General features: G+C 42.6%; 11 non-coding genes across 11 annotated transcripts; 1 reads left to right on the forward strand and 10 right to left on the reverse strand.

Annotated features, from left to right (window-relative positions):
• Positions 1–41,353: 41,353 nt before the first annotated feature.
• Trnat-ugu (transfer RNA threonine (anticodon UGU)) lies at positions 41,354–41,427 on the reverse strand. The gene has a single exon. It is a non-coding gene; the product is annotated as a tRNA-Thr (tRNA).
• A 362-nt stretch (positions 41,428–41,789) lies between these two features.
• On the reverse strand, positions 41,790–41,863 carry Trnat-ugu (transfer RNA threonine (anticodon UGU)). Its single transcript has one exon. It is a non-coding gene; the product is annotated as a tRNA-Thr (tRNA).
• Positions 41,864–42,225: 362 nt separating this feature from the next.
• Trnat-ugu (transfer RNA threonine (anticodon UGU)) lies at positions 42,226–42,299 on the reverse strand. The gene has a single exon. It is a non-coding gene; the product is annotated as a tRNA-Thr (tRNA).
• Positions 42,300–42,661: 362 nt separating this feature from the next.
• Positions 42,662–42,735, reverse strand: Trnat-ugu (transfer RNA threonine (anticodon UGU)). Its single transcript has one exon. It is a non-coding gene; the product is annotated as a tRNA-Thr (tRNA).
• Positions 42,736–43,097: 362 nt separating this feature from the next.
• Positions 43,098–43,171, reverse strand: Trnat-ugu (transfer RNA threonine (anticodon UGU)). The gene has a single exon. It is a non-coding gene; the product is annotated as a tRNA-Thr (tRNA).
• Positions 43,172–43,533: 362 nt separating this feature from the next.
• Positions 43,534–43,607, reverse strand: Trnat-ugu (transfer RNA threonine (anticodon UGU)). The gene has a single exon. It is a non-coding gene; the product is annotated as a tRNA-Thr (tRNA).
• A 362-nt stretch (positions 43,608–43,969) lies between these two features.
• Trnat-ugu (transfer RNA threonine (anticodon UGU)) lies at positions 43,970–44,043 on the reverse strand. The gene has a single exon. It is a non-coding gene; the product is annotated as a tRNA-Thr (tRNA).
• A 362-nt stretch (positions 44,044–44,405) lies between these two features.
• Positions 44,406–44,479, reverse strand: Trnat-ugu (transfer RNA threonine (anticodon UGU)). Its single transcript has one exon. It is a non-coding gene; the product is annotated as a tRNA-Thr (tRNA).
• Positions 44,480–44,841: 362 nt separating this feature from the next.
• Positions 44,842–44,915, reverse strand: Trnat-ugu (transfer RNA threonine (anticodon UGU)). The gene has a single exon. It is a non-coding gene; the product is annotated as a tRNA-Thr (tRNA).
• Positions 44,916–45,277: 362 nt separating this feature from the next.
• Trnat-ugu (transfer RNA threonine (anticodon UGU)) lies at positions 45,278–45,351 on the reverse strand. Its single transcript has one exon. It is a non-coding gene; the product is annotated as a tRNA-Thr (tRNA).
• A 588-nt stretch (positions 45,352–45,939) lies between these two features.
• Trnat-ugu (transfer RNA threonine (anticodon UGU)) lies at positions 45,940–46,013 on the forward strand. Its single transcript has one exon. It is a non-coding gene; the product is annotated as a tRNA-Thr (tRNA).
• Positions 46,014–72,089: the final 26,076 nt, after the last annotated feature.

Consider the following 72,089-nt stretch of genomic DNA (forward strand, 5'->3'; position numbering starts at 1 on the left):
TAATATGGTGTGTGAGAATCATGTATAAAACCAACCTGCACTACTTACTGAACGCCCCTCGTATCTCAGCTTGCTCGGTCATGGATGAGCACTCTGCTACAAGACAAAATATCAAGTCGTGTTGTCTAATAAAGTTTAAAAGAAATTAATCGAAATCACCTAACCAGTTTCCTCCCATGACTGACCATGCTGCCAGTTATTCTCACCAGAATCAAGGTCCAGAGCGACAAGACTTGTGTCTGCTGTGGCTTGCTGGCAACAACAACTCATCAGTCTTGGATTGACGAGATGATTCTCGAATGCAAGTCTGCGCCTCTCTTCCGATCAAGTGTCTTCCTAAGCGACCCCTGACCAAGACTCCAGCCAGTTGGAGAAAGCGTTCATGTTTGGGTGAGGTGTAGTTGCTTGTGTTATTGTTCGTATGATTTCCCTTCTGAAGAAGGCTTTAGCCAGAAGCTAAATGTGTATTAGTCATTTCGTTGTGGCTGTCTGCAACTCACCGTGTCATCCTGACGGTGAGAAACAGTCTACCCTTTTCAAAACATAGTTGATATTCCAACCTGGACTTTCCATTGTTTGATCGTGAAACTAGATAGTTAGTTTAAAAATGAAATGTGATGGGTGTAAACAGCTCGATCCTTACAATCAATATCATTACCCGTGATACTAAGGAACATATTTCTGTAAACTGGCTCAGTCATCATATGTTGTTATTGTTGTTGTGGTCTTCAGTCCTGAGACTGGTTTGATGCAGCTCTCCATGCTACTCTATCCTGTGCAAGCTTCTTCATCTCCCAGTACCTACTGCAACCTACATCCTTCTGAATCTGCTTAGTGTATTCATCTCTTGGTCTCCCCCTACGATTTTTACCCTCCACGCTGCCCTCCAATACTAAATTGGTGATCCCTTGATGCCTCAGAACATGTCCTACCAACCGATCCCTTCTTCTGGTCAAGTTGTGCCACAAACTCTTCTTCTCCCCAATCCTATTCAGTACCTCCTCATTAGTTATGTGATCTACCCACCTAATCTTCAGCATTCTTCTGTAGCACCACATTTCGAAAGCTTCTATTCTCTTCTTGTCCAAACTATTTACCGTCCATGTTTCACTTCCATACATGGCTACACTCCATACAAATACTTTCAGAAATGTCATCATACAGATTACCATAAATCAGTGCAGCAAAAATCGTTCATGAAACATATCAGCCCAACGCTAGGCTAATATCTTTCAGTGTCTCCAGCAGAATTCAGGCCGTCAGAAAGTCAAAGGCAGAACAGACCCCATCTGATGTTCACTACTAGGCATCCAGATACTTCTGATCGGGTAGTGCAACATTATGTTGTGATTAGTGAGGAGATGCTAGAAGAAACAGTTTGCTGATTAGGCCTGCAGACTTTATGCAGTGACTATCGTGCTTATGTGTAGAAAGGGATAATGCAACCCTAAACCATTAAATTAGGTGTCTTTGACTTTTGGAGTTCCTAGTGACTTTGATATCAAAATACGTTGCCAGCCATGGAAAGTGCAACACCAGGAAGGATAGAAAATAACGAAAAGTTATATTTTCTGTAAACAGCGCTGCACACCACAAATGTATTTATAGATCAGCATCACGAATTGATCGAAAGCTTCTGTATCGTGTGTTTATCTACAGACAATTAATTTCAGTCAAACAACCATTCTCAAGCCACAAACATTTTAACAAAACAGTTTAAGAAATAATAATAGTTAAAATAATTAATATGAGCCATTGTAAATATCATTTTCTCATCAGTATCATTACATCAGGTTAAAGGGAAGCTCCTTATTAAGTACAGAATTCTTGTCATTTGGAGCCTCTAAATGAAACAATTAAAGTTTCAGTATACGTAAAGAGATTAAAAATGTACAGATGTGAGTACAGGTTATAGATAAACACAAATCTGACATGAATACTTGGTAGGTGTCCTACATTTAATGACAAAAGTAACCTGCCTCGTGTGTCACTTCCAGATAACATACCTCGTTGAAACTTGGACTACATACAGAAAGAATTGCTGCAGAATATAGTACAGTACATTACAGTACAGTACAGTATAGAAGAGAAGTGAAAAAAGTACACAATGAGACCAAAAGAAGTGATTCATTCAAAGACAATAATTAAACTGAAGTCACATTGGTTCATGATGGCCCCTGGAAATTACAAAAGATGGAGCATGACTCTCAACAGGGTATTTGATTACCACGGAAGGGAATGCATGCATGCCCTGCAACTTATCTCATGCTGGCCACAAGGCTGATAAGAATTTCTTGCAGTAGGGCGTCCCATTTGTCTACCAGCGTTGTTGAAAGATGCTGGATGGTAATTGGTGTATGTGGGCTTGGTGCAATGCGTCTCCACAACGCATCCCACACGTGCCCGATGGGATTTAAGTCGGGGGAACAGGCAGAGCAGTCCGTTCCCCGAATATGCTCTCGTTCCTAAGAGCTTCTCCATCAGCACTGTTCGATGTGGTCGCTCACTGAGATCCAAAAATGAAGTCCGAACCAAATACATCCCTGAAAATACGCACATGTGGAGGAGTATTACAGCAACATAGCCCACTGAGTCTACCGTATTCGAAGATCTAGAGGTCGGTATGTGAATGCAATGTTATGTCTCCCCACACCATAACGCCAAGATCATGAGAACCATCAACCTGTCGCCGTGTGAGGGAAAGTTAAGAATCGGTACATAGGCTGAAAATGGTTCAAATGGCTCTATGCACTATGGGACCTAACATCTGAGGTCATCAGTCTCCTAGACTTAGAACTACTTAAATCTAACTAACCTAAGGACATCACACACATCCATGCCCGAGGCAGGATTCGAACCTGCGACCGCAGCAGCCGCGTGGTTCCAGACTGAAGCGCCTAGAACCGCACGGTCACAGCGGCCGGCACATAGGCTGAGTCTTCTCCCATCCGAGAATACCAAGCGACCCCGGTCCTTGTTGCTCAAATCTCAATGGTCTCGGAACCATGCTAGGTCTTTCAACACGGTTCACTCACCCGTCAAAGTTATTGTGACACTGTACCCCTGCATCAGTTTTATCGATGACAATGTGCAGCGAAGAGCATAGGTGAAGGAGCTCTTGGAACGAGAAGATATTTGGGGAATGGACTGGCCTGACTGCAGCACGTCAGCATGCACCAACGACTAACCAGACAAGTTGTCAACCTCAGTTGTCCACCCAACAGTTGGTGGAGGAATGGAACGCTCTACCACAGGAACTCCTTATTGGGGCCATCATGTGGGGACTTGCATTGCCATCAGTGGTGATCACACACATCCTCGCCGTTAGTGAACCATGTCTCGTCGTTTGTAATTTCCGTAGATCTACCACAAATCGGGGTGACATGAGCATAATTGTTGTCTTTGAACAAATGGGTCATTTCTGTTGGTCTCATCGCGTACATTATGTGTTCAAAAGTATCTGTAAACCCACAAAAACAAACGTTTTTCATATTTTGTGCCACCTACTACCAGGTACTCCATATCAGCGACCTAAGTAGTCATTAGACATCGTGAGAGAGCAGAATGGGGCGCTCCGCGGAACTCACAGACTTCGAACGTGGTCAGGTGATGCGGTGTGACTTGTGTCACACATCCGTACGCGAGATTTCCACACTCCTAAACACCCCTGTGTCCACTGTTTCCGATGAGATAGTGAAGTGGAAACCTGAGGGGACACGTACAGCACAAAAGCGCACAGGCGGACATCGTTTGTTGACTGACAGAGACTGCTGACAGTTGAAGAGGGTTGTAATGTGTAGTAGGCAGACATCTATACAGACGATCGCACAGGAATTCCAAACTGCATCAGGATCCACTGCAAGTACTATGACAAGCGGGAGGTGAGAAAATTTGGATTTCATGGTCGAGCGGCTGCTCAAAAGCCACAAATCACGGCGGTAAATGCCAAACGACGCCTCACTTGGTGTAAGGAGCGTAAACATTGGACAATTGAACAGTGAAAAAACGTTGTGTGGAGTGGCAAATCACGGTACACAATGTGGAAATCCGATTGCAGGGTGTGGGTATGACGAAAGACCGGTGAACGTCATCTGTCAGCGTGTGTAATGCCAACAGTAAGCTTCGGAGACGTTGGTATTAAGGTGTGGTCGTGTTTCTCATGGAGGAGACTTGCTGCCTTTGTTGTTTTGCGTGCCACTAACAGAGCACAGGCCTAAATTGATGTTTTAAGGACGTTTTTGCTTCTCACTGTTGAAGAGTAATTCGGGGATGGTGACTGCATCTTTCAACACAATCGAGATTTGTTCATAATGGAAGGCCTGTGGCGGAGTGGTTACACGACAATAACATCCCTGTAATAGATTGGCCTGCCCAGAGTCCTGACCTGAATCCTACAGAACACCATTGGGATGTTTTGGAACGCCGACATTGTACCAGGCCTCACCGACAGACACGATACTTCTCCTCAGTACAGCACTCCGTGAAGAATGGGCTGCCATTCCCCAAGAAAAAATTCAAATGGCTCTGAGCACAAAATTGGTACATTTCGGTGACTGAGAATCCGCTTTTCGCGATCGAGAACTCTCTTCATCCTCAAGGGGTGAGCCGGACGCTGTGACAGAGAGGTTCTAGGCGCTTCAGTCTAGAACCACGCGACCGCTACGGCCGCAGGTTAGAATCCTGCCTCGGGCATGGATGTGTGTGATGTCCTTAGTTAGGTTTAAGTAGTTCTAAGTTCTAGGGGACATGAAAAAATGGTTCAAATGGCTCTGAGCACTATGGGACTTAACATCTGAGGACATAAGTCCCCTAGAACTTAGAACTACTTAAAGATAAGTAACCTAAGGACATCACACACATCCATGCCCGAGGCAGGATTCGACCCTGCGACCGTAGCGGTCGCGCGGTTCCAGACTGTAGTGCCTAGAACAGCTCGGGCATCCCCAAGAAAGCTTCAGCACCTGACTGAACGTATGCCTGCGAGAGTGGAAGCTGTCATCAAGGTTAAGGCTGGGCCAACACCATATTGAATTCCAGCATTACCGATGGAGGGCGCCACGAACTTGTAAGTCATTTTCAGCCAGGTGTCCGAATATTTTTGATGACATAGGGTATTTCTTGAGTTACTTTCTGCACTGTACTATACTATAGCAGTTCCTTCTACGTGTGATCCAAGTTTCAACGAGCTACGTTGCTTGTCAGTGACACATCCTGGGAAAGTTGCTTTCGTCCAGAAGTTTTGTACAGCGCGTAGATGTCGAGTTAATTGTTGTCTGATGTCCAGTGAAAAATTCAGCCGAATACGCCCCTAGAAAATTTACAGCCATCTCTCTTAGGAGGTCTCTGAGGAGGCCCGCACCATAGTATTAAAACGAAAATTTCTTCTTATTCGAAAGTTTTGTGCTATGGGCGCCTTGGCTGCAACCTAGAAAGCCTGCCCGAAAATGCGGCCGTAGTCAAGAGGCTTCGTCACAGACTGTTTTGGAATCTAGGACGGGTCATTACTGAATACGGATGACAGTCGGTATTTTTGCATTTTTTCCTCTTCTGGAGAAATGTTTTCTGAATGTCGACGAACTATCTGGCGTCGAGAAACGTGTGGCATGCAAATGGAAGAGCGCTGGCCACCGATTTTCCGCTCGAAGGCGTGACCTGGCGTGAGACGAGGCCGTCTGGCAGGGGTCTGGACCGGGACGTATCTGCAGCAGCAGAGCAGAGGGCCGTGAGTGCTGCAGCAGACATCTGCAGCGGCAGTGACCGCGTTTCCACGAGACAGCAGCGGCCGGCAGCGACCGGCGCCCGGGAGGTCGATGTGCGGCGCGGCGCGCACCGCGCTGAGCCGTGCCGGCCCGGCCCGCCGCCGGCAATCAATACGGCGACGCCGACGCCGACGCCGACGCCGCGGCTCGACGGCCCGGCACAGCGCGCGTGCCTCGCTCAGTGGCCGCGACGGGCCGCCGCGCGCACAGCTGACTGGGGAGCGCCGACGATTAAAGGACAGGTCTCCACCACGTCTTGCCGAATACCCCGGCCACTCGACCAAAGTCGCTCAGCTCTGGAAAGCTATCTGGAGCTCACGTCTACAGCTACAGAGCATGCGCCACCACAGAAATTTCCATTACTGCCCATTAAAATTGCTACACCAAGAAGAAATGCAGATGATAAACGGGTATTCGTTGGACAAATATATTATACTACAACCGACAGGTGATTACATTTTCACGCAATTTGGGTTCATAGATCCGGAGAAATCAGTACCCAGAACAACCACCTCTGGCCGTAATAACGGCCTTGATATGCCTGGACATTGAGTCAAACAGAGCTTGGATGGCGTGTACAGGAACAGCTGCCCATGCAGCTTCAACACGATACCACAGTTCATCAAGAGTAGCGACTGGCGTATTGTGACGAGCCAGTTGCTCGGCCACCATTGACCAGACGTTTTAAATTGGTGAGAGATCTGGAGAATGTGCTGGCCATGGCAGCAGTCGAACATTTTCTGTATCCAGGACCTGCAACATGCAGTCGTCCATTATCCAGCTCAAATGTAGGGTTCCGCAGGGATCGAATGAAGGGTTGAACCACGGGTCGTAACACATCTGAAATGTAACGTCCACTGTTCAAAGTGCCGCCAATGCGAACAAGAGGTTACGAGACGTGTAACGAATTGCACCCGATACCACCACACCGGGTGATACGCCAGTTTGGCGATGACGAATACACGCTTCCAATGTGCGTTCACCGCGATGTCGCCAAACACGGATGCGACCATCATGATGCTGTAAACAGAACCTGGATTCATCCGAAAAAATTACGTTTTGCCATTCGTGCTCCCTGGTTCGTCGTTGACTACACCGTCGCAGGCACTCCTGTCTGTGATGCAGCGTCAAGGGTAACCGCAGCCGTGGTCTCCGAGATGATAGTCCATGCTGCTGCAAACGTCGTCGAACTGTTCGTGCAGATGGTTATTGTCTTTCAAACGTCTCCATCTGTTGTCTCAGGGATCGAGACGTGGCTGCGCGATCCGTTACAGCCCTGTGGATAATATGCCTGTCATCTCGACTGCTAGTGATACGAGGCCGTTAGGATCCTGCACGCCGTTCCGTATTACCCTCCTGAACCCACCGATTCCATATTCTGCTAACAGTCGTTGGATCTCGACCAACGCGAGCAGCAATGTCGCGTACGATAAACCGGAATCGCGATAAGCTACAATCCGACCTTTATCAAAGTCGGAAACGTGATGGTACGCATTTCTCCTCCTTACACGAGGCATCACAACAACGTTTCACCAGGCAAAGCTGGTCAACCGCTGTTTGTGTATGAGAAATCAGTTGGAAACTTGCGTCATGTCAGCACGTTGTAGGTGTCGCCACCGGCGCCAACGTTCTGTGAATGCTCCGAAAAGCTAATCATTTGCATATCACAGCTTCCTGTCGGGTAAATTCCGCGTCTGTACCACGTCATCTTCGTGGTGTAGCAATTTTAATAGCCAGTAGTGTATCAAAGAGGTGGCAGGTTTCTAAATTGGACAAGCCTGATACATCTGATTTAGTGTGTCCGCAAAACCTGTCGTGCCCCTCGAACTGTTTTGATGACAGCGCCACTGAAGCAGAGTTACTGAACACGGTTTTCCGAAATGCGTTCACAAAAGAGGATCAGGTAAACACTTAGGTATCCGAATCAAGAACAACTGCCAATCTGCGTAACTTAGGAGTAGACGTTCTCGGTGTAGGGAACGGCTGAAGTCACTTAATAAAGGAAAGGCCTCCGGTCCAGTTTGTATACCAGTCAGGTTCCTTTCAGAGAATGCTGATACGAAAGTCTCTTTCTTAGCAATCATACACTGAAGCGCCAGAGAAACTGTTATAGGCATACGTATTCAAACACAGAGATATGTAAACAGATAGTATACGGTGTTGCAGTCGGTAACGCCTGTATAAGACAACAAGTGTCTGGCGCAGTTGTTAGATCGGTTACTCCTGCTACAGTGGCAGGTTATCAAGATATGAGTGAGTCTGAACGTGGTGCTATAGTCGGCCCACGAGCAATGAGACACAGCATCTCCGAGGTAGTGATGAAGTGCGGATTTTCCCGTACGATCATTTCACGAGTCTACCATGAATATCAGGAATCCGGTAAAACATGACATCTCCGACAACGCTGCGGCCGAAAAAGATCCTGGAAGAACGGGACCAACGACGACTGAAGAGAATCGTTAAAAATAACAAAGGTGCAACGCTTCCGAAAATTGCTGCAGATTTCAATGCTGGACTATAAAAAAGTGTCAGTTTGCGAACCATTCAACGAAACATCATCGGTATGGGTTTTTGGAGGCGATGGCCCACTCGTGTACCCTTGATGACTGCAAGACACAAAGCTTTACGCCTCACCTGGACCTGTCAACACCGACATTGGGTTGTTGATGACTGGAAACATGATGCCTGGTGGGACGAGTGTCGTTTCAAATTGTATCGAGCGGATGGACGTGTTCAGGTATGGAGACAACCTCATGAATCCATGGACCCTGCATGTCAGGAAGGGACTGTTCAAGCTGGTGGAGGCTCTGTAATGGTGTTGGGCTTGTGCAGTTGGAGTCATATGGGACTCCTGATAGGTGCAGGTAATCTAATGGGTGACACATACGTAAGAATCCTGTCTGGTCTCCTATATTCATTCATGCCCATTGTACATTCCGACGGACCTGGGCAATCCCAACAGGACAGTGCGATACCCCACACGTCGAGAATTGCTACAGAGTGGCTCCAGGAACACTCTTCTGAGTTTAAACACTTTCGCTGGCCTCCAAAGTACCCAGACATGAACATTATTGAGCATATCTGGGATGCCTTGCAACGTGCTGTTCGGAGGAGATATCCACCCTCTCGTACTCTTACGGATTTATGGACAGACCTGCAGGATTCATGGTGTTAATTCCCTCCAGCACTACTTCAGACATTAGTCAAGTTCATGCCACGTCGTGTTGAGGCACTTCTGCATGCTCGCGGGGGATCTACTTAGGCAGGTGTACCAGTTTCTGTGGTTCTTCAGTGTATAACCACTCTCTCGTTAAATGTTCCGTACCCAAGAGCTGAGAAGTTGCACAAGTCACACCAAGACCAAGGAAAGGAAGTAGGAGTAATCCGCTGAATTGCAGATCCATTTCGCTAACGTCCATTTCAAAAAATGTTCAAATGTGTGTGTGAATTCTTAAGGGATCAAACTGATGAGGTCATCGGTCCCTAGGCTTACACACTGCTTAAACCAACTTACGCTAACAACAACATACAGACCCAGCCCGATGTAGGACTTGAATTTCCGGCGGGAAGGGACGCGCAATCCGTGTCATGGCGCCTCAAAGCGAGCGGCCACTCCGCGCGGCTAACGCCGATTTTCAGCAGTATTTTGAAACATATACCGTGCTCGAAAATTATCATTTACCTGGAAGAAAACGATTCATTGACTAAGTCAACATGGATTTAGAAAATATCGTTGTTGTGAAACAGAAATAGCTCTTTATTCTCACGAAATAATGAGTGCTATCGACAGGGTAAATCAAATTGATTCCATATATTTAGATTCCCAGAACGCTTTTGGCTCAGTACCTCCCAAGGAACTTCTAATAAAATTGTGTGCCTGCCTATGGACTATTATCGTCTCCGTTGTGCGACTAGGTCACAGCTCGTAGCAATTGATGGAAAAGTCATCGATTAAACCAGCAGTAATATCTGTCGTTCCCTGGGGATGTGTTATAGGCCCTTTTGCTGTTCCTGATCTAAATAAAAGATTTAGGAGGCATTTTGAGCAGCCCTCTTAGGTTGTTTGCAGATGATCATCACATGATCAAAACAATTTCAAAATGATTTAGACAAGATATTGGTATGGTGCGAAAAGTGGCAACTGACTGTAAATAATGTAAAGTCTGAAATCATCCACATGAGTCCTAAAAGGAATCCTCTAAGTTTCGGTTACACAATAAATCACACAAATCTAAAGGCTGTCAGTTCAACTAAATACTTAGGGATTACAATTAAGAATATTGTAAATCAGAACGGTGGTGTAGGGAAAGCACACCAAAGACTGCGATATATTCAAAAATGTTCAAATGTGTGTGAAATCTTATGGGACTTAACTGCTAAGGTCATCAGTCCCTAAGCTTACACACTACTTAACCTAAATTATCCTAAGGACAAACACACACACCGATGCCCGAGGGAGGACTCGAACCTCCGCCGGGACCAGCCGCACACCCCATGACTGTAGCGCCTTAGACCGCTCTGCTAATCCCACGCGGCTGCGATATATTGCCAGAACACTTAGACAGAGCAACAAATCTACCAAAACAACTGCTTACACTATGCTTTCCGCCGACTTCTACAGTACTGCAGTGCGGTGCGTGATCCCAACAGTTAAGACTGGCGGAGGACGACGAAAAAGTGTAAGGGCAGCTCCTTCTGTACTATCGCGAAATAGGGGACAGAATGGTACGGATATGATAGGTGAATTAGGGTGTCATTCATTAAAATAGAATCGTTCCTCTTTGCGACGGTTTCATCAAAATTTCGATCACCAACTTTCTTCTCCGAATGCGACAATATTTTGTTGACACCCATCTGCATAGTGCGAAATGATCATTATGATGCCGGACGGTGTGGCCACGTGGTCTGAGGCGCCATGACACGGAATGCGCGGCCCTTCCCGCCGGAGGTTGGAGTCCTCCCTCGGGCACGTGTATGTGTGTTGTTCTTAGCATAAGTTAGTTTAAGTAGTGTGTGCGTCTGGGGACCGATGACCTCAGCAGTTTGATCCCTTAGGAATTCACACACATTTGATCATTATGATAAAATGAGAGAAATCAGAGCTGGTACGGAAGGATTTAAGTGTTGTTCGACAGTGAAACGGTAGAAAAATATCTTGAAGGTGGTTCGATGAACCGTTTGCCAGCCACTTAACTCTAAACTGCACAGTACTCATGTAGATGTCACTTGGATGGAGTTCTCAGACAGTTAATAGATTCACCTCTGGTACCAAAACGTTGAGTAAATTTCGACAGAATGGGTTAAATATGAGATAAATCTTTGTATGCCGTTAATAATTCCAATCCCAAAGAAAGCAGGTGTTGACAGATGTGAAAATTACCGAACTATCAGCTTAATAAGTCACAGCTGCAAAATACTAACGCGAATTCTTTACAGACGAATGGAAAAACTGGTAGAAGCGGACCTCGGGGAAGATCAGTTTGGATTCCGTAGAAATGTTGGAACACGTGAGGCAATACTAACCTTACGACTTATCTTAGAAGAAAGATTAAGGAAAGGCAAACCTACGTTTCTAGCATTTGTAGACTTAGAGAAAGCTATTGACAATGTTGATTGGAATACTCTCTTTCAAATTCTGAAGGTGGCAGGTGTAAAATACAGGGAGCGAAAGGCTATTTACAATTTGTACAGAAACCAGATGGCAGTTATAAGAGTCGAGGGGCATGAAAGGGAAGCAGTGGTTGGGAAGGGAGTGGGGTTGTAGCCTCTCCCCGATGTTATTCAATCTGTATATTGAGCAAGCAGTAAAGGAAACAAAAGAAAAATTTGGAGTAGGTATTAAAATTCATGGAGAATAAATAAAAACTTCGAGGTTCGCAGATGACACTGTAATTCTGTCAGAGACAGCAAAGGACTTGCAAGAGCAGTTGAACGGAATGGACAGTGTCTTGAAAGGAGGATATAAGATGAACATCAACAAAAGCAAAATGAGGATAATGGAATGTAGTCAAATTAAATCGGGTGATGCTGAGAGAATGACATTAGGAAATGAAACACTTAAAGTAGTAAAGGAGTTTTGCTATTTAGGGAGTAAAATAACTGATGATGGTCGAAGTAGAGAGGATATAAAATGTAGACTGGCAATGGTAAGGAAAGCGTTTGTGAAGAAGAGAAATTTGTTAACATCGAGTATAGATTTAAGTGTCAGGAAGTCGTTTCTGAAATTATTTGTATGAAGTGTAGCCATGTATGGAAGTGAAACATGGACGATAAATAGTTTGGACAAGAAGAGAATTGAAGCATTCGAAATGTGGTGCTACAGAAGAATGCTGAAGATTAGATGGGTAGATCACATAACTAATGAGGAGGTATTGAATAGAATTGGGGAGAAGAGGAGTTTGTGGCACAACTTGGCAAAAAGAAGGGACCGGTTGGTAGGACATGTTTTGAGGCATCAAGGGATCACAAATTTAGCATTGGAGGGCAGCGTGGAGGGTAAAAATCGTAGAGGGAGACCAAGGGATGAATACACTAAGCAGATTCAGAAGGATGTAGGTTGCAGTAAGTACTGGGAGATGAAGAAGCTTGCGCAGGATAGAGTAGCATGGAGAGCTGCATCAAACCAGTCTCAGGACTGAAGACCACAACAACAATGCCGTTAATATGAAGATCGATTTTCATCCTCATCATCGGCGCGCATGTCGCCCAATGTGGCGTCGAATGCAATTAAGACTTGCACCTGGATGCCGAACTTCCTCGAATAAGGGCCTCCCGGCCAACGATGCTATACGCTCATTTCTATTTTTTTTATGAGATCGCTGCTTCCTGATGAGAAAATCTTGTTTGGAATAAACAAAAATAACCAGCTAAAATTGCCACACTAATACTAAACTTAAAATAACGCTTATTCAACTCGGATGCCACCTACATTGAGGTGACAAAGTCATGGGATAGTGGTATGCACATATACAGATGGCGGTAGTATCGCGTACACAAGGTACAAAAATAGGAAAGTGCATTGGTGGAGCTGTCTTTTGTACTCAGGTGATTCATGCGAAAACATTTCTGACGTGATTATTGCCGCACGACGGGAATTAACAGACTTTTAAAGCGGAATGGTAGTTCGACCAAGACGCACGGGACATTCTGTTTGGAAATCGTTAAGGTATTCAGTATTCCGAAACTCACAGTGTCAAGGGTGTGCCGAGAATACCAAATGTCGGGCATTACCTCTCACCACAGGCAACGTAGTGGCCGACGATTGTCACTTGACGACCGAGAGTCGCTGCGTTTGCGCAGAAATGTCAGTGATAGCAGACAAGCAACACTGCCTGAAATAAACGCAGAAGTCAATGTGGAACATACGAAGAACGTATTTGTTAGGGCAGTGCGGTGAAATTTGGCGTTAATGGGCTACGACAGCAGACGACCGACGCGATTCCCTTTGTTAACGTCACCTCACCTCTAGCGCCTCTCTTGGGTTGGTGGTCGTATCAGCTGGACCACAGACGACTGAAAAACCGTGGCCTGGTCGGATGAGTCCCGCTTTCAGTTGGTAAGAGTTGATGGTAGGGTTCGAGTGTTGCGCCGACACCACGAAGCCATGGACCCAAGTTATTAACAAGGTACTGTGCAGGCTGGTGGTGGGTCAATAATGATGTGGGCTGTGTTCACATGGAATGAACTGGGTCCTCTGGTTGAACTCAACCTGTCACTGATTGGAACTGATTATGTTCGGCTAGTTGCAGACCTTTTGCAGCCGTTCAAGGACTTCACGGTTCCAGACAAAGATGCGCCATGTCACCAGACCACAACTGTTCGTGATTCGTTTTCAGAATGTTCTGGACAATTTGAGCTAAGGATCTGGGCACCCATGTCGCTCTACATGAATCCCATAGAACACTTATCGGACATAGCCGAGGCGTCAGATCATGCACAAAAATCTGAACTTTCGCAATCATGGGCGGATATGGAGGCAGTATGGCTCAGTATTTCTGCACAGGATTTCCAGTGACTTTCTAAGTCCATGCCACGTAAAGTTACTCCACTACGCCCGGCAAAAGCAGGTCCGGCATGATATTAGGAGGCATCTCATGACTTTTGTCACCTCATTGTGTACTGATCATGGTCGTCCACAGAAATTTATCCAAGAGGGGTCAAGTTTCAAAAACTGACTTGCTTGATACAACTAATGCAGCGTCTCCGCAAAACATGTGCTCCACGAACTGAGAACAAGTACGCATACTTATCGCAAGCCGGCCGCTAGTGGCCGTGCCGTTCTAGGCGCTTCAGTTTGGAACCGTGAGACCGCTACGGTCGCAGGTTCGAATCCTGCCTCGGGCATGGATGTGTGTGATGTCCTTAGGTTAGTTGGGTTTAAGTAGTTCTAAGTTCTAGGGGACTGATGATCTCAGATGTTAAGTCCCGTGGTGCTCAGTGCCATTTGAACCATCAACTGATCGCAGCTCAGATGATTGTTAGATTCACTTTTGATACATAAGTGATGTGTAAATTTCAACAGAATAGCCTAAATACTCTTTTATATGTTATTAATATGAAGACTGATGCTTGCAGCAGAAAATATCATGTTGGATATAAAGAAAAACAACGAACAAAAACTGCCACATTAATACCCCTCGGAAGTGGAGCAACAGGGAATGAACTTAATATCACTTTTTCAGCTGTGACACCATGTATTACACTTTATTCCCTTATACCGCCTCGTATATGACCTCGTCAATTAATACATATCATTACTTCCATATTATCAATTTTTTTAATGTTTACTGACATAACTAATGTTCAGCTACGTGAATTGTAACACATGGCCAATATACAACTAAACGAAGGTGGGATATCTCCGAAAACCACCCTGAAATTTGCTGGTACATTTGGTTTCAACACCCTTGGACTGCATCAATCCACTTCTTGCCTCTCTCCAGTTTGTGCAGACACAGCTGGACTGCAGCATTTGTAGCTCTATGACTGCATATCGCGTTGCTTGCCATTGGTGGGCAGGCTCGCGTGCCTCAACGATACAGATAGCCGTACCGTAGGTGCAACCACAACGGAGGGGTATCTGTTGAGAGGCCAGACAAACGTGTGGTTCCTGAAGAGGGGCAGCAGCCTTTTCAGTAGTTACAGGGGCAACAGTCTGGATGATTGACTGGTCTGGCCTTGTAACACTAACCAAAATGGCCTTGCTGTTCTGGTACTGCGAACGGCTGAAAGCAAGGGGAAACTACAGCCGTAATTTTTCCCGAGGGCATGCAGCTTCACTGTATGATTAAATGATGATGGCGTCCTCTTGGGTAAAATATGCCGGAGGTAAAACACTCCCCCATTCGGATCTCCGGGCGGGGACTACTCAGGAGGACGTTGTTATCAGGAGAAAAAAAACTGGCGTTCTACGGATCGGAGCGTGGAATGTAGATTAGAAAATTTAAAAAGGCAAATGGATAGGTTAAAGTTAGATATAGTGGGAATTAGTGAAGTTCGGTGGCAGGAGGAACAAGACTTTTGGTCAGGTGAATACAGGGTTATAAATACAAAATCAAATAGGCGTAATGCAGGAGTAGGTTTAATAATGAATAAAACAATAGGAGTACGGGTAAGCTACTACAAACAGCACAGTGAACGCATTATTGTGGCCAAGATAGACACGAAGCCCACACCTACTACAGTAGTACAAGTTTATATGCCAACTAGATCTGCAGATGCCGCAGAAAGTAACGAAATGTACGATGAGATAAAAGAAATTATTCAGGTAGTGAAGGGAGATGAAAATTTAATAGTCATGGGTGACTGGAATTCGAGAGTAGGAAAAAGGAGAGAAGGAAACATAGTGGGTAAATATGGATTGGGGGAGAGAAATGAAAGAGGAAGCCGTCTGGTAGAATTTTGCACAGAGCATAACTTAATCATAGCTAACACTTGGTTCAAGAATCATAAAAGAAGGTTGTATACATGGAAGAATCCTGGAGATACTAAAAGGTATCAGATAGATTATATAATCGTAAGACAGAGATTTAGGAACCAGGTTTTAAATTGTAAGACATTTCCAGGGACAGATGTGGATTCTGGCCACAATCTATTGGTTATGAACTGTAGATTAAAACTGAAGAAACTGCAAAAAGGTGGGAATTTAAGGAGATGGGATCTGGATAAACTGAAAGAACCAGAGGTTGTACAGGATTTCAGGGAGAGCATAAGGGAACAATTGACAGGAATGGGGGAAAAAAATACAGTAGAAGAAGAATGGGTAGCTTTGAGGGATGCAATAGTGAAGGCAGCAGAGGACCAAATAGGTAAAAAGATGACGGCTAGTAGAAACCCTTGGGTAACAGAAGAAATATTGAATTTAATTGATGAAAGGAGAAAATATAAAAATGCAGTAAATGAAGCAGGCAAAAAGGAATATAAACGTCTCAAAAATGAGATCGACAGGAAGTGCAAAATGGCTAAGCAGGGATGGCTAGAGGACAAATGTAAGGATGTAGAGGCTTATCTCACTAGGGGTAAGATAGATACTGCCTACAGGAAAATTAAAGAGACCTTTGGAGATAAGAGAACCACTTGTATGAACATCAAGAGCTCAGGTAGAAACCCAGTTCTAAGCAAAGAAGGGAAAGCAGAAAGGTGGAAGGAGTATATAGAGGGTCTGTACAAGGGCGATGTACTTGAAGGCAATATTATGGAAATGGAAGAGGATGTAGATGAAGATGAAATGGGAGATATAATACTGCGTGAAGAGTTTGACAGAGCAATGAAAGACCTGAGTCGAAACAAGACCCCGGAGTAGACAACATTCCTTTAGAACTACTGACAGCCATGGGAGAGCCAATCCTGACAAAACTCTACCGTCTGGTGAGCAAGATGTATGAGACAGGCGAAATACCCACAGACTTCAAGAAGAATATAATAATTACAATCCCAACGAAAGCAGGTGTTGACAGATGTGAAAATTACCGAACTATCAGTTTAATAAGTCACAGCTGCAAAATACTAACGCGAATTCTTTACAGACGAATGGAAAAACTGGTAGAAGCGGACCTCGGGGAAGATCAGTTTGGATTCCGTAGAAATGTTGGAACACGTGAGGCAATACTAACCTTACGACTTATCTTAGAAGAAAGATTAAGGAAAGGCAAACCTACGTTTCTAGCATTTGTAGACTTAGAGAAAGCTTTTGACAACGTTAACTGGAATACTCTCTTTCAAATTCTGAAGGTGGCAGGGGTAAAATACAAGGAGCGAAAGGCTATTTACAATTTGTACAGAAACCAGATGGCAGTTATAAGAGTCGAGGGGCATGAAAGGGAAGCAATGATTGGGAAGGGAGTGAGACAGGGTTGCAGCCTCTCCCAGATGTTATTCAATCTGTATATTGGGCAAGCAGTAAAGGAAACAAAAGAAAAGTTCGAAGTAGGAATTAAAGGAAACAAAAGAAAAGTTCGGAGTAGGAATTAAAATCCATGGAGAAGAAATAAAAACTTTTAGGTTCGCCGATGACATTGTAATTCTGTCAGAGACAGCAAAGGACTTGGAAGAGCAGGATAATGTCTTGAAAGGAGGATATAAGATGAACATCAACAAAAGCAAAACGAGGATAATGGAATGTAGTCGAATGAAGTCGGGTGATGCTGAGGGAATTAGATTAGGAAATGAGACACTTAAAGTAGTAAAGGAGTTTTGCTATTTGGGGAGCAAAATAACTGACGATGGTCGAAGTAGAGAGGATATAAAATGTAGTCTGGCAATGGCAAGGAAAGCGTTTCTGAAGAAGAAAAATTTGTTAACATCGAGTATAGACTGAAATGTCAGGAAGTCGTTTCTGAAAGTATTTGTATGGAGTGTAGCCATGTATGGAAGTGAAACGTGGACGATAAATAGCTTAGACAAGAAGAGAATAGAAGCTTTCGAAATGTGGTGCTACAGAAGAATGCTGAAGATTAGATGGGTAGATCATATAACGAATGAGGAGGTATTGAATAGGATTGGGGAGAAGAGAAGTTTGTAGCACAACTTGACTAGAAGAAGGGATCGGTTGGTAGGACATGTTCTGAGACATCGAGAGATCACCAATTTAGTATTGGAGGGCAGCGTTGAGGGTAGAAATCGAAGATGGAGACCAAGGGATGAATACACTAAGCAGATTCAGAAGGATGTAGACTGCAGTAGGTACTGGGAGATGAAGAAGCTTGCACATCATAGAGTAGAATGGAGAGCTGCATCAAACCAGTTTCAGGACTGAAGACCACAACAACAACAACTCTCTTCTTGCATAAACAGTGGTATTTTCCTTTTACTACTGTTGCATTTGGGTTCGTAGATTCAGTTGCAGTAAAGTTTGTCTTTGTTATTCAGTGCGTACTACAGTTGCCCTCCCCTGAAAAACTGAATGCATAACCTACAAGCCATCACTAGTAGGCTCGTGAGTATACATTCTGGATGTTAACAAATTTTTGGACTGAGAATGTGAAATTAATACCATGTGCTGTAAAAAAATGTTTAAATGTGTGTGAAATCTTATAGTACTTAACTGCTAAGGTCATCAGTCCCTAAACTTACGCACTACTTAACCTAAATTATCCTAAGGACAAGCACACACACACACCCATGCCCGAGGGAGGACTCGAACCTCCGCCGGGACCAGCCACACTGTCCATGACTGCAGCGCCCGAGACCGCTCGGCTAATCCCGCGCGGCTGTGCTGTATAACAGTAAGGTTTATCAACAAATTTATACTACAGCCACTGCCAATAATAATAATGATGATAATAATAATGACAACAATAAGATGCATAACTTATCTGACAAACGAAAGGATTGTTCCTGTGGAATTTTGTTGTTTTGTACGTAATTAAGTCTAGTTTAGGGCAATAACGAAATGATGTAAAAGCTTTCGTAACTCTCCATTTCGCAATTTTGTGTAAGTGGGAGTTTTTGTACTTTTCCATTTTTTCGGACAAATGTACAAGGTCACTAAGAGCTGTATTAGTTCACAAATTAACTTCCGGGCTTACCCTGCACCCACACAACAACTTGTGCTAACTGTTCGCTTCCTTCTTAAATGTTCCCTTGTAGTCACGCTTATTTCATTTCGTCGCTCTCTCAGTCAGAGACGCTATTCTTGGAGGCCCTAGTTCCTTTGCGGCAAACTTTTCCCGGTAATTTACTTTCCTGTTCCCAGAATGAGATTTTGACTCTGCAGTGGAAAGTGCGCTGATGAGAAACTTCCTGGCAGATCAAAGCTGTGTGCCGAATGGAGATTCGAACTCGGGACCTTTGCCTTTCGCGGGCAAGTGCTCTACCGACCGAGCCACCCAAGCACGACTCATGACTCATTCTCACAGCTTTAATTTTCTGTTAGCACTCAAAATACTGTCAACATAGTTGATGCGTACACTGCACACGAAAGCCGATTACCGCACAGTAAACAATCTACTTCAAACACAAAGTGCCATTTTTGGAAATGATTTAACTCAGGTAGTAATGTCTACCAACACAGTCACTTGACTAGAATACAAATGAGGTGCTGCGATCCATAGAATGGCCTAAAGCACACCGCAATCGATCGCACATTTAAGTCAATATTAGACAATCCAGCGATACAGCTTGCCGTGAATTTTAATATTTGCAATGTGGACCTACAGCGCAGATAAACCTGACTCACAATTAGATATACAGATTTCATAAGTATGAATAAATTCTACCATCTCACAATCGACAGTGAAGTGCTTTTGGTCCTTATGATTCTCAGCGCCTAAAATGGATTACTGTATGATCTATTTCCTAACTCATTCAGGAACTCACAAAGTAGATTTACTGTCAGTAAAACCTTAACATATGTTGGCTTCCAATCTAATTTTACTACAACATAATGAGTGAATTAGAGTACCTGACAAGTGTGCTGTCATCTAGCAAGATTTATGCCGAGCGAACGGGGATAAGATTCTGCTGCAGTGCGCTACCACCTGGTGGTGCTGATGTAAACTTCTAGTTGAGTGGCAGAGCTAGCTGTGCACATCGTGAACTGTGCACGTTGTTTATCAAATCCGTATGTATTTGGCCCGTAAGGCAATTACGTCACGTGAGTTACGCATGCGCAAAAGAATCTTAAAACGCGCCAAACTGAATGTGTGCTCGCGACCCTGTTGCCAAGTTAGGATTATTAGTGCGGTAGAATTAAGTGTCGTATCTTTCAGATTGTAGCATATCTGTTACGTTTCACAGCATTCAAAGAAAAACAACCGGACCCGTACACGTCAAGTGAACATTCGCGCGCCAGAGATGATCGCCATCGTTTCTTTGTGTGTGCCGTCGTGTTAGTGCTTCAGTGTTTCACCGCCGACGCTCCATCGTTCACCTGTATCATTTCAGTCATCAATGTTCGTGTACAAAAGCTGAAAGTTTTTACTTTTACTACAACTGTGACCGGCTCCATGTTTTTTACTCTTGTGTCTACTGTTTTCTTGTCCACCACTATGTTTTGTTTCTCTGTATCTTCCTTGTTTCTATTTGTACTGTCTGTGGCCGAAGAGCGGTGTAACATTGCCGCTGCCGGCCCACCTTTTGTATAAGGTGTTAAAATAACAAAAAATAAAAAAAGAAAAACAACCGATAAATCCGCAAAGTGTCGAGAGTTAGGGTGTTCACATGCACTTGTGCTCTTACGAGGTGCATTCAAGTTTTGAGACCTCCGATTTTTTTTCTAATTAACTACTCACCCGAAATCGATGAAACTGGCGTTACTTCTCGACGTAATCGCCCTGCAGACGTACACATTTTTCACAACGCTGACGCCATGATTCTATGGCAGCGGCGAAGGCTACTTTAGGAGTCTATTTTGACCACTGGAAAATCGCTGAGGCAATAGCAGCACGGCTGGTGAATGTGCGGCCACGAAGAGTGTCTTTCAGTGTTGGAAAAAGCCAAAAGTCACTAGGAGCCAGGTCAGGTGAGTGGGGAGCATGAGGAATCACTTCAAACTTATCATCACGAAGAAACTGTTGCGTAACGTTAGCTCGATGTGCGGGTGCGTTGTCTTGGTGAAACAGCACACGCGCAGCCCTTCCCGGACGTTTTTGTTGCAGTGCAGGAAGGAATTTGTTCTTCAAAACATTTTCGTAGGATGCACCTGTTACCATAGCGCCCTTTGGAACGCAATGGGTAAGAATTACGCCCTCGCTGTCCCAGAACATGGATACCATCATTTTTTCAGTACTGGCGGTTACCCGAAATGTTTTTGGTGGCGGTGAATGTGTATGCTTCCATTGAGCTGACTGGCGCTTTGTTTCTGGATTGAAAAGCGGCATCCACGGCTCATCCATTGTCACAACCGACGGAAAGAAAGTCCCATTCATGCTGTCGTTGCGCGTCAACATTGCTTGGCAACATGCCACACGGGCAGCCATGTGGTCGTCCGTCAGTATTCGTGGCACCCACCTGGATGACACTTTTCGCATTTTCACGTCGTCATGAAGGATTGTGGGCACAGAACCCACAGAAATGCCAACTCTGGAGGCGATCAATCATTCGGCGATTCCCCAAAACAATTCTCTCCACTTTCTCGATCATGTCGTCAGACCGGCTTGTGCAAGCCCGAGGTTGTTTCGGTTTGTTGTCAGACGATGTTCAAGCTTCATTAAACTGTCGCACCCACGAACGCACTTTCGACACATCCATAACTCCATTACCATATGTCTCCTTCAACTGCTGATGAATTTCAATTGTTTTCACACCACGCAAATTCAGAAAACGAATGATTGCACGCTGTTCAAGTAAGGAAAACGTCGCCATTTTAAGTATTTAAAACAGTTCTCATTCTCGCCGCTGTACGGTGCTGCCATCTATGGGACGTATTGACAATGAACGCGGCCTCATTTTAAAACAATGCGCATGTTTCTATCTCTTTCCAGTCCGGAGAAAAAAAATCGGAGGCCTTAGAACTTGAATGCACCTCGTACACAGCAGTTGTCACTGGGTTAAACACTGCCATAATTCCGTCGTGTAGCAAAGAGGGGTGCAGTGGGGTGGGGGTTTGGTCCTTGTGGAGATTCGAAACGGATGATGGGTACTTATACAGGTGCCATATATATAAAGTGCTGAGAATCTGTGTGATGCAATGTTTCCTTTCTGCAGCTTGCTATGGGTGACGGGCAAAAGATTGGGAGATTGTGCGCTCTATTTCGATACTGTTGCGTTATTCATCTTGACCACAGAACGCTGCTGAATATACCACAAAAAAGAAAGAAAGAAAGAAAGATAGTGATTTCCCATCAGTCTCGATGTCGTTAGATCTGCAGTGCTATGAAGCGTTGATTCGCGGACAATTACTGTCATAAATCGGAGCTAATTGTGTCACGAATAAATTGTCTACATCTGCAGATTTCAGGAGAAGGTAAGTGCCTACTTTTGGCTCCCCGCCCCTTGCGGAGGCCTATGATATAGTGTGTTATAATTAAAAGGTGTATCCGAAAAGAACAGATCCGCAAGCTGAAAAATGAAAAGCGCTAAAAGGATCGTAATGTCATTGGCTGCTGAAGAAGGTGCAGTCTCTATAAGATCGCTGAGGTCCCAAACTCGCCTCTAGAGGGATACGTGCGCACACACACACACACATGGCAACGGAGCGAGTACGTTCACTGCACTGCTGAAAATAAAGAAACGTACGCTTCAAAAGAAGAGCAAACGAATGTAGTGTGTTTCCTGAGAGTGGAAGGAGTGCGGGGAATGGAAAGATATCGAAGAATGGCGCAGGTCTACGGAGAGCACTGCATGTCCGTTACAAGGGTCAAAGTATCTCTCAAGCGAATCAGGGAACGGCGGATGTCGTTGACCGATGATGCACTGTCTGGAACGCCACAGCACCTTACCGGTGCCATTATTCAGCAGGTAAATGCCATCACTATTCAAGACAGGACTACGGTTGCAGCCGGCCGGAGTGGCCGAGCGGTTCTAGGCGCTACAGTCTGGAACCGCGCGACTGCTACGGTCGCAGGTTCGAATCCTGCCTCGGGCATGGATATTTGTGATGTCCTTAGGTTAGTTAGGTTTAAGTAGTTCTAAGTTCTAGGGGACTGATGACCTTAGAAGTTAAGTCCCATAGTGCTCAGAGCCATTTGAACCATTTAGTTACGGTAGCAGCCGTTGTCACAGAGGTCGAATTGAGCTTCGGAAGTGTCCGTGCCATGATTAACGCAGATGTAGGACAAAAGGAGAAAGAATTACGAACTTTTTTCTTGCGTAATTTATTAAACTGATTCTTTAAAAATAAAATGGCAAAGTTTCATAAACGAATTCTGACTGGAAAATATGTTTCAAAAAAGTTTGTTTGGGCTCTGCGCCTGACACGCCCCCCCTTTGTCAGTCTACGAAGAGCATTGCATGTCCGTTACAAGGGTCAAAGTATCTCTCAAGCGAATCAGGGAACGGCGGATGTCGTTGACCGATGATGCACTGTCTGGAACGCCACAGCGATAATTTTTCTTTCATACAATCTTAATGAAATACAGATGAGTCTAAAAGGCTGTGAGAAAGACCATCTTTGGTTCAAATGGCTCTGAGCACTATGGGACTCAACTGCTGTGGTCATCAGTCCCCTAGAACTTAGAACTACTTAAACCTAACTAACCTAAGGACATCACACACATCCATGCCCGAGGCAGGATTCGAACCTGCGACCGTAGCAGTCGCACGGTTCCTGACTGCGCGCCTAGAACCGCGAGACCACCGCGGCCGGCTAAAGACCATCTTTGCTTGTTTCTTTGTTTACAACGTGTTTTTTTTAATGGTACGTGCTGCCAACTTATTTCAGTTTTAGTTCTGCGTGTATCAACCTGTTTCGCTCGAAATGGGTCGTAGCAGTGAAAAAGCTATCACGGATAACTTACATAATATGAAAACAGCAGCAAGCCGTGTGGGCAATATTTTTTCACAAACTTTCCACAGATGATAATCCTGATCATTCCCTTTGTGACATATCATGGTGCAAATATCTTCAGAAAGAAGCCAGTGGAAAGCAATACACCCACAAACAGGGTTGCCACTTGCTGTTTTAGATGTTATAAAACCAACTTTCAGGTACATAGCCAGTTCTGAACTGCTGAAAAAAAAATGTGTACATGGGAGAACACAGCATGCAAATGAGATATATGGATGCATTGTCCAAAAAGAGTATTTGTGTCCTCGATTGTTGTAAAGATAGCTGCATCTGATGCCTGTCTAGTGTTCAGTAGAGGAAATTTAGGTAAGATTATGTGCCTGCAGAGACTAGGGTTCCACCCAAGTGCATTCATACTAAAGAGACTCTGAAACATTGATGAAGTGCGACTGCACAAAGCTCAGGCAGCGGGAGAAAAAATGCAAAAGCTGGCTGGGCCAAGGTGGGAGGGAAAGAAATTACTCCAGGAAGACGAAGAACAGAATAAAAAAATGAAAATTTCGTGTGACTAGGGCCTCCCGTCGGGTAGACCGTTCGCCGAGTGAAAGTCTTTCGATTTGACGCCACTTCGGCGACTTGCGCGTCGATGGGAATGAAATGATGATGATTAGGACAACACAAGACCCAGTCCCTGAGCAGAGAAAATCTCCGACCGAGTCGGGAATCGAACCCGGGCCCTTAGGATTGAGATTCTAGATTCTGTCGCGCCGAACACTCTCTCACCTTTTTATTTTTTTTGGTCGTTGCGGACGTCACATGACATCCGTTCAACTTGTTGATCCTCCCACTGAGTTTTTTTATTACAGAGGCCAACCAGCTCTGTGACCGAAACACGCTGATCTACCGTGCCGGCTTTCACTCAGCTACCGGGGGCAGACAAAAGAATAAAGGTTACTGATATGAACAGCAATATTCACTAGAAGTATAGCAATATTGTCAAAAATTGAAATAAAAACTTTACATGCGAATTGCCATAAACTAACTTTTTTGAGCTATAATGTATCTCTTCTCAGGAACTATAAAAGCTAACATTCCGAAATTTGGCATATTTATTAAGAATTACTTAGCGAATAATCCTGCGCAGCACTTTTCCGTTATATTTTCTCTGAGAAAAGTTCTCCTTTGAAATTTGAGAAAAATAAAACAGTCCCAGCTAACACAAGCAGTCACGTGGTTGTATATAGCTTGTATATAGCTTGAAACGTCTGATTGTAAACACCCTGCAACAGGCCAGAGAGCATTCTCTGAGTGATCTCATCAACACAAGTATACATCAATCCTTGAGGACCATGTCCACCCCTGGATGTAGTTTGTTTATCCTCGACATGATAGCATCTACCAGCAGGACAATTCAATCAATGTGTCACGCAGCTCGCAGTGTATTCGTGTGTTCGAAGAGCACCAGGATGAATTTACCGTACTTCCCTGGCCAGTAAACTCCCCGGGCTTAAACCCAATCGAGAATCTGTTGTTCCACCTCGATCGGGCTGTTCACGCTATGGATCCTCAACTGGGAAACCCAGTGGCAGATGGCCACGGCTCTGGAGTCGACGTGGTTCCATATCCCTGTTGTTAAATTCCAAAAAATTCAATGACTCTCGTCCTGCACGTCTCGCAGCGGTCCGCCTGCAAAAGGTGGTTACTCAGGCTTTTGACAGGTGATCACATTACTGTTAGTCAGTGTATGATATTTTATTTGACTGTTCATTTTATTTAGTCTAATAAAACACGTAACATATTCTTATTTCTTTATTAATGATAATCCTTAAACAAAGAAATTTCCTAAAAAGAGCAGGGCTATAAATATTTATGAGAGAACTTATTTTTACACTGCTGGAGAACTGCAAATACTCAACCAACCGACAGCTGTAAGTCTTCTGAATATGTCACGAGAGAAGGGTCTGTTACAATATACAAAATTATACAGATCTTAGTGCCATCACACTACTCTCCCCAATTGTCAAAGAGTGCAAAGGCGTTTTATTGAGAGCGCCGAAGAAAAGGTACGTGTTAATTGAATTAAACGACCATGCCGCCGTTGCTAAACTAGGGGATCCAAGGTTTACAAAACTGCTTTTTCAATATCTACCAGCATGTGGGCGAGCCACACAAAAACTAAAAAATTGTGGTTTTTGACCAACAAAGTAGCCCAATTGAAATGGATGAATATTTTGCTTCGTCTACTACAACAAACAAATACAACTTTTGGAAATATGAGAAACAGTTACCGAACGGGCGTAGAAAGAAAAAGGAAACCCACCAAAGAGACAAAGTATCTCTGTATTAGTCAAACCCTGTATTATCCTTAAAAAGCGGCCCATTTGCACAATGGGAAGACATTAAAGTCATTTTCCGTCTTTGAACTAATTTGCTCAACATTATCTTATCGTCGTTGCTTTCAAAAGCAACCATGACTAGCGATAAACTAAATCCGATACATGTATTTTTTTTTCGATCTGAGTAAGTACAGAAAGAATGGTTCGATTCTAAAAGTAGTCCATGCCTGTACCTTGTCCTCCAAGGTCACCTGACCTGAATCCCGCGTATTCTTCCATTAAGACGTCATCGCAGAAGTGAAATGTACAGCATTTCATCGATACGGTTGAAACCGCGGAGCTACTGCACAGTGCATCGTGTCGCCTTACTCCATTAGCATGTGCAAATATATTTGCATGTACGCGCCCATATGTGTCTTTATCTTGCTCAGGCTAACTCTAAGCGAGACATACGGTGGTGAAAGCCCAATGATTTCGCAGTCTTCTTCCACTGCAGGTTCCCTAAATTCGTCAGACAGAATTTCACCAGAACCATATGGACCTTCTTCCAAGGATTCCCATTTAAGTTCTGTTGCATTTCGGTATCGGCTACACTGTCCTGATGGACTGATCGGAATGGAACGAGGAGATCCTCCGTAGACTCGACAAGGAAATGGGACAGAATAATGGGACATCTGCTAAGACATCACCGAATGACTTCCATGGTACTAGAGGGAGCTGCAGAGGGTAGCACTGTAGAGGAAGACGTGATTGGAAAGCATCCAGCAGATAACTGAGCACCTAGGGTGCAGGTACTACTCTCGATGCCTTTTGCCTTTCCTACTTGCTAACGGCTCCAGACAATGGAACAGTATTCAAGATTTGGTCGCATTAGCGTCTTGTATTGGATTCCCTTACATTTGTCCATACCCATTCCAATTATTCCATTTCCCTTTCCTAACCCTGATTTTAGGTGATCACCCCATTTCCTTTCACTTCTTAGTATTACGCAAAACACGTGTACGATGTCTCCACTAATCTTGTAATCGGATACTGTCAGGTTCTTTGTCTTTGTTATAGACGTTATGTGACATTTATTCACATTTAAAGAGAGCTGCCTTTCATTACATCAGCTAAGTTCCTTCGCGGACTGTGCAAGAGAACTTACTCCACTTCTAGTAACAACAAGTGGTACTAAGCGATTGGAAAAAAAGCGGTCATTCCATTTTTGAATAATATTCGTCGGTAAGTTCCACTTATTTGCGGGTCTACATCGCTGACGCCAGCATGTAGCACAGTTATGGAAAATATTTTATGCTCACACATTACAGTCTTTTCTAAGCAGGAAAATCTCCTCTACAGTGATCAACATGGGTCTGCAAACACAGATCTTGGGAAACTGAAGCCCCTCTCTTCGTCCATGACATCCAGGTCGCCGCAGAAATCAACGCCCAGGTTGATGTCATTTTCCTAGTCTTCCAGAGCCATCTGATACATTTCTTTATTGTCATTTAGTGAACAAGATGCCATCGTACAGATTAGTCTACAAGATTTGTAACTGGAGCCAGGGCTTCCTAGTCGATAGAACTGAATAGCTCGTTTTCAAAGGGATGAAAACGACAGATGAGGGACTAATTTCGGGAATACCCAAAGGGAGTATTACATGACCAAACCTCTTTGCAGTACTCGTGCGTGGTGCAGTGGATGGCGTTGTGGTCGTCCTACGCTCCAAGGTACTCAAATTCCAGTGAGACAGGAGTGAGCCAGAGGGCCTCCCAATTGGAAATATTTGGGCAAGCAGGGAAACCTGTCACAAATTTTGATCTGAACCGGGGACGCCAGGTACTTTGACTTATGTTCTTTGAATTGTACTAGTACCATTCCTTCATTATGTAGTCAAGGACACAATTAAAGTGTTGATAGGTCGTCTCCATGCCTTAATCCAGTTTCTACCAAGAATGATTCAGGAAGCTCAGCTCTGAACTTAATTTTCGAATTTGTATTTGTTAAGGTAAGTTTTATCAGTTTAATTAATTTTGTGTGGAGTCCGAAATGTCTCAAAAATTTTAATAGTGAAGGCCTACGGACAGAATCATTTGCTTTCTTAAAATCTATAAATGTAATTGAGAGAGGCTTGTTTCTTTGCAGTAATAAGCCATGGCACAAGGTCTGAAGCCTCTTTGATATTCCCCCAGTTCCTTATCCACTTGTTATTTGAGCATATTGTTCAAAATCTTGGAAAAAATCTTGTAGGTACAGTCCAAGAGTGAGATTTCTCTTTAGTTGTCTGGACCACTTTTGTCTCCTTTCATATGAAGAGGGTTAATTGTAGCATTAGTCCTTTCTTCTGGGAATTTTTGTTTTTCAAATTTTTTGTAAGATAATATGTAAAGATACCTGAGCTGTTGAAAAATTTCTGCAAACACTTGATTTTTACCAGATGCTTTGTAGTTTCTCATTTCTTTAAGGGCAATTTCTGTTTCTTGTACTGTGGGTAGGATTATATTTTCAGGTTCATCACAGTTCAAGAACTTATTGAATGCTTCTGCCATGATTTCTACGTTTTTCTTGTTGTTATGTGCTATTCTTCCATCTTTATTTCTCAGCAATAGTATGGGGGGCCTGTAATTACATAACTGTTTATCAAAGTTTTTGGAATAATGTCTCGAACTGGTTTCGTAGTAGTCTTCTACAACGGAACTCAGTAGCCTTTTGATATTGCCGCTTTGTTTTTATAGTAATTTGAGAGAATTTTTTTTCTGATGTTTATGAGGTTAGTTGCATTTTCTTGTGTTTTGTGAGTCTCAAATTTTGTCCAAGCTCTTGATGTTTCTCATCATGAATTTCATCACATTCCGTTGTCCACTATGCATTTTTTTCATTTTGCTTTCTTGTGACGGATTCTTCAGCATGTTGTTTCAAAATTGATATTAGTTCCTCAAGATTATTTGTTACTATTGTATTTGGTGTGTTTTTCTGATATTTATCATTTTTTATTAATTTTTGTGGGTCATGATTTCTACTATCTCCAATTGCACTCTTCTTTTCTTCCTTGATGGGGCGAATTTGATTTTGACCAGATAATGATCTGAACCTGTTTCTGTTCCTCTCAGTACTTTAAAATTTCGAATTTCTATATGATAGAATTTGTCCATCGAGACATGGTCCAGATGCCACTCTCCTCTTGTCCAATCAGGATGTTTCCATGCCATAAGTTTGCTTGGTTTTGTTTTTAAAATAAACGGATTTCGAGATGAGCTCATGTGTTCTGCAAATTTAAACGAGTCTTTGTCCGTTTCTACTAGTTTGTTTACATGGACCTCATTTTGCAATTATATCTCTGTTCTTCTTTTCCTTTCCCAGTTGGGCATTAAATTCCTCTGTTAAGATATTTACTGTGTTTTTATTGACTTGATTTATTGTCTGATCCACAAGATACCAGAATTTTTCTACTTCTTCAATAGTTCTTATTAGAAAATTTTTCTCATTGGTAAGGACATGGGCGTTTATGATAGTATAGGTCTTGTTTGTGGTTTTCAGAGTTAAAGTTGCGATTCGTGGAGAAATAGCTTTAAAATCAGTTACTGAATCCATAATTTTAATATTTACTGTAAATCCTGCTCCAAATTGTGGGCACTATTTCATAACACCATTTCCTGGTTTTCCATTGTAAATTCAATAACCTTGACATTCAAACGTCTCTTCTGTTGTATTTCTCATTTTTTGGAGTCCTCCTATTTTTAATGTTTTTTTCTGTCCAATTCATTTGTGAAGTTTTTTAGCTTTCCAGTTTCCAGTGAAAAGCTTATGTTATGCCTTGGAATGTTGTTGACGTGTTTAAGTTTCTCTGCCTCGTGATGACTGGGTGTTGTGTGATGTCCCTAGGTTAATTAGGTTTAAGTAGTTCTAAGTTCTAGGGGACTGATGACCATAGCTGTTAAGTCCCATAGTGTTCAGAGCCATTTGAACCATTTTTGACGTGTTTAAGTTTTATTTTGGCACTGTGTGCTTGATGAGAGTTGGATGATTTCAAATGATCCGATTCATTTGAGACTTCTTGTTTGCTACCCATCGAATCCAACGTAGTCTTCTCCTTCCCTACTTGGATAGACGGTGGAAATTTTCCTCTAAAAGATCTTTTCATGTTCGACTGTCAGAGGCTATTAAGCTGGAGAGGAGCAAGCCACATGGATGGCCACATGGATGTAAATCAGCCGCCACTAACATGTGGAACAGACTCTGTTGGTGTACCACCACTGACATTTGGAGGAGCCGTAGTGCCCTTGGTACAAGTTTTGGTCGCCACTGGGTATTTTATTTCCCCGGTTCCCACCATATCTGGTGAGCGTCCCCCCTATCCAATACCTGAGGAGGCCGCTCGGTAGGAGGATAGCAACTCCCCCCCCCCCCATATATATATATATATATATATATATATATATATATATATATATATATATATATATATATAAAATCATTGAAATTAAACTTATCTCATCAAAACGTTTAAAATCCATTGAGAAATTTCATACACATATAACAAAAATTCGGAAAATAGTTATTCAAATAACAATTAATATTTAATGTAACACGTTTTTAAATTGGATTAAAAAGTATAAAATAATTTTACATAGTTCCTCACAGATAGCTAACCCCATAGAGACAGCCCTAAAAATCTGTGCTTTCGAATTTTTAATAGCTACGGCAATAGTTGTAAGATTAATACCGAAAAACGTGGGAGGCATAGAATAGATAATAGTTAGGTGAACTACACATGCGTCAATTATGCGTTGAATGGGCCCCACGTTTTTAGCTACAATCTTACAAGGATTGTCATAGCTATTAACAAGTTATAAGCAGACGACTATCTGTAAGAAGTTAGGCATCAACAGGTAGGAGAAATTATTTTATAGTTTTCAATCCGTTTTAAAAACAACTAGTACAGAAATTTATTTTTATTTATATAATTAATTGTTTTTATTTATTTATTTCTTGCCAGTGTATCCCAGACAAAAATATGGAGGCCTATTGCTCGAAAAAAACATCTTTTTGTTTGACAAACGGCAGTGGTGGGCGGCTGTGTTGCTGGTGTGCAACCAGGCTCTGTTGTGTTATTGCGCTCGAGAAAGAACTACGCTTGGATGGCGACTGGACCCTAACAATCGATTCTTTTAAATGACAATTACAAAGTTAATTAGAGTGTAATGAATGCATTTTCATCTCTTGTGTATGTGTGTGTCTGGGTGGGTGGGTGGGTAGGCGCGCGCGCGCGCGCGCGCGTGTGTGTGTGTGTGTGTAGCAGAGTAAAATCGATTACTTGCTCGACATGTAATCCAGTGTCCCTCATGTTTCACTGTCAGAAGGTTTTGATTAAAATAAAGAGAGAAATAAGTGCTCGAACAGCAGCGAGAGAGAGACGCAGATAGACAGACAACAGACAGAACACAAAGAAACACACACGTTGTCGCATGGTAACGCTACATACCTCCCGCTGGAAACACCTACCAAAGCCGCCAAGAAAATCCGAAAACGATTACAAAATTAGGATTTTCGTTACTAGGGGTAACATTTGAAGTTTGAGCTCTCTGGGCCAAGTTATTAATTAGTGGGAAATAACACAAAATACAATCGGAAAAGCGTGGAAGGAAGTTAGGTTTTCTTTTGGATGCGAATCACAAGCTCGGATTGCAGAAGCATGTGAAGAAAATCGGTCTTGTCTCTTTCGCAGGAAACAACACGACGAGCCATTTGCCCTGAGCATTAGGAAAACCACGTATAACGTTAAGTCACGATTGTCGGACAGCGATTTCAATAGCTGTCCTTCTGAATACGAGTCTAATGTCCCATCTATACGCCACCTCCCTCAATAGTGGATTACAGAAGGAGCAGAAAAAAACCGGATTTTCTAACATCGTTACCCCATCACGTTACACAAAAGTTAATGACTTTAGAAATAGTTAACACACCAAAGTTATAATTCCAGCCGACAAAATACCACATGGAGAACACCAACGTCGATGTAGTGCAACCTATGATGGACTACGTCGCCATCGTAATTGTGGACAACGAAAACACAAGCAGTGACATAATTGTTGAACGAAGAAGAGGACTGTAATGCACTGTAGAGACACACCGTTCAAATGATGCACTCCAGTACCCATTAATATTTCTGCACGGAGAGGGCGGATATCATTTTAATTCCAACCAGAAACAGGTGTGGAAACAGACAAAAAAATCATCTCCAAGCAGTTCTATGCTTGCCGCTTAATGATCAGAGGCAATGAAACATACAGTCACATTCTCAGCACTCGCTGTTTATCCCAGCTACTCCTGGTAGATATGTATGCAAAAATAGAAACGAAACGGATGGTTTACATAAGGCTGAATCAGAAGAAACTACGCCCGGAAGAACACATCCACCTTCGAGACGTAATCATAAATGACATAACCATTGACGAAATTGTAAAAATCCTAATCTTACCCTCATCATGCACAGAAAATTCGACACACAAGCACGAACGTACTAAAGATTTATTGAAGGAGATGCTGGATGTATATAATCAAATTGCAAAAACGAGGAATCTCATATGGACATCCCACAGATATCGACAACATTACCCAAGCTGAATTTCCCAGTCCACAAGAAAATCTGGAACTGTACGTCATAGTAGTGGAAAACTTGATTAACGGACCATGCGGGCCATTAAACCCAAATTCTCCCTGTATGAGTACTGGAAAATGTACAAAGAAATACCCAAAATCATACCTGGACGACACCAAAACCGGAATCGATGTCTGTCCCAAAATCAGAATACGATCACCCAAAAACGGTGGCTTCCCAGCAAGAATACAAATACGAGACAGCTCTAAACTGGAAATAGATAATGAACGGGTAGTACCATACAACACACTACTTTCCAAAATGTTCCAAGTACACATAAACGCAGATTACTGCAATTCAGTGAAATCCATTAAGTATGTCTGTAAGTATGTGAACAAAGGCAGTGACATGACAATATTTCAGATAGCCAAAGACAACGAACAACAAAACAAAAACGATGAGATTCTCTTGTACCAAATGGGAAGATTCATCAACAGCAACGAAGCAACGTGGTGTGGTGCATTGTCGATTTTCCCATATCCGAACGCGATCCAGCTGTGCTACATCCAGCAGTACATGGGGAATGGACAGAGAGTTTACTTCACAAAAGACACCGCCAGGAAGACTGCTAGTGAACCACCTCACAAGAAAACATTAACATTTTTTAACAACTGCGCCAAACGAATCCATTCTCAAAAATATTACTGTATGTCGACCTCGCAATCTAATACGTGGAACACAACAAGAAAAATCTTTCAACGACGAAAATAAGGAATTCCTGTAGAAGATCAGCCAGGAATTTTGAAAACTGGTGCAGTAGGCTAAATATGCATCGTTCATTCGAACATCGCCGAATGACGGTTACCTGTGCCAGACGTGCAGAGAAGCATGCCAACTACTGAAAAAATAGAGCCACTGCGAATCAACGATACAAGAAGCATAACTCACAGCATCAGCTCAACAAATGAGAGACTTATTCGCCATAATTCTAATAACATGTAACCCATCGAATCTAAAACAGCTATGGGACTCCTTCAAAGAGAGTATGAATGGTGACATACTGTACCAAACCCGACAAGCTCATCGTGAACTGACCATCGGGTTCAATGACGACATATTCAATAAAACACTCATTGACCTAGAAGATAAATGTTTAGCAATAATCAACCAGACCTTAGTACAACTAGGGTTGCAGACACCACGAAAGGATGCCATCAGTGTGCCAAACTTCGAAATTACGAAGGAGAAAAGCTACAGCATCAACGAACTACTTCAGTAGATTGCTGACAACAAACCACTCCTCAATGAAAATCAAAAGTAAACGAAGAACATTAACATGGACCGGATCGAGACAGCACTGGCGGAATTATTTACTTGGACGTACCAGGTGGCACAGGGAAAACGTTTCTAATAAATTTAATGCTGGCGGAAATACGGGGGTAAACAACACATCACACTTGCACTGGCATCATCCGGCATTGTAGCCACACTTATAGAAGGAGGACGAACAATACGCGGTATGTAAAAGCTCAAGAGCGTATGGATGGGGTCAACTTATAAAGCAATCTAAAATTGTCTTCTGGGACGAATGGACAACGGATCATAAAAAATCACTCGAAGCCATATGCAAAACGTTAGAAGACCTGCGAGGAAACTCTTAAGTGATGGGAGGAGCTCTACTCGTTCTCTCAGGAGATTTTCGACAAACACTTCCAGTTATCAAATGTTCAAATGTGTGTGAATTTCTAAGGGACCAAACTGCTTAGGGTATCGGTCCCTAGACTTACTACTTTTAAGTCAACGTATCTCCTTTAATCAAGCGACTATTAGAAAAGAAAAACACAACTGCGACGATAATAAATGTCCTCTTTCCACGAAAATAGGTGCAGTCCATTTTCTTTTAGTTTTATGGGCAAAATTGATATAGCTTTTATGTTCAACTGCAGGATACAATTCGCATCTCATTATTTTGCGAATTATAGCGAAGTGTCCTGCCGATTACAGATGATCAGCAGACACATGTCCACCATGCGTAAAATCTGGGAAAAAACTGCAACTATTTTCCCGCAAAAACTACCGATCGCCGCAGGATGTCATCTTTATTTCGAAACTGTCATCAGAGTAAAGAAAAAGCAAGAATTTGAACTCTGAAAAAAATCTATATTAAGCAATTTCTTTCACCTTGATGGACAAATTACACGATATGAAGCGAGTCTCTCGCTATCAGTGTCTGTAAATAAACTGACAAGCACGTGTGTATTATCATACATTTCAGACTCGTGAAATAACATTAGAAAATACAATCTTCCACCCCCATTGGCCCACATGTCAGAAAACACACAATCATTTAACGTTTGACAACAAGAAGCTATAATTCAAGACTATGGAAGGTCCCCTTTTACGAATGCGATGCTATATCGTAGTAGAGTTTACGAAACAAATCGTGAGAGCCTGCTTCGCCCTGTGTAAACTAACTTAAGCTAAGAACAACACACAACCCTTGCCCGAGGGAGGACTCGAACCTCCGGCGGGAGTGACCGCACAGTCCGTGACATGACGCCTCAAACCGTGTGGCCACTCCGAGCGATTTCCAGTTATCCCCAAGTCAAAACCAGCAGACGAGAACAATTCATGCTTAAAAAAATCACGTCTCTGGCCACACATACAAATATAACGACTAACGAAAAGTATGAGAGCTGACCTATCGAAAGGCAAAACAACAGCATATTTTACTCAGCAACTTTTGCAAACAAGCGAAAGCACATATCCTACTGACCAGGCGACTGGCCTCATTACCCTCAACAGTGACCTCTGCAACACAGCCACTGCTGAAAACGAAGTCATCAACCAAATTTGTCCAATCACTGTTCACAAGTATATGAATTCTGACTGTCTGTCTGAAAAGGCAGTTTTGGCAACTAAAACAAATAAATGTTGTCGACGATATCAACTTTAAAATTCAAAAGAAAATTCCCGGAAAGGAGAGAATATAGAAATCGATCGACACGATGGTAAATTTTGAAGAAAGTCTGAACTTCCCTACAGAATTTCTAAACTCTTTGCCAGTACCAGGAATGCCATTACACTGCCTCCGACTTAAAATGGGATCTGTGATCATACAATTCAGAAATCTCAACGTACCAAAACTTTGTAATTGTAACAAGAGTAATCGTCAAACAACTATCGAACTACATCGTCGAAGCCCAGCGTATGACTGAAAATACAAACGACACACACTGGATACACAGCTTCGCTCCTGGAGTTGATATTAGACTGTGTGGTAGTTGGAATAAAGGGATAAACTTTAAAGTATAAGAGATAAAAATATTGAAAACACATTCTAACTATTTACAATACTATTTTATAAACAGCACTTTTCACTTTGTTATCCGGAGTAGATATAAACAAAATTTTCTAATTTCCTACTCGCGAGCAAGCTACGCATGGTTAATCGACAGAGAAGCAGGAGCCTTTGAGGTTGATTCAGCAATATTTCAACGTTTGTTCTCGCATTTTGTTAACTGTAAAACTGCAGGCTAATTTGATTGGAAATTGCAGTCTTTTAAATTGGAATGGCAGCTGAGTATAGTGTGTGTCGTTCGTACTTTCCAGTCATAAGTTCGGCTTCGATGATGTTATTCGACAGCTGACGATCGTCCTTTTTCCATTACAAAGTTTTATTTAGTTGAGATTTCTGAGTAGTATGATCGGAGATTCCATTTTAAGTCGAATGCAGTGTAATGGCATCCCTGGTACTTGCGAAGAGTTTAGAAATTCTTTAGGGAAGCTCACAATTTCTTCAACGTTTACTATCTTGTCCATCGATTTGTATATCCTATCTTCACTGGGAATTTTCTTTTGATATTAAAGTTGATATCTTTGACAATATTTGGTCAAAACTGCCGTTTCAAATAGTCAGTCCGGATTGGTATACTTGTGAACAACGTTTGGATAAACGTGGTCGATGAGCTCCTTTTCAGCAGTGGCTATATGGTAGAAATCAGTGTTGGGTTGAATGAGCCGATCGACTGGTCAGTAGGATATGGCCTATTTGTAAAAATTGTTGAGCAAAATGTGCCGTTGTTCCGTCTTTCGATAGCTCAGTTCTCATATTTTTGGTGGACGCAGTATTCGAATGTGTGGCAAGATATGTGATTTTTTTTAAGCATGCATTGTTCTCGTCTGCTGGATTTGACTTGGGAATAACCGGAAGTGTTTGTCGAAAATCTCCTGAGAGTACGAGAAAGCTACTCCCATCACTTCAGAGCTTTCTAGCAGGTCTTGTAACGTTTTGTATTTGGCTTCGAGTGATTTTTTGTGATACATTGTGCATTCGTCCCAGAAAAATCATTTAGATTGCTTTATAAATTGACACCATCCATATGTTCTTGACATTTTACACACCGCGAATTGTTTATCGACTATAACCAAAGGTAGCTGTAGGGCAGAATGGGCAGTTCGTCCTCCTTCCGTAAGTGTGGCTACAATGCCGGTTGATGCCAGTGTAAGTGCGATGTGTTGTTTACCGCCGTATTTCCGACAGCACTAAATTTATTAGAAACGTTTTCCCGGTGCTTACTGCTGCGTCCAAGGAAATACTCGTACAGTGGTGTTGTCGATCCGGTCCATGGTAACGTTGTACATTTCCTTTTGATTTTCTTGAGGAATGGTTTATTTCTTCTGTTGATCTCTTGGGACCCCTTGTCAGAACATCGAATGGACTTTCGTACGTTCTAGTCGCTGTTGAACTTACTTCAAAATTTGTTTCTTTCACTCCGTTACGTAAAGCCACTGGACGGTCTGTATCCAACGCCTTTGTTAAAAATTTCTTACGTGAAGTTGGCCACGTTGCTAAAGTCATTTCAGATAACGGACCGCAATTCAGATCTGCTGTTTGGTCACGCATGCTTCGGAATCATAAAATCAAACCTGTTTTTATTTCATTGTACTCACCACATTGAAACCCGTCTGAACGGATTATGAAAGAAATCAATAAGCTTTGCAGACTTTATTGTCACAGAAAGCATCAGCATTGGGACAGATATTTACACTTATTTCAAAATGTGCTGAATGAAATGCCTCATGATTCCACTGCTTTACCACCTACTCTTGTACTGAAGAATGAAGAACCACCGAACAGAATCAGAGAGCTTGTACCTTTCCCAAATACACGCAAACTTCGACAGAAAGACATAATTGATTTGGTTCTTAAAAATATAAAATCTGCAGCAGACAAAAGGAGAAAACTACACGGTAAAGCAAATGCAAAGAAATTGTATATTGGTCAGAAAGTTCTCATTAAAGCTCATTTATTGTCACATAAGAAGAAAAACTTGAGTCACAAATTCTTTCTAGTTTACAATGGACCTTACAGAATCCGACGTATACCACATGATAATTGCGTTGAAGTTGAAACTCTGCATACTAGGAAGAGTAAAGGTTTACACCACATTTCACATGTAAAACCGTTTATTGAAAGATAATCTGCTTTTTAACTTTGTCTTTGCCTTAAAACTTTTCACTTTACATCACTAGTATGTTTTGTCAGACTTAGAATCTGTTAACATGCAACAATGTTTGAGGTTAAATATCCAGTCAAGAGCCGAGAGAAATTATTTAAACAGAAATTACGAATGCATTGTTATAGTGAACAGACGACACAGTGTTGTTATTTGTACATTCTTGCTTGTTAGTTCCACTATCACGTAACTACTATAAGGATCACATACTTAGAACATATACCGGCAACGCTAATGAGATTTTCATGCAACATTTTGGTTTACTTGAAAAGACATTCTTTATTTGAAGTACTTTCTGTGGAATTAAAGATGACTTAGCATTTGGTTTCTTTGACAGCTACACGATTATATCACGACGCTACTAATGTGTGACACAATTTACATTGTTGATTTTGTGCTGTATCTGCTTTATATCTGCACAGTTGTTTCTGAATTCTTCTGGAAAGTAAAACATGTTTTAGTAGTAACTTTTGTGGTATAGCTACAATGAGACTGCCTTTTCCGTAGCACAACAATACGTTACAGCACAGTAGTTTCTTCATCACGGCAATAAGCGTAATAACTAAGATATCTATACGCAAAGCATTTCACTTCTGTTTATCATGAGGTAAGTACATTGGCTTCTGCAGAACTTAGCTTTCAGAGATGATCTTCCAACAAGACGCACAGTTTAGCGCTACAGTACACGTATTTGAGAGATTAATTTTGTACTTCAATCATTTATTTTTAAAGATATTTGAAGTACAATGATACAAAGGTTTTCCGTGATACATTTCATTCCACTGCTGTAATCTGTAAAACCTGAGGGTATAATTACATTAATCCTCAGGGGGTTACAAGGTTACTTTGTGCACCATGTGTGTGGCAAGCACAAGGAGCCCTAGCTAATATGGTATTTGCTTATACAACTTTTCACATCGGTACCATATTTCTCTAAGACAGAATTACACAGCTATTTGATCATTTAACTGAGAGATAAACATTTTTTTTACTACATCAGTGTCACATGTTTACACAATTACACAGTTGGATAACTTCACACTTATGAAACTGTATTTTGTCTGTACTGTGTGAACTGTTAATATTTTTTCGGAACCATTGTGATACTATGAGGGCTTTGAATGATGTATTTGGTATGGGATCATGATTTTTAAAGTACGTTTGAGGTAGATGACACTATTGAATTATTGGAAGAAGCTATGACGATTTTGAGAATTGACTGAGATGTTATGATATTATTATGACGACGATGTGTATTATGCTGTTGAGGTATGTTTATGATCAATAAGATGATGCTACCGTATATGAGGAATCTGATTATGCTAGTATTTATTATGATGAAATATTGAAGAAGTGTCGACGAATATGTTTATGTATAACAAGGTAAGGAATAATGAGTAGTGGTTAGGGACTCTTGTTTGTGGAGAAGGATGTTGGAAACCAAGAATTGTACTTTAAGAATTATGAAATGTGTGTACATGCGTGAATGTGTTACAATGCTGTCGAAAATTTTTTTGGACACTGTTATATTTATAGGATTTTATTTTCTACACATATGTAACGCAAATTCTCAACCTGTGAAAATATTTTCATATGAGACTGCCACTGTAGCGGAAACTGGTGTCGTAAATATTCCAATAAGAAAGTTAAGTGACCACCTTCACGTAATGAGTAGTGGGCACCCAGCTGCACGACAGTCGCCTGGGAAGAAGCCATTAGTTTGTGCCTTTCAGAGGCACAGGTGGAGAAAAAAAAAGAGGAGGCCATTATCCTCGCTACTGACATTCCTTTGTAGAAAGCATCGCAAATACGACACACTCAAACTTGAAAACATATGATTATACTGTTGAGCTCTTAATTTATGATATTTACTAAAATGCGTAATGAAATGATGAGAAACATTTCATGGCTATTGTCTTGCTAGTTGAGAGAAATGCCATATGGATTGCTTTAAGTATTTATTTACTCATTTTGTTTAATATCTAGTTTCTAGCTGCACTGCAGAATTGGTTAAAATAAAATTTAATAGATGTACTAATATAGTTATTTTGTGCCTACAGATCCAGTCAATAAGAAATTTATGATCTACCTCCAAGAAAACGAGGGCACATAAATAGATATTTCTCTTCACAGGAATTGCATAAATAATTTTTTTACGATTTGGTAACTTATCTGCTAGTGTAAGTTCTCGTGGTGCATCACTCTAGTGTTAAGATGTGACATAGGTAATAAACATGGCCATTTTTACTGTAATATTTTTTCTGCTTGAGCTTTGTCATATTTAGATATAAGTTATTGCATTTGCTGCTGCTCTTTGCCAGGCATAATGTTACTGAATTTGACTTTGTATTACTCTCTTAAGCCAGTTTTATTACTGATTTATTTTTATTGTCTGCTGCACATTGCCTTATATTAGTTGTAATATTGCAATTGCTTTGCTAATTTCTATAATGCTGCTTGCTTCGCCAATTTCCTTTTTTTTGTCATTGCTGTTTGTATTAATTGTTTTGTGCTGCTGCATTGCCTCGTCCCTTAGTTTATGCATCTGAGCTCAGTAGATTTACGTTAGCTTAAGAGGGAGTAGACTATATAAGAAACTGACTATGGACAATAGGGAAAGAATGCATAGAGAAGTCATACGAAAAAAATTTGGGCCAAAATGAGTATTGTACACTGAGAAATAATTATTTTGAAAGAAATATGAATAGAATACAGAAAGCAGGTATAGATAGGACTTTTTGGGATAATGATGAATGAAGGGAGATCTCCAAGAAGTAAAGAAAGTTTTGTTTGCAAAATACTGCAGTAAAACAAACCCTGTCCTTTCCTTTTGTATTATTCCGCTATATGTTTGTGTACCTTTGTGTATTTGTGTTCATCCTGTCTTTATGTGTTTATCTCATATTATTTATGTTGTAGAATTTTTCTAATACTCAGCTACATTCACTATGATGAGGAATACCGTTATCCTCAAATATAATTTGCATTAATAATATGTTATTTACTTTGTAAAGATGTTTAGACATTATTTATCTGTTCTGTTTTGTTGCTCATGTGTGAAGTTGATGTTTCAAAAGTTATTCTGATCTTTTATGTAGGTACTTATAATTCCTGTAACACTGATGTATATATATACGAAGACAGTAACTAGTTCTCGAAAGAACAGTTTTGTGATGACAGTGCAGCTTTTCCCTGGAATAAATGATGACTAACTGACAACCTCAGCTGCCGAAAGGTGTTGTTGTTATACCTCGATGTGGACAGCTGAAAATGTGTGCCCCGACCGGGACTCGAACCCGGGATCTCCTGCTTACATGGCAGGCGCTCTATCCATCTGAGCCACCGAGGACACAGATGAATAGCGCGACTGCAGGGGCTTATCCCTTGCACGCTTCCCGTGAGACTCAAATTCCCAACTGTCCACAATTCTACATATGTATTGTACCATGTAGACATTTGCCCACCCACTCGTTACTCGCGCACGCTTTGGCGATTCCCGTAAGAGTTTGGGCAACCTGTGCGCATTCGCACAGACGAAGGTCAATGGCTGGGTAGCCTCTAACTATATATACGAAGACAGTAACTTGTTCTCGAAAGAGCAGTTTTGTGATGACAGTGCAGCTTTTCCCTGGAATAAATGATGACTAACTGACAACCTCAGCTGCCGAAAGGTGTTGTTGTTATACCTCGATGTGGACAGCTGAAAATGTGTGCCCCGACCGGGACTCGAACCCGGGATCTCCTGCTTACATGGCAGGCGCTCTATCCATCTGAGCCACCGAGGACACAGATGAATAGCGCGACTGCAGGGGCTTATCCCTTGCACGCTTCCCGTGAGACTCAAATTCCCAACTGTCCACAATTCTACATATGTATTGTACCATGTAGACATTTGCCCACCCACTCGTTACTCGCGCACGCTTTGGCGATTCCCGTAAGAGTTTGGGCAACCTGTGCGCATTCGCACAGACGAAGGTCAATGGCTGGGTAGCCTCTAACTATATATACGAAGACAGTAACTTGTTCTCGAAAGAGCAGTTTTGTGATGACAGTGCAGCTTTTCCCTGGAATAAATGATGACTAACTGACAACCTCAGCTGCCGAAAGGTGTTGTTGTTATACCTCGATGTGGACAGCTGAAAATGTGTGCCCCGACCGGGACTCGAACCCGGGATCTCCTGCTTACATGGCAGGCGCTCTATCCATCTGAGCCACCGAGGACACAGATGAATAGCGCGACTGCAGGGGCTTATCCCTTGCACGCTTCCCGTGAGACTCAAATTCCCAACTGTCCACAATTCTACATATGTATTGTACCATGTAGACATTTGCCCACCCACTCGTTACTCGCGCACGCTTTGGCGATTCCCGTAAGAGTTTGGGCAACCTGTGCGCATTCGCACAGACGAAGGTCAATGGCTGGGTAGCCTCTAACTATATATACGAAGACAGTAACTTGTTCTCGAAAGAGCAGTTTTGTGATGACAGTGCAGCTTTTCCCTGGAATAAATGATGACTAACTGACAACCTCAGCTGCCGAAAGGTGTTGTTGTTATACCTCGATGTGGACAGCTGAAAATGTGTGCCCCGACCGGGACTCGAACCCGGGATCTCCTGCTTACATGGCAGGCGCTCTATCCATCTGAGCCACCGAGGACACAGATGAATAGCGCGACTGCAGGGGCTTATCCCTTGCACGCTTCCCGTGAGACTCAAATTCCCAACTGTCCACAATTCTACATATGTATTGTACCATGTAGACATTTGCCCACCCACTCGTTACTCGCGCACGCTTTGGCGATTCCCGTAAGAGTTTGGGCAACCTGTGCGCATTCGCACAGACGAAGGTCAATGGCTGGGTAGCCTCTAACTATATATACGAAGACAGTAACTTGTTCTCGAAAGAGCAGTTTTGTGATGACAGTGCAGCTTTTCCCTGGAATAAATGATGACTAACTGACAACCTCAGCTGCCGAAAGGTGTTGTTGTTATACCTCGATGTGGACAGCTGAAAATGTGTGCCCCGACCGGGACTCGAACCCGGGATCTCCTGCTTACATGGCAGGCGCTCTATCCATCTGAGCCACCGAGGACACAGATGAATAGCGCGACTGCAGGGGCTTATCCCTTGCACGCTTCCCGTGAGACTCAAATTCCCAACTGTCCACAATTCTACATATGTATTGTACCATGTAGACATTTGCCCACCCACTCGTTACTCGCGCACGCTTTGGCGATTCCCGTAAGAGTTTGGGCAACCTGTGCGCATTCGCACAGACGAAGGTCAATGGCTGGGTAGCCTCTAACTATATATACGAAGACAGTAACTTGTTCTCGAAAGAGCAGTTTTGTGATGACAGTGCAGCTTTTCCCTGGAATAAATGATGACTAACTGACAACCTCAGCTGCCGAAAGGTGTTGTTGTTATACCTCGATGTGGACAGCTGAAAATGTGTGCCCCGACCGGGACTCGAACCCGGGATCTCCTGCTTACATGGCAGGCGCTCTATCCATCTGAGCCACCGAGGACACAGATGAATAGCGCGACTGCAGGGGCTTATCCCTTGCACGCTTCCCGTGAGACTCAAATTCCCAACTGTCCACAATTCTACATATGTATTGTACCATGTAGACATTTGCCCACCCACTCGTTACTCGCGCACGCTTTGGCGATTCCCGTAAGAGTTTGGGCAACCTGTGCGCATTCGCACAGACGAAGGTCAATGGCTGGGTAGCCTCTAACTATATATACGAAGACAGTAACTTGTTCTCGAAAGAGCAGTTTTGTGATGACAGTGCAGCTTTTCCCTGGAATAAATGATGACTAACTGACAACCTCAGCTGCCGAAAGGTGTTGTTGTTATACCTCGATGTGGACAGCTGAAAATGTGTGCCCCGACCGGGACTCGAACCCGGGATCTCCTGCTTACATGGCAGGCGCTCTATCCATCTGAGCCACCGAGGACACAGATGAATAGCGCGACTGCAGGGGCTTATCCCTTGCACGCTTCCCGTGAGACTCAAATTCCCAACTGTCCACAATTCTACATATGTATTGTACCATGTAGACATTTGCCCACCCACTCGTTACTCGCGCACGCTTTGGCGATTCCCGTAAGAGTTTGGGCAACCTGTGCGCATTCGCACAGACGAAGGTCAATGGCTGGGTAGCCTCTAACTATATATACGAAGACAGTAACTTGTTCTCGAAAGAGCAGTTTTGTGATGACAGTGCAGCTTTTCCCTGGAATAAATGATGACTAACTGACAACCTCAGCTGCCGAAAGGTGTTGTTGTTATACCTCGATGTGGACAGCTGAAAATGTGTGCCCCGACCGGGACTCGAACCCGGGATCTCCTGCTTACATGGCAGGCGCTCTATCCATCTGAGCCACCGAGGACACAGATGAATAGCGCGACTGCAGGGGCTTATCCCTTGCACGCTTCCCGTGAGACTCAAATTCCCAACTGTCCACAATTCTACATATGTATTGTACCATGTAGACATTTGCCCACCCACTCGTTACTCGCGCACGCTTTGGCGATTCCCGTAAGAGTTTGGGCAACCTGTGCGCATTCGCACAGACGAAGGTCAATGGCTGGGTAGCCTCTAACTATATATACGAAGACAGTAACTTGTTCTCGAAAGAGCAGTTTTGTGATGACAGTGCAGCTTTTCCCTGGAATAAATGATGACTAACTGACAACCTCAGCTGCCGAAAGGTGTTGTTGTTATACCTCGATGTGGACAGCTGAAAATGTGTGCCCCGACCGGGACTCGAACCCGGGATCTCCTGCTTACATGGCAGGCGCTCTATCCATCTGAGCCACCGAGGACACAGATGAATAGCGCGACTGCAGGGGCTTATCCCTTGCACGCTTCCCGTGAGACTCAAATTCCCAACTGTCCACAATTCTACATATGTATTGTACCATGTAGACATTTGCCCACCCACTCGTTACTCGCGCACGCTTTGGCGATTCCCGTAAGAGTTTGGGCAACCTGTGCGCATTCGCACAGACGAAGGTCAATGGCTGGGTAGCCTCTAACTATATATACGAAGACAGTAACTTGTTCTCGAAAGAGCAGTTTTGTGATGACAGTGCAGCTTTTCCCTGGAATAAATGATGACTAACTGACAACCTCAGCTGCCGAAAGGTGTTGTTGTTATACCTCGATGTGGACAGCTGAAAATGTGTGCCCCGACCGGGACTCGAACCCGGGATCTCCTGCTTACATGGCAGGCGCTCTATCCATCTGAGCCACCGAGGACACAGATGAATAGCGCGACTGCAGGGGCTTATCCCTTGCACGCTTCCCGTGAGACTCAAATTCCCAACTGTCCACAATTCTACATATGTATTGTACCATGTAGACATTTGCCCACCCACTCGTTACTCGCGCACGCTTTGGCGATTCCCGTAAGAGTTTGGGCAACCTGTGCGCATTCGCACAGACGAAGGTCAATGGCTGGGTAGCCTCTAACTATATATACGAAGACAGTAACTTGTTCTCGAAAGAGCAGTTTTGTGATGACAGTGCAGCTTTTCCCTGGAATAAATGATGACTAACTGACAACCTCAGCTGCCGAAAGGTGTTGTTGTTATACCTCGATGTGGACAGCTGAAAATGTGTGCCCCGACCGGGACTCGAACCCGGGATCTCCTGCTTACATGGCCGGCGCGCTATCCATCTGAGCCACCGAGGACACAGATGAATAGCGCGACTGCAGGGGCTTATCCCTTGCACGCTTCCCGTGAGACTCACATTCCCAACTGTCCACAATTCTACATATGTATTGTACCATGTAGACATTTGCCCACCCACTCGTTACTCGCGCAGTCGCGCTATTCATCTGAGTCCTCGGTGGCTCAGATGGATAGAGCGCCTGCCATGTAAGCAGGAGATCCCGGGTTCGAGTCCCGGTCGGGGCACACATTTTCAGCTGTCCACATCGAGGTATAACAACAACACCTTTCGGCAGCTGAGGTTGTCAGTTAGTCATCACTGATGTATATGTTATTTCGATTCTTTTGTAAAGCCTGTATTACTACAAATGTTATCTGTATTATTATGTTTTTAATGATGTTTTCTGTATCTTTGTAATTGTATTCTCATGTTATAAAATTGTAATTGTCACCAGTTCATCATATTATTAACTTGTAAGTTACATTTCACTGCACACGTTTCTGTTGGTCATAGTATATGGACAATATGTGAGAAATAGGGACTGTTAGTGTTTGCACGTGTGTTAATAATTCAGCAAGGGACTGGATAACAGCATTGCTGGTTCTAAGGACAATTCCAAAAACTTTGTGAGTGCACAAGTGGTGGTTATGGACTTCCTGTATAGTACAAGACTCTTCGATGGTGATTGTGCACCTGCACAGTCGCAACAGATGGCTGCTAGCCATCTCTATAAGGACTACAGTGAGTCTACACCTTTGATGACTCACCAACACCATTATTTCTACAAGGACTGCAGTGGGTCTGCACCTCTGGTGGCCCACGAATACCGTAATCTCTAACAAGACTACAGTGGCCTGCTCTGTGATGACATACCTACCAATATTCTTCAAAACTTCGACTGACTCTGCTGTAGGTTTGCCCTGTTGTGGACCATTACCTGTCTGCATGTCAAGAGTCAGCACTGTCTTTCTGTTGGAAGGACAACACTACTTCTTCAAGAGTGCATTGAAAACCACTACTTCCATGTGCATTGTCTGTTACTGCTCAGACATTGAGAAAAAAATAAAACTGCCATTTTACTGTGATGAATGATCAGGACTGTCTTTATGGACTGTGAGAAAATTTTAGCTTTTGACCAACATTGTATCAATAAGTGTGTGCATTTGATATCTTTGTTATTGTAATTATGAAAAATTTTATCAAATCATTATTGGCCACTGCCCAAAACAATTTGTAAATTTTTTTGTGGGGAGCATGGGGGCTATGTAAGTAGGCTGTTTAAGTTCTTATATTGGTAACGCCGCCGCCACGTAGCGCTCTGTATGAAAATCACTGGCTGTGCTGAGTGCAGTCTGTGGCTGGTTGGCATTGTTGTAATACTCGCCATTGTAGCGTTGGGCAGTTGGCTGTTAACAGCGCGTAGCGTTGTGCAGTTGGAGGTGAGCCGCCAGCAGTGGTGGATGTGGGGAGAGAGATGGCGGAGTTTTGAAATTTGTAAGACTGGATGTCATGAACTGCTATGTATATTATGATTTTTCAACACTATTTAGGTAAATACATAGTTTGTTCTCTATTAAAATCTTTCATTTGCTAACTATGCCTATCAGTAGTTAGTGCCTTCCGTAGTTTAATCTTTTATTTAGCTGGCAGTAGTGGCGCTCGCTGTATTGCAGTAGTTCGAGTAACAAAGATTTTTGTGAGGTAAGTGATTTGTGAAAGGTATAGGTTAATGTTAGTCAGGGCCATTCTTTTGTAGGGATTATTGAAAGTCAGATTGCGTTGCGCTAAAAATATTGTGTGTCAGTTTAAGGACAGTCATGTATAATTGTTCAAAGGGGACGTTTCACCGTGTCAAATGTCTTCTGGAAACCTACAAATATGGAATAAATATGACATTCACTATCAACAGCCCTCGTTACGTCGTGAGCATGAAGAACTAGTTGTGTTTCACATGAGCAATATTTTCCGAAAACGTGTTGGCTGTTTGTCAGTAAATCGTCTTCATGGAAATAACTCATAATGCTCGAACACAATAAATGTTCCAGAATTCTAATATAAATCGACGTTAGCGATATGGGTCTGTAATTCAGTGGATTACTCCATTGCTGTGGTTTGTGCAACTTTCCAGTCTTTAGGTACGGACCTTTCAACGAGTTATCGATTGTATATGATTTTTAAATAAGGAGCTATAAGGCACCTGACATGTATAAAATCTGGACAAAAGGCCTTGTCTTTGTTAAGTGGTATAAAGCTGCTTTGCTACACCGAGGATATGTAGTTCTAAGTCACTCATGTCAGCAATTGTTCATGGTTTGGAATTCTAGAATGTTTACTTCTCATTATGTGCCGAAGGAACTTCGGAAAACCGTATTAAGTAACTCCGCTTTAGTGGCACTGTCATCAGTAACATCACCACCATGAAGATGCATCTTTTCGTTGGTGTATTCACATACAACCAAAATATTTTTCTATTTTCTACCGGGTTTCGCCCCCCCCCCCCCCCCATGAACCATGGACCTTGCCGTTGGTGGGGAGGCTTGCGTGCTTCAGCGATACAGATGGCCGTACCGTAGGTGCAACCACAACGGAGGGGTATCTATTGAGAGGCCAGACAAACATGTGGTTCCTGAAGAGGGGCAGCAGCCTTTTCAGTAGTTGCAGGGGTAACAGTCTGGATGATTGACTGATCTGGCCTTGTAACATTAACCAAAACGGCCTTGCTGTGCTGGTACTGCGAACGGCTGAAAGCAAGGGGAACCTACAGCCGTAAATTTTCCCGAGGACATGCAGCTTTACTGTATGATTAAATGATGATGGCGTCCTCTTGGGTAAAATATTCCGGAGGTAAAATAGTCCCCCATTCGGATCTCCGGGCGGGGACTACTCAAGAGGACGTCGTTATCAGGAGAAAGAAAACTGGCGTTCTACGGATCGGAGCGTGGAATGTCAGATCCCTTAAACGGGCAGGTAGGTTACAAAATTTAAAAAGGGAAATGCATAGGTTAAAGTTAGATATAGTGGGAATTAGTGAAGTTCGGTGGCAGGAGGAACAAGACTTTTGGTCAGGTGATTACAGGGTTATAAATACAAAATCAAATAGGGGTAATGCAGGAGTAGGTTTAATAATGAATAAAAAAATAGGAGTGCGGTTAGCTACTACAAACAGTATAGTGAACGCATTATTGTGGCCAAGATAGACACAAAGCCCATGCCTACTACAGTAGTACAAGTTTATATGCCAACTAGCTCTCCAGATGATGAAGAAATTGATGAAATGTATGACGAGATAAAAGAAATTATTCAGGTAGTGAAGGGAGACGAAAATTTAATAGTCATTGGTGACTGGAATTCGTCAGTAGGAAAAGGGAGAGAAGGAAACATAGTAGGTGAATATGGATTGGGGGGAAGAAATGAAAGAGGAAGCCGCCTGGTAAAATTTTGCACAGAGCATAACTTAATCATAGCTAAACACTTGGTTCAAGAATCATAAAAGAAGGTTGTATACCTGGAAGAATCCTGGAGATACTAAAAGGTATCAGATAGATTATATAATGGTAAGACAGAGATTTAGGAACCAGGTTTTAAATTGTAAGACATTTCCAGGGGCAGATGTGGATTCTGACCACAATCTATTGGTTATGAACTGCAGATTGAAACTGAAAAAACTGCAAAAAGATGGGAATTTATGGAGATGGGACCTGGATAAACTGAAAGAACCAGAGGTTGTAGAGTGTTTCAGGGAGAGCATAAGGGAACAATTGACAGGAATGGGGGAAAGAAATACAGTAGAAGAAGAATGGGTAGCTCTGAGGGATGAAGTAGTGAAGGCAGCAGAGGATCACGGAGGTAAAAAGACGAGGGCTAATAGAAATCCTTGGGTAACAGAAGAAATATTGAATGTAATTGATGAAAGGAGAAAATATAAAAATGCAGTAAATGAAGCAGGCAAAAAGGAATATAAACGTTTCAAAAATGAGATCGACAGGAAGTGTAAAATGGCTAAGCAGGGGTGGCTAGAGGACAAATGTAAGGATGTAGAGTCTTGTCTCACTAGGGGTAAGATAGATACTGCCTACAGGGAAATTAAAGAGACCTTTGGAGATAAGAGAACCACTTGTATGAATATCAAGAGCTCAGATGGCAACCCAGTTCTAAGCAAAGAAGGGAAGGCAGAAATGTGGAAGGAGTATATAGAGGGTTTATAAAGGGGCGATGTACTTGAGGACAATATTATGGAAATGGAAGAGGATGTAGATGAAGATGAAATGGGAGATAAGATACTGCGTGAAGAGTTTGACAGAGCACTGAAAGACCTGAGTCGAAACAAGACCCCAGAGTAGACAACATTCCTTTAGAACTAGTGACAGCCTTGGGAGAGCCAATCCTGACAAAAATCTACCCTCTGGTGAGCAAGATGTATGAGACAGGCGAATTACCCTCAGACTCAAGTAGAATGTAATAATTCCAATCCCAAAGAAAGCAGGTGTTGACAGATGTGAAAATTACCGAACTATCAGTTTAATAAGTCACAGCTGCAAAATACTAACGCGAATTCTTTACAGACGAATGGAAAAACTGATAGAAGCCGACCTCGGGGAAGATCAGTTTGGATTCCGTAGAAATGTTGGAACACGTGAGGCAATACTGACCCTACGACTTATCTTAGAAGAAAGATTAAGAAAAGGCAAACCTACGTTTCTAGTATTTGTAGACTTAGAGAAAGCTATTGACAATGTTGATTGGAATACTCTCTTTCAAATTCTGAAGGTGGCAGGTGTAAAATACAGGGAGCGAAAGGCTATTTACAATTTGTACAGAAACCAGTTGGCAGTTATAAGAGTCGAGGGGCATGAAAGGGAAGCAGTGATTGGGAAGGGAGTGAGACAGGGTTGCAGCCTCTCCCAGATGTTATTCAATCTGTATATTGGGCAAGCAGTAAAGGAAACAAAAGAAAAGTTCAGAGTCGGAATTAAAATCAATGGAGAAGAAATAAAAACTTTTAGGTTCGCCGATGACATTGTAATCCTGTCAGATACAGCAAAGGACTTGGAAGAGCAGTTGAACGGAATGGATAATGTCTCGAAAGGAGGATATAAGATGAACATCAACAAAAGCAAAACGAGGATAATGGAATGTAGTCAAATTAAATCGGGTGATGCAGAGGGAATTAGATTAGGAAATGAGACACTTAAAGTAGTAAAGGAGTTTTGCTATTTAGGGAGTAAAATAACTGATGATGGTCGAAGTAGAGAGGATATAAAATGTAGACTGGCAATGGCAAGGAAATCGTTTCTGAAGAAGAGAAATTTGTTAACATCGAGTATAGATTTAAGTGTCAGGAAGTCATTTCTGAAAGTATTTGTATGGAGTGTAGCCATGTATGGAAGTGAAACATATACGATAACCAGTTTGGACAAGAAGAGAATAGAAGCTTTCGAAATGTGGTGCTACAGAAGAATGCTGAAGATAAGGTGGGTAGATCACGTAACTAATGAGGAGGTATTGAATAGGATTGGGGAGAAGAGAAGTTTGTGGCACAACTTGACTAGAACAAGGGATCGGTTGGTAGGACATGTTTTGAGGCATCAAGGGATCACAAATTTAGCATTTGAGGGCAGCGTGGAGGGTAAAAATCGTAGAGGGAGACCAAGAGATGAATACACTAAGCAGATTCAGAAGGATGTAGGTTGCAGTAGGTACTGGGAGATGAAGAAGCTTGCACAGGATAGAGTAGCATGGAGAGCTGCATCAAACCAGTCTCAGGACTGAAGACCACAACAACAACACCGGATTTCGAGACAAAGTGTCGTTGTTGAAAGTATTAAAAGTATCTCGCATTGAAGTTGGCGCTACAGTTCGAGCTTCTGTAAAACATCGCCAATCTTGAGGGTTTTACTTTCTTTTAAATTTGGTATGCTTTTTTCGTAACTTCTGCAACAGTGTTCTGGCCTGTTTTGTGTACCACGGGGGATCACTACCATCTCTTATTAATTTATTTGGTATGTATTTTTCTATAGCCGTCCATATTATTTCATTGAATTTAAAACATATCTGGTCCACGCTTACACAACTAGAAGGAGTGGAGACCGTCTCATAGTAAGGCCTCAAGCGAATGTTTATCTGCTTTTTTTAAATAGACTTATTTCACTTTTATTTTTGGTTGGTTTGAATGTTATGGTATTCAGTCTCCCGGAAACAACCTTGTGGTCACTAACTCCAGAATCCGTCATGATGCTCCCTATTTGATCAGGATTATTTGTTGCTAAAAATGCCTACCTCTGACTTTAAACATGTATTTTCGCTAACATGTCGAGGGTAGATTGAATCACCACTAACTATATGGGTGGGATACCTATTTGAAATGATATATAAGTTTTCTTTAAACTGTTCGCCAACTGCATCATCTGAGCCAGGCTGTCGATAAAAGGAACCAATTATTAATTTATTCCGGTTGTCAAGTATAACCGCTATCCATATTAACCCACAGGAACTGACCACTTCGATTTCACTACAAGATTAACTACTCCTGACAGCAGTTAATACTCCATAACCAATTGTATTTAATCTATCTTTTCTGAACACGCATAGATTCTTTCGTAAGAATTTCGGCTGCAATTGTTTCCGGCTTTAGTCAGCTTTCCGTACCTGAACGATTTGATTTTCACTACTTCCTATTAGCGCCTGGAGTTCTCGTTCTTTTCTAACGCAGCTACGACAGTTTACAACTGCAGTACCTATTGCCCCTTGATCTATTTTCCTGTGTTTATCCTGTATACTTTTAGACTGACGCCCTGTAGTTTCCCGAGACCCTGATACCTAAAAAGCCGCCCAGTGCCTTCCACACAACCCCTGCTACCCGTTATAGCATCCCCAGTGCTATATTACGAAAAGACTTTAAAAAAACAGTATTTATAAAGAAGAGACATTTAAAAATTGAATAATATATTTTTATCATGTAGTCGTAAAATAATGATTTCTATGTGTAAGTTTCGAGGGCAAAGAAATATAACAAAATGATCTAGAGACACGACAAGATACGCTCTTTTGTCAATTTTTTAGTCGTCTTCACTTCTTCTCTTGTCTTGTTTGTGTGTAGACGGACATCTTGCGAGTGCTGGCAAATGTAAGAACATTTGTATGAGTTAAGCAGATAATATATTGATTTAATATTATTGTGTACTTTTAATTTGTAAGAGGTGATCCCGATTTCATGTCCGCCTTCCTTGAATTAACCTGCATTCAAGTAATTTACAGTTCAACAATCGCAGCGGCCGATGCAGCCAACGACGCTATTACGTGGCGATATTAACTTATGAAAAATTAGCGGAAGCGAAATACTCGCCCGCTATTAATATTAATTTTTCTCCACAGCCGCACAAGTTGCAGAAATACGTAGCTTTTAGATTCTAATTTTCAGTACCATAGCCGACAGCCAGAGCCAGGACTCCGACTACGTGGCAATGGTTAACGGAGGTAAGAAAAAATACTCTCGCGCGTGTGTGGGCCGCAATTGTAATTAACAACTAAAGATCTTTTGCTTTAAAGTGAGCTGACTAGCCGAGGAAATTAATATGAAAAGTTTATTACGTTGTTCAGCTTATATGCTCATGTTTTAAGATTCAGCGAGTCTAACATTCATTAACGTAACAAATAATTTGAGATTAGTATTGTTAAAAAGGAGAACTTCAGGAAAGCATTTAATCGTAAATCAAAATTAAATGAAATATCATTTTTATTAAGGCCCACCACGTAAGTCGGCAACAATCAAAAAATAATAATAACAATAATAATATATTAAATTACGACGGCCGACGGACGCGAGATTGGCGCCGCAACTTTGGGGCCCGATCAAAGAAAATACGACATTTACTAAATTTGACTCTATTGTAATGAATGCAATTATGTATGTGTCTAATTGTTGTAAAATATTAATGCCTATATGAATTCTTTTATATGTACAACAACAAAACCACACCGAGGAGATCTGGAGAAGAAAAAGTGTAGAAAAGAAAAAGGATTGCGAGAAAGAAAAATACGTAAAGTAAGGCCTATTTGCAATAATCCTGTGTAGCTCTGTGCGGAATATCGAACCCATGTGCACATGAGATACCTTCGGTGTTTTGTGTATTTATGTGTTTATTTTTGGAGGGGATAATTATTCGTTTTGTGTATTTATATCTTTATTTTTGGAGGGAATAATTATTCGTCAGTGGCTTAAAGTGAATTTATTATGGGTAAGATAGGACAAGCTAAAGCATCCGTACCAGACGAACAAAATTTTGTTAATATGGAAAGTGAGGGTCATTTGCAATACGCAAACGAATCCCGAGCCACCGCCTAGAATAACATAATTTCCGGAGCGGGGGGCGAGGATCTGTGGACGGTGAATGACGCTCCACAGCAGGATGGGAATAGAGTAACAACTCCACTGCCTGGGCAGGGGGACCAATCGAGTGCTAGTTTAAGCGGGGCATCATTATGCTCACCGATTGCAGACCAATTTGCAGAATTTCTGCGCAGGTTAGAAGAAAGAGATAGGGAGAGAGATCAGAAGCTGGCTCAGATACTCCATGAGCAAGGGCAACAAAGAGACGAAAAACTGGCTCAGATGCTACATGAGCAGGAGAAAAAATTAACGCAAATGCTACATGACCAAGGGAATGAATTTACGCAAAAAGCTCAGTGAGCAAGAACAGCGCAGTGAAGCGAAACTAGATCGTATACAAAGCGAACTTGCCGAGATGCGGGACGCGTGCAAAGAAATACCCGATCTTGTGCAAAGCTTAGCCGGCGAGAAGCAAAAACTACAGATATCGCAGGCTAGGCTTGAAGACAATGTCCAAACTTTAACCAGCCGCGTGGATAATGTGGAGATAGATGCACAGAAAAGTATTGACGCATAATTGGAAGTGCAAGCTCAAAAAGTCGAAAAAGAATTAAATGAATGGGTAGAAGTAAAGGATCGCGAGATATCTGCAAAGATTGAAAGCGACGTAAAAACAGCTGTAGAACAAGCGACTGCGGCCGCGAGTGTAAATATTGACGCTAGCGCTGCCGCGTTACATGCCGAATTAACACAGATCAAATCCCGTGTGACAGTGGAGTTGCGAAATTGGCAACAGGAGGTCGCGCGAAGACTGTCTGTGTTGGAAAGCAATGTAAACAGTGGCGGACAGATAATGAATCCAACTCCGCGTACTGATTACTATAATAACGCAGACTGTATGCAGGGTGCGAGTGCGCAACCGCAACCTAATGCGAATTAAGAGCACAAACAACATGCGATACCCTGCAGCGCCCATCACGAAGTGATGAAGGTCACAGAATGTAGCAATCAGATGTGCAAAAAAGAGGACAATGTAATAAAACACAGGACATTCCAACCTTTCAATAGCGAAAAACGAAATGTCCACCCTGTGGTATTTATTAAGAGCTTCAGGAATGTGTTTCCCAGGACATGGACGGAAAGACAAAGAATACAGTTCGTGGTCTCCTTTATTCAAGGTGACACGGCACTGTGGGCAACCGACGTGTCCGAAAAATGTCTAACGATGCAACAGTTTGAAGGTGCTTTCTTGCAAAAATTCTGGTTCGACAGCGTCCAAGAAAGACTACGAAAGGAGTTGTACAGTCCAGAAATGTACAATCCTAAGGTGGGAACGTTACGCAAATATTTTGAAAAGTATATAAACAAAACCAGGTACTGGGACGAACCAATGTCCGATCGTGACATAATCAGACTAATAAAAATAAAGTTGCCCAGTGAAATTAAAAGATATTTCATCAGTGTGCCGGAATACGATATAGAACAATTCATGGAAATAGTGGATTCTGTTGACTTATTGATCGAAGTTATGAAAACCGAAAACAAGTGGAACCATGCAGGCTGTAATCAAGAAAAAGCCGATTACAATGGCAGCCACAGTAACGGTAGTAACTTAGTACCAAATGGTAACGGGAATAGGCAAGAGCACCGGCAACAGAATCGAGGCACAAACAATGGCAATGGTTATAACAGCAACGGTTATAATCGTCAAAATCGAAAGAGACGTCATGATGGACGCATGACTAATGGATATAATGGTAACGGCAATCCGCAATGGCGGAACAACCGAAACCAGTGGCTTGGTAGTAATGAACCAATATAGCGTCCCCAGTGCTATATTACGAAAAGACTTAAAGAAAGCAGTATTTATAAAGAAGAGACATTTAAAGATTGAATCATATATTTTTATCATGTAGTTGTAAAATAATGATTTCTATGTGTAAGTTTCGAGGGCAAAGAAATGTAACAAAATGATCTAGAGACACGACAAGATACGCTCTTTTGTCAAATTTTTAGTCGTCTTCACTTCTTCTCTTGTCTTGGTTGTGTGTAGACGGACATCTTGCGAGTGCTGGCAAATGTAAGCATATTTGTATGAGTTAAGCAGATAATATATTGATTTAATATTATTGTGTACTTTTAATTTGTAAGAGGTGATCCCGATTTCATGTTCGCCTTCCTTGAATTAATCTGCATTCAAGTAATTTTCAGTTCTACAATCGCAGCGGCCGATGCAGCCAACGACGCCATTACGTGGCGATATTAACTTATGAAAAATTAGCGGAAGCGAAATACTCGCCCGCTATTAATATTAATTTTTCTCCACAGCCGCACAAGTTGCAGAAATACGTAGCTTTTAGATTCTAATTTTCAGTACCATAGCCGACAGCCAGAGCCAGGACTCCGACTACGTGGCAATGGTTAACGGAGGTAAGAAAAAATACTCTCGCACGTGTGTGGGCCGCAATTGTAATTAACAACTAAAGATCTTTTGCTTTAAAGTGAGCTGACTAGCCGAGGAAATTAATATGAAAAGTTTATTACATTGTTCAGCTTATATTCTCATGTTTTAAGATTCAGCGAGTCTAACATTCATTAACGTAACAAATAATTTGAGATTAGTATTGTTAAAAAGGAGAACTTCAGGAAAGCATTTAATCGTAAATCAAAATTAAATGAAATATCAATTTATTAAGGCCCACCACGTAAGTCGGCAACAATCAAAAAATAATAATAACAATAATAATATATTAAATTACGACGGCCGACGGACGTGAAACCGTGTAGCCGCTTCCTGTGTGTAGTGGACTCCTGACCTAGTAGTAGCAGTAGTAGTTCTAGTAGTAGTCTTAGTAGCTTTACTCATCCGTAGATCTCTTTTTACAAGATATAGGACATGTCAAAGTATTTACAAGTTCAGACCAATTTAAAATAAGCCAATTCGTATACACATACATTTACAGACTTCTACTTAGAGACAATCATTAGATTTACTCCTGGTATACAAAACTTCTTTTACAAATAACTTATTAAATAATGTAATGCCACATGGTTCATTCACATCTCACTATCAGCCACTGCACACACTATACACACATTATTTCATAACACTTCACTCACTACACACACACACACACACACACACACACACTGGTGATCTCTGGGCTATTTTCTGTACCGCAACTTCCCATTTGCTATGATTCAAAACTGAGTGAGATGTTGAGCTCAAAAAGAGGAAGAGGTGTTAATATTGTGTTATGCATAGCTTGGAACTAAGTTTTTCTAGATAATGAAAAAAGAAGTAAAAAAACGTATTGTGAAGGTGGTATGTGGAATGTTGGATGTTTTATAATCGTCATTATTGTTTATTTGTGTAACTTTTTTTTACCAAACCCCTACTCTGTTTAATCTAAGCAAGCCTTCACTATATTGCATAACAGGTACTTTTTAGCTGCCTTTTTAAATAAGTGTATTTTTGCAATTTGATTAATCTCGTTTGGTAATTTATTGTACAGTTTTGTTCATTGGTAAAAAATGCTGTTTTGAGTTATATGTTTATTTTTTCTTGGTAAATGTAAGTTGAGTCTAGCTCTTCTTCCATGGTCATGGGCAGAGCTGTTTTTGCAGTAATTACCACTGTTATTTTTTATGTGTACAAGTGACTGGTAAATGTATTCACACAAATGGTTCAAATGGCTCTGAGCACTATGGGACTTAACTTCTGAGGTCATCAGTCCCCTACAACTTAGAACTACTTAAACCTAAGTAACCTAAGGACATCACAGACATCCATGCCCGAGGCAGGATTCGAACCTGCGACCGTAGCAGTCGAGCGGTACGAGATTGTAGCTCCTAGAACCGCTCGGCCACCCCGGCCGGCTATATTCACACAGTTAAAATTCTCAGAATTTCGAACAGATCATTACAATGAGCTCGACTAATATTTTTGGTTATTATTCGTATGGCTCTTTCCTGGAGTTTGAAAATTGTGTTCATATTTTGTGCAGTTGTTCCCCAAAAAAGAATGCCATAGCTAAGAATTGAGAGTACATATGAGTAGTATGTAACTAAAAGACATTGCATGTTACACACTGATGATAGGATTCTAAGAGCATAACATGCTGATGACATTCTGTTTTCAGGTACCTTTGAGTGTTCGCACCACTTAAACTGAGAAACAATATTCATACCTAGAAATTTTGCATTTGTTACACAGTCTATAGAGGTGCCATCTAATTTAATATTGTCATTTTTCTCTCTTCAAACTGAAATTCATGGTATTAGTTTTGTTTATGTTCAATGTCACTTCATTGCTTACTGACCAATCGTAAACTTCCTTGAGAGTTTCATTTGATTTCTCTGCAAGGAGTTCTCTTGTTTTGGTTGTCATAAGTGTTTTACTAAATGTTTGGATCTATTTGAATTATGTGTAACCTCTACTCTTTGTACCCTATCTGCTAGGTATGATCGAAACCAGTCATTAGCTACCCCTCTTATTCCTGATGCTTCTAATTTATTTAATAGAATCTTGTGGTCGACTGTATCAAAGGCTGAGTTAGTCAGGTTGCAGTAGCCGGCCGAGACACAAGCAGCAACAGAGAAGTAACAGATTTTGTGACTTTCACGTGTTCCTAACCAGGAGCGAATTTTATAATGTCATCTGTGTGCTTTAATAGTTTAGTTTCTTGAGTTTCTGCGTGTTTATTTAATACGAGGGTTGGAATTTAAATATGGCAACTATTTATTCACAACCGATACAAAAGAGTTACATGTTTGCACCTGTTACTGTCCTTCAAAGTAGTTCCCAGTGTTGTGTAGAACTCACTGCCAGCGATGTGGAAGGTGAATCTCCGACCCAGCCGGGAATCGAACCGGGCCGTTAGGTATGACATTCTGTCGCGCTGACCACTCAGCTACTAGGGGCTGACTTTCGAACCGATGTAGCAAATGTTTACATCTTCCGTTAGTCCGTTGCATTCAGCGGAGGTGATTGAAATTGACACTGAACACTGCCACTAGAACGTTCCTACGATGCGATGCGCTCCAGTATCGTATCACGGTCGAATGGGCGTTCGGAACTAATTTCGCAAAGTGTCGACCCTATATGTTCGTTGGAAAGAGGCTTCAATCGCTCTTACAACGGACCCTTTCGACAAGGCTACAATAGTCGTCTTATTTCGAGTGATGCATTTCTGTAAGTTGCTCTACGTAAGTCTTTGATATTTTTGATTTTACGGATCTTTAGGAGCATCAACAATGACATCTTTCTGATTTATCGTTGTCTTTTCTTGTGCATTCGGTCAATAAATGAGGGCAAAATGATGATACGAGTAGGTGATCATAACAAACACTAATTCTGCGTTGATCGCCTTTTCATAAGCTATGCAATGTGGCTGGGTCATTACCAAAAGATCCATCAGGTTAGGAAGAAAAAACTGAAAAACAGTTTTCAGCAAAGCAGACACACACACACACACACACACACACACACACACACACACACACACGACACACACACAATATGAAACAGTCGTCCATAGGTTCCCCAAAATTTATGTAAACTGTTTACGGAGCGTCTGAAATGGACGCGCCTGTTTTCCTTCGCCATCCTTTCTCAGTATATGCTTGTGCTCCGACTCTAATTACCGAGTCGTCGCTGAGCCTTTAAACCCTAACCTTTCTTCCTTCCTTCCTTTCTACGTTGTCAATATACAATTATTACCACTGCCCAATGCAAGGTTGGATGCCAACTGGTGGTGCTGCAGTCACGTGACGCGGTAAGTTAGGCATGTAAGCCGAGCAGAGACGGATGGGAGATTACCCTAGCGAAGATATGCGATGCAAATGGAGAAATCCACTAAGATAAGCCTGTGGTAGTAATCTAAGACGCCAGGTCAGCTGCAAAGCATCTGCATCCCTTCATGCTTGATGTCTTCCCTGACGACGGCGTCATCTTTCAGCAGTATAGTTGTCCGTTTCTCGTAGCCAGAATCGTGCTACAGTGCTTCGAGAAACATGACAGTGAAATCACGCTAATGTCTTAGCCACCAAATTAGCCTGATGTGAATCCGATGGTTCCCATCTGGTCCGCTATCAACGGACAGTTATTTACGGGAATTAAGCGATTTGTGAGTAAACATGTACTGGCATATAACTTCACAAATCTATCAAAAGGCTGTACAATCGATGATACGCACAATCGGTGATATATTGCGTTATTAAGATGCCCAAACAAGCTATTAAGCAGGTGGTCACAAGGTTTTGGCTCGTCATTGTAAGTAAGTTCATCTACACTACTGGCCATTAAAATTGCTACACCACGAAGATGACGTGCTACAGACGCGAAATTTAACCGACAGGAAGAACATGCTGCGATATGCAAATGATTACCTTTTCAGAGCATTCACACAAGGTTGGCGCCGGTGGCGACACCTACAAAGTGCTACAAACAGCAGTTGACCGGCGTTGCCTGGTGAAACGTTGTTGTGATGCCTCGTGTAAGGAGGAGAAATGCGTACCATAACGTTTCCGGCTTTGATAAAGGTCGGATTGTAGCCTATCGCGATTGCGGTTTATCGTATCGCGACATTGCTGCTCGCGTTGGTCGAGATCCAATAACTGTTAGCAGAATATGGAATCGGTGGCTTCAGGAGGGTAATGCGGAACGCCGTGCTGGATCCCAACGGCCTCGTATCACTAGCAGCCGAGATGACAGGCATCTTTTCCGCATGGCTGTAACGGATCGCGCAGCCACGTCTCGATCCCTGAGACAACAGATGGGGACGTTTGAAAGACAACAACCATCTGCACGAACAGTTCGACGACGTTTGCAGCAGCATGGACTATCAGCTCGGAGACCATGGCTGCGGTTACCCTTGATGCTGCGTCACAGACAGGAGCGCCTGCGATGGTGTACTCAACGACGAACCTAGGTGCACGAATGGCAAAACGTCATTTCCTCGGATGAATCCAGGTTCTGTTTACAGCATCATAATGGTCGCATCCGTGTTTGGCGACATCGCGGTGAATACACATTGGAAGCGTGTATTCGTCATCGCCATACTGGCGTATCACCTGGCGTGATGTTATGGGGTGCCATTGGTTACAAGTCTCGGTCACCTGTTGTGCGCATTGACGGCACTTTGAACAGTGGACGTTACATTTCAGATGTGTTACGATCCGTGGCTCTGCTCTTCATTCTATCCCAGTGAAACCCTACATTTCAGCAGGATAATGCACGACCGCATGTTGCAGGTCCTGTACGGGACTTTCTGGATACAGAAAATGTTCGACTGCTGCCCTAGCCAGCACATTCTCCAGATCTCTCACCAATTGAAAACGTCTGGTCAATGGTGGCCGAGCAACTTGCTCGTCACAATACGTCAGTCACTACTCTTGATGAACTGTGGTATCGTGTCGAAGCTGAATGGGCAGCTGTACCTGCACTCGCCATCCAAGCTCTGTTTGACTCAATGCCCAGGCATATCAAGGCCGTTATTACGGCCAGAGGTGGTTGTTGTGGGTACTAATTTCTCAGGATCTATGCACCCAAATTGCGTGAAAGTGTAATCACATGCCAGTTCTAGTATAATATATTTGTCCAATGAATACCCGTTTATCATCTGCATTTTTTCTTGGTGTAGCAATTTTAGTAGCCAGTAGTGTAGTATGAACATGAGTAGTGCTGTTAATATAGAGATATTTCGGTGAACTGTGTTTATTGTATCGTGGTGATTATGTAGCATATGTACAAAACATATAAAACTGTATATTATTTTTAACAAAAACTTTAAGAAAACTACTAGCGTGATAATTTACCGACATTGCACAGTATTGGCCAACACAGGGCCGCCGCGCAGCATTAGCCGAGCGGTCTTAGGCGCTGCAGTCATAGACTGTGCGGCTGGTGCCGGCGGAGGTTCGAGTCCTCCCTTTGGCATGGGTGTGTGTGTGTTTTTCCTTGGGATAATTTAATTATGTAGTGTGTAAGCTTTGGGATTGATGACCCTAGCAGTTGAGTCCCATAAGATTTCACACACATTTGAACATTTTGAACACATGGCCAGAACCGACAAAGCTGTTGAAAGTCTTGTCCATCAGAATTTGGTGATGACCTTTTGCAGTCTGTGGTAACAGCTACTTGTTTCTGTTTTTCAAATAAATAAAATGCTCTGTATGTATAGTTTCACCTAACGATAAGCGACACAAATACGTGAAAGTCATCTATTAATAAATAAGTCATTGAAACAAATCATCATTCTGATAACTGGCACCGTAGTCATTCATCTACTGACTGTCCACTATTGTGTCAAGATAGCCACTATTTACTGACAGTGGTTCAGCTCAAAAATAAATTCATAGACGTAATCAGTTACTGTGTCTGCCACTGTACACTGCCAGCTATTAAAATGGATTGCCGTGAAAGACAACGAGTAACGAAATTTCACCTCACCGTGCGTATACAATATGATAGGAACTGCACATGATTAAATTTGTTAGTGGTTTGGCTGTATAAAGGGTGAGAAATTTGGTGTACAGAGCTACCACGTCTGGTGCCAACATCAGCTGTAACCTAGCTGTGCACCGTGCAGAACTGGGCTTGGATGGCAGTTACGGGTACGTCGTTTCATCCTGTTTAAACATTTTGTGTGATTTCAAGTAGCGAGATATAGAGCGCCTATCCCTCAGCAACCCATGAATAGATGCTTTCAGTGTAAGAGAGCTGGAGAATTTGCTGAGTTGCTGACCAAGGGTAACAGTCCAAAACGATACATACTGAGATAGGTAGGACAGCACGGGCAAGATTCAGCCTTGCATTATCTTGTTGAAAGATAACGTCACATCTGAAGTGATGGTGTTGTATACCCGATGGGACCTCATAAAATTACGCCAGTCGCTGGCCAATATGTTAATGACGGATGCAGTCTGGTAACCTTCGTCATCGGTTCCACACACGGCCGCGTATATCGTGATGCACTTACGCTGACCTCTGGAAAGACACAGGCTTGTCACATGAGTTCAGTGTTATCCTTGAGCACACCACTGTCGGCAGCCTTCTCTCTGCTGCCGCGTTACAGGAAGCCACAAAACGGTCGCTATACTACTGTCCAAACTCTGCCGCACTGTGCGTTTGGTTTATTGTCTTGCTGAAAACATGTTTATTTCGTAACTCACGATAGGTATATTTCTTTGCGATCCTGAGCAGCCGAGAAAACCGTAGATCTTCCCTGACCAGCGCTAGTCGCGTGATACTGACGACATCCTGCGTAGTGTTCAGTATGGGCCTCCCGAACCAACGGCTTCTATATTCGCATGACGGTCGGCGAATCCCGAAAGAGAAGATCAGCGATACCGCGGAACGAGAAACAGCAATCTCGATAAGCCACGATGCTGCCGCCGTCGAATTTCGTTACATGTTCGTAGGAGTTTCTCCTTCTTACACTGTGCGTGACACGACCATCTCTCAAACAAACAAGATTCTCGTGTGTTTTCCATGTGAGATACACACTGCGTTATGTTTCGTACCTGCTTCGTCGTGTTGTGCTGAAATGCTAATCATTCATATATACAAGAGTATAGCGCACTTCAAGCTAATTTGACGTTTGTTGCATCACGTACAGAGTGCTGGATCTTTAAAGGCCAGCAGCGCTGGGACTAACAGGATACGCCTGATACTCGAGCTCACAGTATTAGTCGCGCGATGAAACAGACTGGCCTGAGTTCCGTTTTGCTTACGGTAATAACGTTAGGCTTGCAGTCGTCTCTCGTTGATTATTGCTTCATACTCTGCTCACCTACCTCACCTTCACACAGACACACACACACACACACACACACACACACACACACAGAGAGAGAGAGAGAGAGAGAGGGTGGGGGGACGGAGAGAGGGAGAGAAACTATTGCCTCTGTCAGTCCCCGTGTTGCAGTTGCAGCCAGGTGCAGCTTGCTGCTACACAAAGAAGGTCGCGTAATTGAGCACAAATCTCTCGCTGGGTCTTTTTCAAGAAATCAACGTGATAGTCCCAAAGTGACTTTAGGAATCCGCGAAAATTTAAATAAGGAGAAATCGAGTAGTGATACACTCGCCTGCGACTCAAGAACGATACCCCCCTAGAGGAAAGTAACTCGATATTTACATGTTTTCTGTCGTTCCTTAATTACTTCTGTATTATTGTTATTGTAAGAGGTGGTCAAATGAAAACAAGACAGACGGAAAAAGTAATAGTCATAACTGTTAATACATTTATCATACTTGAGACAAGGCAATTAATGGCTTCAGGGGAAAAGGCTTGCAATTACCTACGGATTCATATGCACCTCTACATGTACATCTACATAGTTAGTCCGCAAACCAGTGTACGGTGCGTGGTTGAGGGTGCCCTGTACCACTGCTTGTCATTCCCCCTCCTACTCCACTCACAAATAGAGCGAGGGAAAAACGACTGTTTTTACGCCATAGTATGAGCCCTAATTTCTCGTATCTTATCTTCGTGGTCCTTACGTGCGAGGTATGTTGGCGGCAGTGGAATCGCTCGGCAGTCAGCTTTAAGTGCCGATTCTCTAAATTTTCGTCGCAGTGTTTCTCGAAACGAACGTCGCCTTACCTCCAAGGATTACCACTTGAGTTCCCGAAGCATCTCCGTACCCTTACGTTTCGTTCTAGCCTACCGGTAGCAAATCTAGCAGCCCGCCTCTGAATTGCTTCGATGTCTCCCTTTAATCCGCCTGGTACGGATCCCAAACACTCGAGCAGTACTCAAGAATAGGTCGCACCAGCGTCCTACATGCGGTCTCCTTTATAGGTGAACCACTCTTTCCTGAAATTCTCCCAATAAACCGAAGTCGACCATTCGCCTTCCCTACCACAGTTCAGTCCGCCCTCGGTAGCTGAATGGTCAGCGTGACGGATTGTCAGTCCTCTGTGCCCGGGTCCTATTCCCGGCTGGGTCGGGGAATTTTCTCCACCCAGGGACTGGCTGTTGTGCTGTCCTCATCATCATCCTCATCGATTGCAGGTCGCCGAAGTGGCGTCAAATTCAAACACCGGCACCCGGCGAACGGTCTGCCCGACGGGGGCCTTAGCCATACGAATAAATAAAACTACAGTTCTGACATGCTCGTTCCATCTCATATCGCTTTGCAACGTTACGCCATGAGATTTTAACGACTGTGTCAAGCAGGGCACTAGTAATACTGTATCCGAACGTTACGGGTTTTTTCTTCATACTCATCCGCATTAACTTACATCCTTCCACATTTAGGGCTGGCTGCCATTTATCACACCAACTAGAAATTTTGCCTAAGTCGTCTTGTATCTCCCTACAGTCACTCAAATTCAACACCTTACCGTACACCACGGTATCATCAGCAGACAATCGCAGATTTTTGCCCACCCTGTCAGTCAAATCATTTATGTACACAGAGAACAACAGCTGTCCTATCACACTTCCCTGGGACACTCCTGATGATGCCCTTGTCTCTGACGAACACTCGCCGTCGAGGACAACATACTGGGTTCTATTATTTAAGAAGTCTTCGAGCCACTCACATATGTGTGAACTTATTCCATACGCTCGTACCTTGGTTAATATCCTCCAATGGGGCACCGTGTCAAGTGCGTTGCGGAAATCTAGAAATATGGAATCGCTCATGGTTCTCAGTACATCATGTGACAAAAGGGCAAGCTGAGTTTCTCACGAACGATGCTTTCTAAAACCATGCTGATTCGTGGACATAAACTTCTTAGCCTCAAGTTTATTATATTCGAACTGAAAATATGTTCAAGGATTCTGTGGCAAACAGAAGTTAGGGATATTTGTCTGTAATTTTGCGCGTTCGTTCTTTTACATTTCTTATATACTGGAGTCACCTGCGCTTTTTTCCAGTCGCTTGGGACTTTGAGCTAGGCGAGAGATTCACGATAAATGCAAGCTAGGCAAAGGCCCATTGCCGTGGAGTACTCCTTGTAAAAGTGAATTGTGATTCCATCCTGACTGGGTGATTTATTTGTTTGAGAATCTTTCAGTTGTTTCTCTACGCCAGGTATGCTTATTTCTACATCGGGAGTCTGTCCGAGGGTAAAATAACGGTATCTTTGTACGGTTCTCCTACGTGAACAATTTCCTGAATGTGAAATTTAAAACTTCGGCTTTATTTTGCTACCTTCAACTGCCACAACAGACTGGTCAACAAGGGACTGAATGGAAGTCTTGCCGGCCGCGGTGGTCTAGCGGTTCTAGGCGCGCAGTCCGGAACCGTGCGACTACTACGATCGCAGGTTCGAATCCTGCCTCGGGCATGGATGTGTGTGATGTCCTTAGGTTAGTTAGGTTTAAGTAGTTCTAAGTTCTAGGGGACTGATGACCACAGCAGTTGAGTCCCATAGTGCTCAGAGCCATTTGAACCATTTTTTTGAATGGAAGTCTTAGACCCGTTTAGCGATTTTACAAATCAGAATTTTCTCAGATTCTCTGCCAAATCTTTTGCAAAGATGTGACGATGGTAGTTGTTGTATGCTTCGCGCATAGATCTTTTCACAGGCGCACGAATCTCTACTAACCTTCACTTGTCATTTGTGCGTCCCCTATTGAACCCAGAATGCTTCGTCCGAAGAAAATCGATGGCGATGAGTTTCTTTCTCCAGAGGTCCAAAAATATGGAAACTGCATGGGAAGAGATCGGAACTGTATGGAGGATGTGTAAGTGCTTCCCAGTGAAACATCTTCAGCGTGGTCGGAACAGACTTGGATATGCATGGGCGGGCTTTATGCCGGAACAGAATGACGCCATCAGTAGTAGGGTAAGGGCGGTTCTTGGACACTTTTGATTTCAAGTTCATATGAAAATTAATTAAATTTATCAATTAATTACCCCACCCACCAATAGCAGGTGCATGCATCGAGAATGATGATCAGGAGTCTTCACTTCCATCTGGTATGAACTTTTTCGTAGTTATGTATAATCAGTACCTCGCTGTAGCCAATTTCAATACAGATATTTGTTGTTATTGTTTCTTTTAATCAATATCTTGTTGTAGACGACTTCCTTGCGATGGATCGATGGCTCTACAAGAACAACAACATTGGCGAGGGTGAAAAACTGGAGTGGGTGCATGAGATGGTGACTGCTGAAAGGCAGTGACATCTGACTCTTTAGGACATTGAGGAGGAAGTATTTGACTGGGTGGGAGAATTAGCAGAAAGGTCGCCTAAACTGCTCGGTCCTGGGGCCCAAAGTGTGAAAGATGATGTACTTAATTGTTGTTATTTGTTTATAGTGTATATTTAAAAGATCTTGAGCATTGCACTTAATTTTTTTCCATTATTCGTATGTTACAGAGGTGCCATTGACACCACCACCACAACAGCTTGCGGTGACATATGTAGTGATTGTGGGTGCAGGTATCAAACAAGCACCCGAGCGACATGCACTGCATTGCAAAACACCCCTCGTTGCCACACGAGAGGCAGTGGAAGTAGCCACAGCTGTTGTATTGGACCCCACTCCATCACATACCCTCTGGTGTCTGTGGTGTGATGTGCTATATGCTCCAGCATATAGCAGTATCAATCAGTGCTCTCTTCACAGCCTGGGTGCACCTGCAGGAGCTCACCACTGCCACCTCCTCCTACTCTGGCTCTGGCTGTTCGCCCTCGCCGGCAGTGAAAGGTATGTGTGCCTCGGCACATACGTTTCCCTGCCGAAGGCGCCTCGTCCTAAAGCTGTTATCCACCATGTGAATACAGTCGTCTTCTAGTGTTAATGAACCTGCAGCTAACGGTAGTGCTCTGTCCCATCCTGATAGCGGCGTCATAACACCGGTAGAATACTCAGCAGCTGCTAGGGCCTTTGAAGGGAGCATGTCATTCACTAGAATTGAGAATTCAGCTGGAGGTATCATGTCCCAGTCAGGTTTCTAGAAGCATGCTTCCTGGTGCTGGAGCCAAGCACCTCAAAGCACTACTCTGGTGCGAGTTGACTGACACCCCAAACAGCAGGGTGCTGCTGAGGACAAAAGCCAGCTCTACAGCTGCAGTGATAATGGCGTTATCTCTTGGAGTACATTAATCACAGACTGGATCAGTTTTCCGAGATGGAAATAAGAGTATCAGATAAAGCACTCAGCCAAATACCGCAGCTCGACCTCCACATTCATGTCTACAATCCGTTAATTCGAGGGTCCAGTTATATCAAACTCCCTAAGGATACAGTTGACAAGAAGGCATGTATTAATGTTCCAAATGAACATGATAACACTTGTTTTGCATGGCCAATACTGGCAAGAGAAAGTGCGAGAGAAAATACAATGTACATGCAGAACGTACATGTCAGTACCATGTACGCAAAAATACGACCCCCATGGGGGTATAATTTTGATGGTACCGAGCTCCCCTTAAAGTTTCAGGACATATCAAAATTTGAGGCACAAAATTCTTGAATATCGATTCACGTTTATGGCCTGAAGAAGAAGCAGAAAAGCAAGCCAGATGAGCAGAACAGGCATACTGTAGTTGGACCACACCATTTTTCGAAATTGCAGGTGAGAATTATCTTCATGTAAACCTGCTGCTCTTATCTGAAAGTGATAATCAGCATTACATAAGGTTCAAAAACTTGTCCCGCCTGCTTTACAGCTAATTGTTGAAGAAAGAGCATAGAAAACACATTTGCTTCAAGTGTCTAAATACCTTTTCAGAAGAAAAGTATTTCTGAAGGCATCTGAAAGACTGTGAATCCTAGGAACCGGCATGTGTTGTTATTCCTGCAGAAGAACACAAGGTGATTAAATTCAAAAATGTTCACCACCAGGAACGATGTCTGTTTGTTGTATACGCAGATATCGAATGTCTCCTTGCCCCTTTCACCCACTGTGAACGGAACCCCTTAGCCTCACTTACCACCTTCACACAAAAACACGCACTATGTATGGCAGAGTACCAAATTTCTCATATGATTCAAGTCTTAACAGCTGTGAATCTTACGTCGAGGATAATCCTGCGATTTGGTAACTCGCTGAGCTTGAAAAACTCTCATGGGATGTTCATAGGCCTTATAGCACCAACACCCCATGACTGAACCAGAGGAAGATTAAAAATTATACAATGATGCAGTTAACTTCCATATTTGTGAACTGCCGTTGGATGAAAAGACTCCATAATGTCAGTTCACAGGGAATTTCTGCAGTGTAGCTCACAATGCATACGATTTGAAGTGCCAGTTACACACCGACAGATATCCGTTTTCCTCCATAATTTAAGTTCGTATGACACTCACTTTCTTATTGAGCAATTGTTTAATTTCGTCTGGGAGAAAAATCAGGTCAGAGTGTTGAGAAATATATTTTGTTCTCCAAACGAATGATGCTAAAAATAACGGACTACTTTCTTGACACACTACGCTTTATGCAGGCTCCACTCCAGAAACTTGTTGAAAAACTATCTCGAGAGGATATGCATAGTGCCCGATCTGCATACCCTAATGAAAAATTTCAGTTTGTGACTAGGAAAGAAGTTTTCCCTTATAAATATCTGGATAGGCGAAACTCGACGAAACCAGGCTACACAACATATCTGCATTTATTAGTATTCTCACAGGCGATACCCTAACTAATGCAGATTATGAGCATACTTTGAAAGCCTGGCGGGTATTCAACATTCCCAATTTAGGTGAATATGCAGGAGAACATATATATCGACAACACTGTGCCCTTGCTTGTGGATGTTTTGAAACGTTCCAGCGTGTATGCATGACCACGTACTCTCTGGACCCCGCCTTTTATTACACAGCACCTGGGTTGTCCTTGGATACTCAGCCCAAGAAAACAAGACAAAGCAACGAACTTTTGATATGCTGATATGCTCCTTTTCTTTGAGTGTGGGATACATGGAGCACTTAGCAAGGGTGTCCATTGACACATTGAGGCAAATAATAGAAGTCTGAGTGTGAGATTCAACGCATCCTTCGTTCGAGTTATATTCTCCATTTGGATGGAAATAGCTTATTTGGGTATGCAGTGATACAACCTCTGCGGGCCATCGGGTTTCAATGGGTGCTCGAAAACGAATTAGGGCTAGGTGGAAAAATATTGGGTCTGGTGGCTGATTTGATGTAGGGTATGTGGTGGAGGCAGACCTCATATACCCTGTTCGTATGCATGAAATGACAAGCGACTTAGTGACTTACCATTATGTCCAGAACAACAAGCTCTGCGAGTCACTCACTCTCTTTCTCATTCACACCTTCGGAGTCTCCCATGCACTATCACTAAACTGATGACCACAGCTGGACACAAGCAGAGGTACATAATTCATTATCGTAATCTCCAGCAGAATCTCAGCTTGGGGATGGAGTTAGATAGAATCAGCTGGGCTATCTCCTTCAATCATTCCCTCTGGTTGAAGGAGTACAATGAGTTAAATACCGAAAAAAGGGCAGGCGCAACTAGTGAATTAATGAATAATTCTATTTTCGGAAAAACCATGCAGAATGTAAGAAATGAACGAGATATTTTGATTAGGACCGAGTGGGATAGGCGTTGGAGTGTAAGAAACTGCATCGCCAGACCAAATTTTAAGCGTCTCACTATTTTCAATGAGAACTTCGTTGCTGTGGAAATTTCGAAGATTTCAATAGAGTTTATTAAACCTATGTATTTGGGTATGTGTATACTGGACATCTCCAGACTCCACATGTACCGCTTCCACTGTGAGTTTGCTAAAACTCATTTCGTGGACCCAAAGCTACTTTATATAGATACAGATAGCTTCATCTATTGGGCGAAGAACTGTGATCCTCTTAAAATAATTAGGTGTCACGGTAACCAATTCGACACATCGGGATATGTAGCCAATAATCCTTACGGTACTGTTCCTCAGAACAAGAAAGGTTATCACATGGATTGACCATTTCGAAGTTTGTGCGTATAAGATCCAAAATGTATGCATATCACACAATAGATGGAACCACCCACAGGTGGGTGTGCGACATGCGGCATCACATGTCCTCATGGTCGAATGGTGGTGTTCGCGGTGCTCCGCTGCAACCTTTGCATTTGGTACAGGAGATTAGCATTCGATCGTGTGGTCACTGTGCTGCAATCTAAAGTCGTATTACCACCTAATGACGATAAAAGAGCCATAGAAACCTTCCCATACTTGAAGTGCTGGAGGGCGTGGGGGACTCTGACAGTGTGAATGAGAAAGAGAGTGAGTGACTGGCTGATTGAGAGCTTTTGTCTAATAGTATGGCTCTTTTATCATAATGTAAATACTGTATGTGTGTGATGTATAGTATGCCTGCATGTGTGAGTAGTTATGAGTGTCTGTGCGTATTGTTGTGAGTGCGTTTGAATGTGGATGTCTGTGCAAAAATATATGTCTGTGGGTATCTACATTCTGTCTACTCTTTTCTGAATAAGTAACATACTATATATGCACGAATATATACAGGGCGAGTCAAAAGTCCTTGGACGCCTTCATAAGTTGGAAGATTAAAGGGAAAATTGAAATGTGATGATGGCAACATATGTTTGACGTGGGGCCGCAACTTTTGGAGTGAATGTCATTCGTGGCCGCCATCTTGAAATCCTCCAATTTGGATTCAAGTCTCTTTTTTTAATGGGGAAGGGGGTGTATGACACATCAGATAACACTCGCTTGAGCTCTGGAACTGAGTGGTGTAATTTGTTTTTGTCTGTCTTATACAGTTTACAAGTTCTTAATGTGGTTGCAGCGACTACAGTTGTGCATTGCACGAGATGGACAACATGTAGAACATGTGTTGTAGCAGTCGGTATGAAGGTAATTTACCAACTTTGAACATTAATAACCTCTAAACTATACAAGATAGACAAAAAGAAATTACACCACTAAATTCCAGAGCTCAAGCGAGTGTTATTTGATGTGTCATCCCCCCCTTTCCCATAAAAAAAAACTGACTTGAATCCAAAATGTCGGATTTCAAGATGGTGGCCACGAATGACATTCACTCCAAA

The sequence above is a fragment of the Schistocerca nitens genome, chromosome 1 (assembly GCF_023898315.1).
Source record: "Schistocerca nitens isolate TAMUIC-IGC-003100 chromosome 1, iqSchNite1.1, whole genome shotgun sequence".
Classification (NCBI taxonomy): Eukaryota; Metazoa; Arthropoda; class Insecta; order Orthoptera; family Acrididae; genus Schistocerca; species Schistocerca nitens.